Below are 59174 nucleotides of genomic sequence, written 5' to 3'. Positions count from 1 at the left end.
AGCTGATGCCACCAAGCGGCCACAGTAGCATTTGGAGTAGAAGTAGTCAGCAAATGTAATCGTTAAGTTCATGGGGGAGCCCCCATGTGAACAGTTTTGTATCAATGAATACATCAGTTCTGCTTTGTGATAGAATCACTATTCGTTCCTTGTCTTTTATCCTAGCATAGCTTTGTTTTTATCCTTACTTTTTCGCACCTACCCGTTTGTTCCGTAGGCTGCAACTTTAAGAACCTGGGTGTGACCCATGAGGCTCGGCTACTCGTAACCGTAGGTCATAGCGGGGTGCGCTCGGTCGAGAGTAAAAACAAAGTCACGTAGGGTAATCAAAGGAATGGAATGCCCTTTTGTTTGGACAAAAATGTTTTTACCATGTGATAGTAAAAAAGAGAGGTAGTATTTAGTATTGTACCCTCATGGAGCCCCCGAGCGACCCGGGTTGAAAGTGTTCAGGCTGGGGTGCTTTACAGGAGCAAGTGTTGAATAAAAGCGATAAGACTGAATTTAGGGAAAAAACGATGTAGCTGTTCAATGTTCCAAGTGTTGGTGAGAACATTGCCGTTGTCGTCCTTTAGTCGGTAGGTGCCCGATCGGATCACCTCGGTCACCGTATAGGGACCTTCCTATGGTGGAGAGAGTTTGTGTTTCTCCTTCATTGATTGGGTCCTCCGGAGTACGAGATCGCCGACTTCAAGGATCCTTCCCCAATCTTTCTTTCGTGGTACCTGTAGAGAGTTTGCTGGTAGCGAGCGGAGCGGATGACGGTCATCTCGTGGGCCTCCTCGAGCAGATCGACTGCGCCTTGCTGAGCCTCTGTAGCTCGATCGCGGTCGAAAGCCTTCACTCTTGGGGCACCATGGTTGAGGTCAGAGGGCAGCACTGCTTTAGCTCCATAGGCTAGGAAAAAGGGGGTGAACCATGTGGATCGGTTCGGGGTCATTCTTAGGCTCCAGAGGATCACTGGGACCTCTGCAACCCATCGTCTGGCATACTTGTTGAGTCGGTTGAAGATGCATGGCTTAAGTCCTTGGAGGACCATGCCATTAGCGCGCTCGACCTGACCGTTAGTACGTGGATGTCCGACCGATGCCCAGTCGATCCTGATGCCGTATCCATCACTGAAGTCTAGGAACTTCTTCTCGGTGAAGTTAGTCCCATGGTCAGTGATGATACAGTTAGGAACGCTGAACCGGTAGATGATGTCGAGGAAGAATTTGACCGCTTCTTCCGGGCAGATGTTCGTGATGGGCTTGGCCTCTATCCACTTGGTAAACTTGTCGACCACTATGAGCAGGTGAGTGAAGCCGCTCGGGCCCTTTTGAGGGGTCCTACCATGTCGAGGCCCCAGACCGTGAATGGCCAGGTGATGGGGATGGTTTGAAGCTCCTATGTCGGCAAATGAGTTTGTCGAGCATAGAGTTGGCATCCCTCACACCTATGGACGACCTCCTCTGCATCTCGTAGTGCGGTGGGCCAGTAAAAACCTTAGCAAAAGGCTTTTCCGACCAGCAACCTTAGGGCCACGTGATGTCCACAGATCCTGGCATGGACCTCAAGGAGGAGCTACTTCCCCTGGTTGGTAGGGATGCACTTCATGAGCACCCCTGATGGACTCTATTTGTAGAGTTCATCACCGAGCGCGACGAAAGTCTTGGCACATCGAGCGATGCGTCGAGCTTTAGTCCTTTTGGGTGGGAGAACTTCCTTGAGGTGGTAGGCGAGTAGCGGTGCTCGCTAGTCGGTTTGATCGAGTGCCAACATGGCGACGTCGGTGGGTGACATTGTCACGGAGGCACTAGGGTCGGAGCCACCGAGCACCGATTTGGCATCGGGGTTGGAGCCCCCAAGCGCTGGGTTGGCATTGGGGTGTGTCTGGATCAGACCTTCCAAGATGCGGGCGGATGGTTCATGGACGTCATTGATGAAGACCCCGCTTGGAGATGGATCCCGCCTGGTGGCCAATTTTGCAACAAAATCAATGGCATCGTTGTCCTTTCGGGGGACGTGATGCAACTCGATCCCCAGACGGACGGTGGCTAGGTGCCACGTCGCCGATGCTAGAGCCATCGCTCTCAACCTCATCATCGAGGAGTTCGTGGAAAGTGGTGGGAGCATAGCTTGCCATTCCCACAAATTCAGATGTGAGAGGGGGCAGCGCCAGCGCCCTTCGGAGCCCCCGAGCGTACACATCCATGGGGGACGCAAGGCCATAGGGGAACCGGTCGTACGATGGTTGCGGTGCAGACAATGCGGTCCCTCCAGATAATCGGTGGGAGATAGTAAATAGCGAGTAAATAACAGCGTGTACATTACTCATAGCGAGGTTTGAGCAGAGAGTTTGCTCGAATTGAAGCACAGGCGCCTCATCGTTGAAGTCGTTGTGTGTCCTAGAGCTGATGGAGGGTGCCCCTCCGATGGGCACCGGAACAAGTGCCTCCTCACGAAGGTGTAGTACGCCGAGCCGGTCGGCGATGAAGTCCAGGCTTCCGAAGAGGAAGCCTGGGATGGCTCAAAGACGGGTGGAACCCACATCCTAGCAGGTGGGAGTGCGGGAAACTCTAGTGAGCCAAAGTGAGTCATATCGCTTGAGCCTGCCATGGTGAAGGTGGCGGAAAAGTGGGCCATCCGATGACCAAAAGTGTGAACGTACATCGTCTTCCCCATGGATGGCGCCAATTATCGGTGCAGAAAGTGACCAATACATAAATATTTGTAGTTTTGTTGTACATTGTGATCGGAGATGGCCTAGCACTTAATGACACAGGGTTTATACTGGTTTAGGCAACATGCCCTACGTCCAGTTTGAGTCGGTCGGTGACTTTATTCCTGAGCCCAAGTGCTCGAAATTTGCTGTGGGGTTACAAACGGAAGGGAGAAAGATGGGGGTACAAGAGATCCGGTTAGACTCTGGTCTAAAGGGCCGAGAGTGATGGGAGCTCCGCTATGTGCTAAGTGTTCGAGCGTGCGCTTACCGTGTGGCATGTGGGGGGGAGCCTTACCGTGTTTGTCTGGTATGGGAGTTGATGGCGCCCACAACACTGTAGGGCAAATGTCGGCACCCACAACACTGCTTGGGTTCTAACATGCGAGGAAGGTTGCAAGGTACCCTTCTGACATGCCCTGTTGGTACTGCCCCACAGGTGTATACGGTACGGTCCTCGGTATTGTGGTTGACTTGAGTGCCCTGCCTTACTTTCTCCATCTGTTTCCTGGTCCTCACTGAGCGGGCGCCCCTGGTCGGTTGGTCCCAGTCAGCTTCGACTGTGCCAGTTAGAGAACAGCTGTGAGTAGAGGTTTGGTGCATCCCCGATCGGAGATGCAGGTCAGAGTCAGGAGCGGTGTTTGGCTAGGCCTTTCGGTCAGAGAGGCAGGCCAGAGTCAGAGGTGGGCATCATTCCTCCTCGGTCAGAGCTTCTAGTCGGAGATTGGATCACCCTTTTAGCCTATCATTTTAGGTATTTGGGCCAGCCTAGGAGTTGCGCATCGTTCGTAACGTTGTCTGTTGGGCCGAGCCTTTGTTGGGAAGCTGGTCCATGAGGGACCCTAGGTTTATGAACCCGACAGGAGGTCATGTGACCCTCCTCAAGCATTGGAGGTCATCCTCGAGGCATCCTCGATGGGTGTGGCATGGCCGGGCATGGCCATGAGGTCGTCAGTGGAGATGGCGCAACCGGGGCTATTGTCCAAGCAGATGGCGGCACCCATGGTGGGATGGACAGAGGAGGCCATGCCTTGTGCACCTTTGGAAGGTGCGATGGTGGGGTAGGCTTCCTCATCCACGTTGCCCACCCCCTCTACCATTGGGGGCCCACTCCAGAGGAGTTGCGGTTGCGAGAGGGGTCGGCGTAGAGGCATCTTAGCCTTTGGTCTGGGTTGGTGGCTACCCTCACACCTGGGGAGGACCCCATATTAGGTGGGCTGACCGACAGGACCTGGGGGTGATGCTCTTCACCCTTGATGACGCCGCAGAGAAGAGGGAGTGGGGGAGCATCCACGTAGAGGTGGGGACTGTGGTCCGTGCCCTGACCATCGTGCTGAGTTCGCTGCAAGATGTTATCGCTCCAGTTGGCCAGGTATAGTGCATTAACGTTTCCAACCTTCATCTTCTCTTTTCCTGCCTTTTAACTTATACCCTTTTTGCAGGTTCTCATGGACCACAGCTAGGAGAAGTCTATGTTCCTTCACCATGAGAAGTGCATTTGGGATCACCTCGTGGCGGAGGAGCAGCTGCGAGCCATGGGGGACGGCTATGTGAGGAACTAGCCGCCTAGCTCGCTACCGCTCATCAAGAGGTGGCCGAACTTGCCCCCATTCACTAGGAGTTGGCTAACCTCTAGATCAAGTACGCAGAGGCTCATGATGACGCCCGCGAAGCTGGGGAGAAGCTCCTAGACCTGGTCAAGAGTACATGCATGGATGCCGTAGAGATCGAGCGGCTACGGAAGGAGCGTGATGACTTGCTCCAAGCCGTAGAGGGGTTCTGCACGGAGCACGACCTGGCTCGTCAGGAGCATGCCGATGCCCAACAGTGGATCAACCTCCTAGAGGGTGAGCTCCAGGGAGAGAAGGATCTAAAGGCCACGACAGAGGCGGTGACCGCTAGACTTGCCGCGGAGGTCAGCCAGCGCTAGGAGCAGGCCCAGAACTTGGAGGCCGAGGTGGCCCAGCAGCGTGACGAGGCGCACAAGGTCTAGGCGGACATGGACGGTAAGCCCCTGGTCTTCCTTTGCTGCCCTTCTCCCTAGGATCCACGGCAGGCTTTTCAATATGGCTGGTGTGTGGTTTCGGTAGGTCTTGATCATAGGCTCAGGGCGGAGGTGACGAAGAGCCGCAGCCTAGAGAAGGAGCTCGGTGAGGTGAGGGCCACCCTCCTAAAGGAGAGCAATGAGCATGATGCCCTATGCATCACCATCTAGCTGGTCTGCTAAAAGGTCCTAATGGCTAGAAGGGGGGTGAATAGCATATTAAAAAATTCTACAACAACACTTAGTAAACCGGTTAGACAAATATGAGGTAAAGCGAGTGTTGCGCTAGCCTACTAAAAAGCAAGCCACCTACCACAATTCTAGTTTCTATAGTCTCTACCCACACAATGGCTATGTTACTACACTAAGTTAGGGTGCTCTCAAAGGCTAACTAAAGAGCCACACTAACCAAATTAACAAGCTCTCTCGACTAGCTACACTAAAGAGCTTGATGGTTATACCACCGAGTTAAGGAATGAACCAATCAATCATAAGAATGAATACCAATGAAGACCAATCACCTCGGAATCAAATGATGACACAATGATTTTTTTACCGAGGTTCACTTGCTTGCCGATAAGCTAGTCCTCGTTGTAGCAATTCACTCACTTGGAGGTTCACGCGCTAATTGGCATCACACGCCAAACTCTCAATAGGGTGCCGCACAACCAACATAAGATGAGGATCACACAAGCCACGAGCAATTTACTAGAGTACCTTTTGGCTCTCCGTTAGGGAAAAGTCAAGAACCCCTCACAATCACCATGATCAGAGCAGAGATAATCACCAACCTTCGCTCGACGATCCTCGCTGCTCCAAGCCATCTAGGTGGTGGCAACCACTAAGAGTAACAGGCGAATCCCGCAGCGAAACACGAACACCAAGTGCCTCTAGATGCAATTACTCAAGCAATGCACTTGGATTCTTTCACAATCTCTCAAAAATAATGAATCAATGATGGAGATGAGTGGGAGGGCTTTGGCTAAGCTCACAAGATTGCTATGTCAATGTAAATGGTCAAGAGAGTGAGCTAGAGTTGGCCACATGCTTTTAAATAGAGCCCCCAACGAAATAGAGCCGTTGGCTCTTTAGTCCTCTAAAACATGGGCTGACCGGACGCACCGGTCAGGTTGACCGGATGCAGGACCCCAGCGTCCGGTCGCCCAATGCTTACCACGTGTCATCAGCCTCAAATGCTGAGCGCCGATCTTAACGGCTAGTCAGCTTTGCGCCACATGTTAAGTTGTGACTGGACGCACTACAGAGTAGGACCAGATGGACAGTCGCCTAGCGTTCGGTCACTTCCAGTAAGGTTCCAAAGGTGGAAATTCACGACCGAACGCGTCTGGTGGCTCATGACTGGACCTAGGCCTACGTTCGGTCAACTCAGCCTCTCTCTGTTGCTTGCGTCAGCGTACGTCATGTAACACCCAAACTTTTTAACTTTCGCAAGTTTCTAAATTTTGATAGAACTAAGGTAGAGATATGACCAAATTTGTAGTTGGAGGAAAAACTATTTACAATTAAAACTTAATTCAACATAGGCTTTAATTGTTTTGTTGCATTCATCCCATTTGCATCTTGGTTTTATGAAGTGATAACTTTCAAAACACGTTTAGGAGTTGTTTCGAGTCTCCCGGGAGTTTTTCTCGCTTTTTCGGGAATTAAATTCCTTTTTCCCACAGCTTAATCTTTTTATTGAAACCTTCTAATAACCTTTTCATGAGCTCCAAACTCCATATTTTGATCCATCATGTTCATATCTACCTCCGGAAATTTTCTCTAATTTCTGTGATTTTTCGTGGCTTAAACATGATTTCAGGAATTTCCTGGAATTATTTTTCAACAGGAAATAAATCCCGAAATTAAGAAATTCCGAAACTTTTCCAAACCCTAGGACTATATATATGCCGGTGTTCCTCTCGATGCAAGGGTTCCAGAAGTACAATCCGTTTCCGCAGCCGCCACCCGTAGCCTCCTAGATCGGACGTCGAAGTTCGAAATAGGCTGGTTTCCGGTGAACTTCCGGCGAGCTTTTTCGGGCAAACCATCGTGTTCTGGCGATAACCACCACCACCCAGAGGTAGATCTCTTCATTCTCTATGGTGTGGTATATCTTTTTGCACGAATCCATCACCGTTTGACCCGTTCCCCGTCTTATTTACCTTCTCCGGCGAGCAAACTCCATTGCCACGACCCTCGTTTCTTCTCTGCTCCTTGCTGCTGGCCACCGGCGCCGCTCTTTGGCCGGCCACGACCCTTCCTGGTCGGCCCTACCTCCTCCCTAGCCAACCTCCCAGCCCCTCTGCTGGCCTAGTGCCCTGCCCCTGTGCTTTTCCGCTGGCCTCCCAGCCAGACAACACTGTAGCATGCGAACAGCTACAGTACCTGACCCAAGGAAGAAGAAGGATCCGATTGCAAATAAATATTTTTTGGTTTCGTGGATTAGTCCCTGATTTCTCCGTAGATTAGTCCCTGGTCTTTGGGAGGCCATAACTTCTTCGTTTCAACTCTGTTTTTCGCGTTTTTTATCCGCACGATCGTAGCGACGAGTACTACTGTTTAGTATAGGTTTTATAAACTTTTGTACTGTTATTTAATTGTTTTGTGGGCCCATGCTTGTTGTTTGTGTGTAGAAGGTGCCGACACCGTGAACTTCCAGGACCAGGAATTCGACACCTCTGATCCGAACCAGTTCGAAGGTAAGTGTCCTTGACCATACCTGCTCCTACTTTTGTTTTGATTTGAGTTAGTTTAGTTAGACCATTAGCTGCATGCTGAGTCATAATTTGAATCCTATGTTAGGGTTTACAAGAACTTGATGTTATCATCCTTGTAACCTGGGTTGGTTGGGTAGCTGTCTTGGGTTGGAAAGGTTATCATTTAATATTGATTAATGATTTATGCAACTTGGGTTGGTAATGTTTATAGCAACATGGTGAATAGGAATCTGGCAGGATGGTTGGTTTTGGTGGAGGTGTGTGCCAGATTTTGGGTAAATGTTTTCTGGTGGATTGTTAGAATTGGTGGAATGGATTGTGCTCATTCCTGCTTGGATTCTAAGGACCGGTTCATGGACAAGTAACCTGGCTTAATAGCGCAACCTCGAGGGCTATATGGCTTTGGCCCTGGCCAAGTAATTAGTTTCCTCCAAGTTATGCTACATCAGGTCGGTTTGTGTGGCACAAGAGGGGGCTTCTGCAGTGGTGTTGGTACCCACTGTTAGCGGTTAGAAACCTTAGTGAAGGTGTAAAACAGACTTGGAGGGACTTTGTAAAGGCCTTGTAGTGTGACCCCACTGAGCACCTAGGTAGTGTGAAGTGTGATGGGGAAACATGACTCGTGGTGAAAGTGTGTAAACTCTGCAGAGTGTAAAACTAATATATCAGTCGTGCTCACGGTCAAGAGCAGCCTAGACTTCTTCTTGATTAGATGGCTCTGGTTCAGTTGGGAGTCTTGGATGGAATCCAAGTGTTGGTTTGCTTGGATGGGATCCAAGTGTGGTGCTCGGATGGGATTCGAGTGTTGGTTACAGTGGTTCTCCGAGGTGAAGGAAGATCTCACCTAGTTAAATAGGTGCTTAAGGTTTAAGGTAATAGGTGTGTTGCTTAACGGCTTGTGTTAAACCCTGTTAGCCTTTCCTTGTGTTGGCCCGCATGTCATACTTTCCTACACTTGCGGAGTACATTTCGATGTGCTCACCCTCTTTGTCCCCTTTGCTACCCCACCCAGCGGTTCAGACTAGAAGATGGAGTTTCTAGAAGATGGCGTTTCCTAAAGACGGTGTTGATGCTAGGCTGGTGTACCCCCGATCAGCAGCCTGAAGGGATGGAGACCCTGCTCTGCTGGAACTCTGATGTAATTTTGTGTTTAGACCCTCTAGTCATTTTTTATATGTAATCGCTTTTGTAATAAACATTGCAATGTATCATTTTGTCGTCGCATGTATGAACAAACAGATCCTGGCATACATGTGATGTGCATTCGGTTTTGTTTTATGAAACCGGGTGTGACACGTCACTAGGTGACCGGATGCACCCCTAGCATGTCCGGTCCCTCTTTCTCTTTAGCGTCCGGTCAAGGGACCGAGGGCAGCCTTCACTGTGCGCCACTGACCGGACGCAGGGTCAGAGTTCGGTCACTGCCCAAGGCAGAGTCCGATCAATACGAAACTTCTCCTTTATACCCCGAACTTCACCACCCTTGATCAAATGTGCCAACCACCAAGTGTATCACCTTATGCACATGTGTTAGCATATTTTCACAAATGTTTTCAAGGGTGTTAGCACTCCACTAGATCCTAAATGCATATGCAATGAGTTAGAGCATCTAGTGGCACTTTGATAACTGTATTTCGATATGAGTTTCACCCCTCTTAATAGTACGGCTCTCGATCCTAAATGTGATCACACTCGCTAAGTGTCTCGATCACTTAAACCAAAAATCTCCTATCAATTTCACCTTTGCCTTGAACTTTTTGTTTTTCTCTTTCTTCTTTTCCAAGTCCAAGCACTTGATCATCACCATGGCATCACCATCATCATGTCATGATCTTCATTTGCTTCACCACTTGGAGTAGTGCTACCTATCTTTTAATAACTTTGATAAACTAGGTTAGCACTTAGGGTTTCATCAATTCACCAAAACCAAACTAGAGCTTTCAATCTCCTCCTTTTTGGTAATTGATGACAACCCTTACACAAAGATATGAATTGAAATTTAATTGAATCCATGTTGCTTGCCCAAGCATATTTACCATGTATAAAAAGATATGGACAAGTTTCATGAACCCCAAATAGTGGCTATTGCTTCCCCTACATATGTGCTAAGAGTTTGGATTGTAGCTTGTACATATGCTTAGATAGGAAATATAGGAGACAATGTCTACCAAATAATGCTAAGGTATAAGAGATGGACCTTTGAAGCGTGATACCAATCGGAGTGACGTAGCCACCTGCTTTGCAGCTGCTGGCCCCGTGCATGCATGTGGGAGCACGCATGGGGGGGGGTGGCGAGCGGCAGGCGCAGGAAATGGATCGGGCGCAGATCGAGACACGGCCCCCGCGCTGGCGCCCGCATGCACGGAAAGCAGAGCGGCACGGGCCCCACGTGAAGCAGCCATAGACGCGAGCGTCCGAGCTTTAGCACCCGGATCAGACGTCCTGACGCTAGCAGCTCCTTTTGAAGAAACATGTCCAATAGGGAAAAGGGGGTTTGCTCCATAAAAAAAGTTCTGATTGTCACCATGAGATATGCGATCAAGTCACTTCGAATTATTCCAGCATCCTATTGCAATCTATAGCAGCATTCCATTTAAATTTAGGCAATAACCAAACAAAATAAAATCTAAATTTTTAAATTCTACCAGTGATGTTTTTGTTTCTCTTTCAGTCGAGGCCCGCAGGCAACTCCTCTGTAGCCTATTGCGGGCCAACCCAGAAGCCTATACTTGTCACGAGCCCACCAGCATCTCCTCACATGGGGCCATCACCTCACGTGCTCTCCTCCCTATGGCGGTGGCGGTGGCACGGGCACCGGCTCCGGCGAATCAAACCCTCCCACTCCGGCGCACCCCGCCCCTTGGCTGCCCTTCCCCTCTGCCACGATGCGGTTCGACCTGGATGGCCTGCCGGTGCACTTCCCATACGCGGCGATCTACCCGGAGCAGCACGCGTACATGGGGGAGCTGAAGCACGCCCTAGACGTGCGTGGGCATGCGCTGCTCGAGATGCCCATGGGCACGGGCAAGACGGCGGTGCTCATCTCCCTCATCACCTCCTATGCCCTCACCAACCCAGCCCACCTGCTCCACCTCATCTACTGCACCCGCACCGTGCATGAGATGGTGAAGACCCTCGCCGAGCTCTGCCTCCTCTTCGCTCGCCTCCCGTCGCTCGCCTCCCGCTCCCTCCTCGCGCTCGGCCTCTCCTCCTACAAGAACCTCTACATCCACCCGTAGGCGTCCGCCACCACTGCCCGGGACTTTGTCGACACCGCCTGCCGCCGCCTCATGGCCTCCTGGGTCTGCGAGAAGGCTGCCTCCGACCCAGAATCCACCCTCCTCTGCGAGTTCTATGAGACGTTTGATCGGGCCGCTACCGCCGGCGACCTCGCCTCCTTCATGCTGCCCGGGGTATACATGCTAGCCGACCTTCGCACGCTCGGGAGGGAGCGCCGGGTCTGCCCCTACTTCCTCACAAGGCAGATGGTCAAGTACGCTAATGTTGTGGTGTACAGCTACCAGTACCTGCTCGACCCCAAGGTGGCCAACAGACGCCGGAAGGTGCTGAGTGAAATCTATGGCACATCTCCCAAGAGATCGAAAGGTACTATCGGCTTCATAAACCCGGGGTCCCTCGGGGAACGGCTTCCGCTCCAAGGTACGGCCCAAACAAGACAGCACGCAACTCATGGGCCGACCCAAGAGCCTAAAACAACAGGCCAAAAGGGCAGTCCAGGCATCGATCGGAAGGTCTGGCCGAAGAGGAACAGCGCCTGCTCGTCGACTACTTCGGCCCACCTCTCCGACCAGAGTGCTCACTTCGGACTACAGCCACCTCCGGACGACCTCTACAGTATTGTGGGCGCCATTAACTCCCATACGGTAAGGCCCCCACATGCCTCTAGGCATCGATAGTGTTGTGGGCGCCGGGATTTACCGTACCAGGTGAACATGGTGAAACTCCTCACATGCCTCTAGGCATCAACAGTATTCGTAGGTACCGACATCTGCCATTCCTGAAGAAGGCAATGCAACCTCCCACATGCATCTGACATTCTACAACGACATCAACAGTGTTGTGGGTGCCTACCATTATCTTGTACCCACCGACATGGGCAACAAAGCTCAGTAGCATACGTTCCCTCACCTCCTCACTTGTAAAATCATCCCCTTTATCTATAAAAGGGGATGCGCTCCCTCCAACGAAAAAGGAGAGAGAGCTCTTAGTTAATCAACACCGATCAAGTTCACTAGCTCACAACCACAGAACCACCGGGTTCGGACCTCAAGCATGCGCTTGAACACTTAGCTCATAGTGTAGCTCCTGTCGCTCTCGGCCCTTCCGACTGGAGCCGACCGGACCTCTTGTACACCCCATTTTCTCCTTCCTGTTTGTAACCCCACTGCAGACTTCGAGCACCTGGGCTCAGGAATAAAGTTACCGACCAACTCAAACTGGAAGTAGGGCATGTTGCCTGAACTAGTATAAACCCTGTGTCATTGAGTGTTAGGACACCTCCGATCACAATGTATGGCAAAACTATAAATATTCACTAGTTGGTCACTTTCTGTACCGACAGTTGGCACCGTCCATGGGGAAGACGCTGTACGTTCAACACTTTTTGGTCATTGGATGACCCACTTTTCGGCCACCCTCGCCGTGGCAGGCTCGGGAGATACGATTCACTTCAGCTCACTAGAGTTTCCTGCACTCTCACCTGTTGGGATGTGGGTTCCACCTGTCTTCGAGCCATCCCAGGCCTTCCTCTTTGGAAGCCTAGACTACATCGCCAACCAGCTTGGCGTACTACACCTCCGCGAGGAGGCTCACATCCCGGCATCCATCGGAGGGGCGCCCTCCATCAACTCTGGGATGCACGACTTTGACGATGCGGCATCTGCGCTTCTTTCTGAGCAAACTCTCTGCTCAAACCCCACTGTAAGTAATATGCGTATTGTTATTTACTCTTTATTTACTATCTCCCACTGATCATCCGGAGGGACTGCATCGCCCACACCACAAACACCGTACGATCGATTCCCCTACGGCCTTGCGTCCTCTGTGGATGCGTACGCTCGGGGTCTCCGAAGGATGCCAACGCCATCCCCCCTCACATCCGAATTCGTGGGAATGGCAGGCTACGCTCCTACCACTTTCCACGAACTCTCAGACGACGAGGGCGAGAGCGACGGTTCTAGCATCGGCGATGTGGCACCCCGCCACAGTCCGTCTAGGGAGTGCGCTATGGCAGACACTCTAGGACAGCCACCGGTGGTTATGGAGTCTGCGCAGACTCACACCCCTCTGGACCCACGTGCGGGGGCCCTCGCGTCTGCGCAAGCGCACACCGAGGAATTGCAACAATGGCGGCAGAACCAGTCGCCACCTACGCTGGCACAGTTGGTACAGCACGTTGTGCCCCATGCGCATGACCTAGCGAGTGGCGCCCGAGGTCGCGCCCGTCAGGTCCAACATGACATCACGAACGAGGGGAACGATCTCCCACAATTCGATCGAGCTGGCCAGAACATCGCTGCTGCGGCAATGCTTCTGCACGGCATTCCCAAGCCTATCAACTCCCAGGAGCGCGCAGTCTACCAGAACCTCTAGGTTCTAGTAGAAGCCGCCACCATTCAACAGGCGGAAAGCTCCGTGTCACGACTCCGACTCGCGCCCTCTCTCCCCACTGGGGGAATGGGGACATGCCAGACGGATCGCTCCATTCGCTCGCCGCTACAGCTGCTAGATGCAGCTCGGGGGGCGGCAGCCGCACCACGGTCCGACCTGGCGCCTGCTCCACACCGACCGCCGATACATGAGCGGCCCGATCCACACCAGGACACTCGTAGCATCGTCAGCAACCAGCATCGGGCCCTACACGTTAATGATATCCACTATACGGCGGCAGGCGACATGGATACTGGCTGAACCATCGAGGGGAGTGGTGAAACACGCCCTAGGTGCGGTCGCCGGCCATACGACCAGAGTCCCAGCCCCGAGGGCCCAGGACCATGGGCCTTCAGTCGGCGTATCCGGAGAGCACCGTTCCCATAGCGTTTCCGACCACCCGCCAACATCACCAAATACACCGGGGAGACAAACCCAGGCATTTGGCTCGAAGACTTCTGGCTCGCCTATCGGGCTGGAGGAGTGGACGATGACTATTTCATCATTCAGTATCTTCCCATTTGCGTGGGGGAACATGTTTCGGCATGGCTTGAATTCCTCCCGCACGACAGCATCCGCGACTGGGTGGACCTCAAGAGGGTCTTCATTGGAAATTTCTAGGGGACGTATGTCCATCTTGGAAACTCCTAGGACCTCAAGAGCTACCAGCAGGAGCCCAGTGAGTCCCTATAGGATTACATCCATAGGTTCTCCCAACGATGTAACTCCCTCCCTGATGTCGTCGATGCAGACGTCATCAGCGCATTCCTCTCCAAGACGAACTATGAGTCCCTTATCCACAAGCTTGGCTGCCTGAAACCTCGTACCACCCGCGACCTGCTCAACGTCGCCACTAACCATGCCTCTGGCAAGGAGGCGGTCAGAGCGGTCTTTAGCAGAGGCCAAGACAAAGGCAAGGCCAAGCGCGCGGACCAAGACGAGGGCCCCTCCACACAGAAGGGCAAGAAGAACAAAAAGGATCGGCACCGATCGGACAACACCACGATGGTCGCCGTGGCTGATCGCACGAGCAAGCAGCCCCAACAGGGGCTGCTTGACCACTTCAACAAACTCATGGACAGTCCATTTACCAACCACGCCTACCCCGTCAAACACCTCTACAAGGATTGCGAGCTTCTCAAACATTTCCTCCGATAGGCCGGTGGGCCAAAGGAGGGAGACGACAAAGAGGCGGCAGTCAAGAAAGGAGGCACGATAGGCAAGGACGGAGATGGTTTCCCCGACGCTGACGAATGCATCATGATCTTCGATGGATCCGATGCCATCTGGTCCAAGCGACAGCACAAGGTTCGCTATAGAGAAGCATGCGCCGCCGAGACGGCCATCCCCTCCTTCCTCAGATGGTCAGAATCTCCGATCACCTTCGATCAGAGGGACCATCCCTCCCACATCGCAAGACCAGGACGCTACCCGCTTGTCGTTGACCAAATCATCCACAAGAAGCGCCTTACCAAGTTGCTGATGGATGGAGGCAGCGGCCTCAACATCCTATACATCGACACCCTCGATGCCATGCGCATCCCTCGATCGGAGCTCCGCCTGGCGGGCTCCCCCTTCCACAAGGTAATCCTAGGAGCACAAGCATACCCACTCGGACAGATCGATCTGCCTGTCACGTTCGGTAGCCAGGCCAACTTTCGCTCGGAGGTCCTCACCTTCGAGGTGGTGGACTTTCTAGGGTCCTACCATGCCATCTTAGGATGGCCGTGTTATGCAAGATTCATAGCAATCCCCAACTATACCTACCTCAAGCTGAAGATGCTGGGACCAAACGACATCATCACCGTGAGTAGCGCCTTTTCGCACGCCTTCGTGTGCGACCGCGAGCACTATGAGCTTGCCACTACATTCATCAACTCATTCGAGCTCCCACGGCTCGGGGAATCATCGACCCTGATAGTCCCAGACTGCAACAAACCAACCTCCTCGGTGGCCTTCCGTCTGCTCGAGGAAACCAAGGCGGTGGAAATTGACCCCACCAACCCAACCAAGATGGTTCGAATCAGGACCTAGCTCTTGACCAAATAGGAATACGAGCTCGTCGACTTCCTCCGTGACAATCGTGATGTCTTCGCATGGCAGCCTTCTGACATGCCAGGCATACCGCGGGAGGTTGCCGAGCACGCACTGTGCCTTATCCCGGGCTCGAAGCCCGCCAAGCAGCGCCTGCATTGCTTTGACGATGAGAGGCACAGGGCCATAGGCGAAGAGATCGCCAAACTCCTGGCAGCCAGATTCATCAGAGAGGTATTCCACTCTGGCTAGCTTGCCAATCCTGTTCTTGTCAAAAAGAAGACCGAGAAGTGGAGAATGTGCATTGATTATACTGGACTCAACAAGGCATGTCCAAAGGATCACTTTCCTTTGCCGCACATAGACCAGATAGTCGACTCCACCTCGGGTTGCGAGATCCTCTCCTTTCTGGATGCCTACTCAAGCTATCACCAGATCACGATGAAAGAGTCCGATCAACTCGCAACCTCATTCATTATCCCGTATGGTTCGTACTGCTATGTGACCATGCCTTTCGGCCTGAAGAACGCTGGCGCCACCTACCAAAGGTGCATGCAGCAATGCTTCACTGACCAAATCTACCCGCTCGATCAGCTTGATCAAGCCGAGCAGCCAAAACCAACAATCACCGTCTATGTCGATGACATAGTGGTCAAAACAGCTCAAACTTGTGACCTGATCACAAACTTGGCCACGACATTCGCGAACCTCCAAAGGTTCAACATCAAGCTGAACCCCGAAAAATGTGTTTTCGGGGTTTCGAAGGGGAAGCTACTTGGATACATCGTGTCCGAGCGCGACATCAAGGCCAACCCCAAAAAGATCATGGCCATCTCCAACATGGGCCCCATACACAACGTTAAGGACGTACAAAGGCTCACCGGCTGTCTAGCTGCCCTAAGTTGCTTTATCTCCCGGCTCGGTGAACGGGGGATGCCACTCTACAAGCTCCTCAAAAAGACGGACTCCTTCGTCTAGACTGAGGGAGCCCAGTAGGCTCTCGAAAGCCTCAAAATGTCCCTGACGTCAGCCCCAATCCTCATCGCTCCTGAACAGGGAGAACCCCTCCTCCTTTACATCGCGGAAAGCAACCATGTGGTAAGTGCCGCCCTGGTCATCGAAAGGGAAGAGCTAGGACACCAGCTCAAGGTACAGCAACCATATACTTTGTCGGAGAGGTACTTACCGACCCCAAGGTCCGGTACCCCTAGGTGCAGAAACTCCTGTACGCCATGCTAATGTTGACCAGGAAGCTCCTACACTACTTCACCGACCATGAAGTTGCGGTCATCACTTCATACCCACTTAGAGACATCATCTGCAACCGTGACACCGCAGGGCGAATCTCCAAGTGGGCACTCGAACTCATGGGCCATGACATCAGGTATACCCCTCACACCGCTATTAAGTCTCAGGCTCTTGTAGATTTTGTCACCGAGTGGATGGAGGTCTAGCTACCGACCCCGGACGTCACCCACGAGTACTGGACAATGTACTTCGACGGGTCCATAATGGCACCCAGCTCAGGGGCTAGAGTAGTTCTGATCTCCCTGGACAGAAGTAGGCTACGCTACGCCATCCACCTCCACTTCTTAGCTTCAACAACGCCGCGGAATACGAGGCCCTTATCAACGGACTACGCATCGCCATTGACCTCGGTGCTATGCGACTCTACGTTCACAGTGACTCGGAACTAGTCGTTGATCAGGTCATAAAGGAGTCCTCCTACAAAAGCCCCCTCATGACAGCATACTGCCAAGAGGTGCGCAAGCTCGAGGACAAATTCCAGGAGATCGAGCTACATCACGTCCCTCGAAGGGACAATGCCGCCGCCGATTTCCTTGCAAAATTGGCCGCTAGGCGGGATCCATCCCCGAGCGGGGTCTTCATCAACGACGTCCATGAGCCGTTCGCCCACATACTAGAAAGTCTGATCTAGACACACCCCGATGCCCAGCTGGCTCTCGAGGGCTCCGGCCCCAACGCCAAGCTAGCGCTCAGGGGCTCTGATCCAAGTACCTCTATGACAACGTCACCCGCGAACATCGCCATATTGGCCCTCGATCAAACCGACTGGCGAGTACCGCTACTCGCCTACCTCCTCGAGGAGTCTCCCGCTTGAAAGGACTGAAGCTCGATGGATCACTTGACATGCCAAGACTTTCGTCGTGCTCGGTGATGAGCTCTACAAACGGAGTCCGTCAGGGGTACTCATGAAGTGTATCCCCACCAACCAGGGGAGGCAGCTCCTCCTCGAGGTCCACGCTGGGATTTCTAGGCATCACGCGGCCCCAATGTCGCTGGTCAGAAAAGCCTTTTGCCAAGGTTTTTACTAGCCCACCATGCTACGAGATGCAAAGGAGGTCATCCACAGGTGTGAAAGATGCCAGTTCTATGCTTGGCAAACCCATTTGCCGGCACAAGAGCTCCAAACCATCCCCATCACCTGGCCATTCATGGTCTGGGGCCTCGACATGGTGGGACCCCTCAAAAAGGGCCTAGGCAGTTTCACTCACCTACTCGTAGCAGTCGACAAATTCACCAAGTGGATAGAAGCCAAGCCCATCACCAACATCTGCTCGAAGGAGGCAGTCAAATTCTTCCTCGACATCATCTACCGGTTCGGCGTTCCTAACTGTATCATCACTGACCACGGGACTAACTTCACCGGAAAGAAATTCCTAGACTTCAGCGATGGATACGGTATCAGGATTGACTAGGCTTCGGTAGGACATCCACGAACTAACGGTTAGGTCAAACATGCCAATGGCATGGTCCTCCAAGGACTTAAGTCACGCATCTTCGACCGACTCAACAAGTACGCCGGACGATGGGTTGCAGAGGTCCCAGCGATCCTCTAGAGCCTAAGAATGACCCCAAATCGATCCACAGGGTTCACACCCTTCTTCTTGGCCTACGGAGCTGAGGTAGTATTGCCCTCCGACCTCGACCACGATGCCCCAAGAGTGAAGGCTTTCGACCATGACCAAGCCACAGAAGCTCAACAAGACGCAGTTGACCTGCTCGAAGAGGCCCACGAGACGACCGTCATCCACTCCGCTCGCTACCAACAAACCCTCCATAGGTACCACGAAAGGAAGATCAGAGGGAGGATACTCGAAGTCGGCGATCTCGTACTCCGGAGGACCCAATCGACGAAGGAAAAACACAAACTCTCTCCACCATGGGAAGGGCCCTATACGGTGACTGAAGTAATCCAACTGGGCGCCTACTGACTGGAGGACAACAACGGCAATGTTCTCACCAACACTTGGAACATTGAACAGCTACGTCGTTTTCCCCCTAAATTTTAGTCTAACCGTTGTTTACTTAGCGTATGCTCCTATAAAAGCACCCCAACCCAAACACTTTTTTGGCCTAGGGCGCTCGGGGCTCCACTAGGGTACACTACTACCTCTCTATTTTGTTTACTATCATATGGTGAAATTCCTTCCTACCCAACCAAAAGGATAGTTTGTTCCTTTAATTTGCCTTACGTAGCTTTGCTTTAAAAACATTCTGACCGATCGCACCCACCTCTCCCTATGGATATGAGCAGCCGAGCCTTACGGGCCACGCCCCGGGCTCCCAAGGTCATAGCCTATGGGACAAACGGGTAGGTATGAGAAAGAAAGAATAAAAAACAAAATTATGCTAAGAAAAAACTAAGGAACAAAAGGGGAACAAGCTTCCCCAAACGGAGTGACTCCATTATAGAAAATGAAACAGATCGTAGTCATTAAAAACATAGGAACATTTACACGGGGACTCACCCATAAACTAAAACTATTACATTTTCTACTACCACAAATACTACTGCGGCCGCTCGATGACATTGCCTGAATGCCAAAAGAGAAACCATGGCACACGACACCAGACATAACCACAACCGCTGGTGCCCCACCCAGTTCCGCTCCCTCAACTCCGGCTAGCACAACGGGTACCTCAAGGGACTTGCTCGGTTCCGCTCCCTCGACTTTGGCAAGCGCAACGGGCACCTCAAGGGCATCACACCCTTAGATGCTCAGCAGAAGAGCATGGAGCTCCTGACCTTCTCATGCAGTCAAGGCATCTCCTAGGTTGGGGCTCTGCTACCAAGGTATGGCTGCCATGGCTGGAAGAGATCTCATCAAACTTTATGAACTGGCCAACCTGAGCAGCTGCTGGCATGGAACCCTCCATTGGCACGATCCTAAGCAACTTCCCCTCCGACAAAGCTTGCCCGGTGAAGATCCACAGGAGAAAATCCACACACGGCTCCATCCTGAAGAAGGCCTCGTAGATTAATCCAGCACCGCCCACAGCAATTTTTAGTTCGACATCGCGCTCCGGATCCACGAAAGGATCTGTAAGTCCTCCCCCTCACTCACCCCCTCTCTCACTTAGGAACCACCACGGCATACATGCACTCTCGGTAAGAAAGGAGGAGAGACAATAGTTGGAGAACAGGCAAAGGACTACGACGGAGAACTCTCTCCCTCCCCCCTATTTAAGGAAGAAAATGCGACAGCCAAAGAAGGGGAAAAGATTAGAGCGCAAAAACTCTCCCCCTTCCCCCATTCAATGCGGATGGGAAACGATGGGACACGCCCTGACCGAAGGGACACGCATTGACCGACGGAACGACGCCAGGTCAGACGAAACATCGCCTAGCGAGACGAAACGTGGCCTGGGTATGCCCCACCACTATCGCACGACCAGGCGCAAAAACCGAAGCGTCACCACACATAGGCAGCTCTCCGCATCCCCAGCCAGGACTTGGAAAAAACCCCAAAATGGGATCTCCCCCGGGAGAGACCATCGGGCTTCCTAAAAGTCGATCAAACGGCTCAGAAAGACATGCTGAGACACAGGTAGGAAGCAAAGGGACGCCCCATGTAGGCCATACCGACTCCGTCACGAACGACGAGCACGGGTCCTGGTTGGACGTTCCCGTCTGAAGCTCTCCAAACCCCATCACTCAAGACATCAAGGTGAACACTACCAACCCCCTCTATTTCTTTATAATCATTTCATACATCCATATGCGCATTCATTCCATACGCCCGAGCCTCTCGGACGATTCGGGCCCTGAACCGCCCGGGGGCTCGGGAACTAAGCATCGCATGTGCAGCGAAATGCACCACAACACTCCGTGTTGCGTCACGGAACGGTAGTTGCCTCATTCGACATGAGCAACAATAGAGCCAGGGGAGAAAAACACAGATGAGACCCATGCGGCCCTCGCCTAGTTTGGCAGACCGGGTCATCTCAACCTTCTCGTTCGATCCTAAACCTCTCGCCAAGCCCACAGAATCTCCATCAAGGGGAAGCCATTAGGCCACCTAGGTCGGTCTCCAGAACGACCCAGGCATCTACTGGGTTGTAGGTAAAGGAGCAGTGGAATGTCACAGGAGGGCTATGCCGACCCCGTCACGAACGACGGACCCGGATTCCGCTCGATCATACCCGTTAGCGAACTCACCGAGCGCGTTACTTGAGCCCGAGCGATCGGGACAAGCGACGAAACTCAGCCCCTTCGGTTGTGAGGAACCGAGGATGGGGTAACGCACACAACTCACACTGACCCCTACTAAGGCCCAGCGAGGCTCGGGGGCTCAAGACACAAAAAGCCTGGGTCTGCGACCCCAAACTCGCCCCTACCGACTGCGCTCCAAACACCCGGGTCTGTGACCCTGATCTCGCCCCATCCGGCTATGCTTCGACTGTGCTCCAAACACCCGGGTCTATGACCCCGATCTCGCCCCATCCGGCTACGCTCCAACTGTGCTCCAAACACCCAGGTCTACGACCCCGATCTCGCCCCATCCGGCTACGCTCCGACTGCGCTCCAAACTACCTAGGTCTACGACCCCAATCTCGCCCCATCAGGATCCACAAGCACCGCCCTATCGCCTCGCTTGATCCCAACACTAACAAACTAACTACCTCGGCTACGCGGGCTGCACCAAGGCTAGGGTCCACGAGCACCGCCTTGTCGCCTCTCCTAAAAACTAATGACCTAACTGCATCGCCCGATCCCACGGCGCGCACTGACGCTGGGATCCGCGAGCTCCGTCTCATCCGATCCCCAACCAACTAAACACCTCGGCTGTGCAACGACGCCTTGGTTAAACAAACTCCGTCCCAACTAAAAACGCGCACACGCCTGCTACCGAACACCCCCCAGACGGTTCTGCCCGAACCGCCCGGGGGCTCGGGGGCTACACCCGCGGGTGCGCTCGCGTGCACCCGCTGACAAAACAGAAACCTCCCCCACTGACGACACAGAAAAACCCCCCAGACGGTTCTGCCCGAACTGCCCGGGGGCTCGAGGGCTACACCCGTGAGTGCGCTCGCGTGCACCCGCCGTCAAGATAAAAATCCCTCGAACGATTCTGCCCAAATCACCCAGAGGCTCGGGGGCTCCTATCGGGTTCATAAACCCGGGGTCCCTCGGGGACCGGCTTCCGCGCCAAGGCACGGCCCAAACAAGACAGCACACAACTCATGGGCCGGCCCAAGAGCCTAAAACAATAGGCCGAAAGGGCGGTCCAGTCACTGACCGGAAGGTCTGGCCGAAGAGGAACAACGCCCGCTCGTCGACTACTTCGGCCCACCTGTCCGACCGGAGTGCTCACTTCGGACTACAGCCGCCTCCGGACGACCTCACCGATCGGAAGGCCTGGCCCAAGCACTGCTTCCGACTCCGACCCCGCATCTCTGATCGGGGTTCGCAGAAACCCTGCTCACCGCTCTTCTCCGACTAGCGCAACCAGTGCCGACTTGGGCCATCCGACCGGGGACGCCCGCTCGGAAAGGACCAGGGGGCAAACGGAGAAAGCAAGCCAGGGCGCACAAGTCAAACCACCATACCGGGGACCATACCCTGTACGCCTGTAGGAACAGTGCTCCTCAACCACCCTGACACAAACAGTATTGTAGGTGCCGACATTTCCCTCTACAGTATTGTGGGCGCCATTAACTCCCATACGGTAAGGCCCCCCACATGCCTCTGGGCATCAATAGTGTTGTGGGCGCCGGATTTACCGTACCAGGTGAACGTGGTGAAACTCCTCACATGCCTCTAGGCATCAACAGTATTCGCAGGTACCGACATCTGCCATTCCCGAAGAAGGCAACGCAACCTCCCACATGCATCTGACATTCTACAGCGACATCAACAGTGTTGTGGGCGCCTACCATTATCTTGTACCCGCCGACATGGGCAACAAAGCTCAGTAGCATACGTTCCCTCACCCCCTCACTTGTAAAACCATCCCCTTTATCTATAAAAGGGGATGCGCACCCTCCAACGAAAAAGGAGAGAGACCTCTTAGTTAATCAACACCGATCAAGTTCACTAGCTCACAACCACAGAACCGCCGGGTTCGGACCTCAAGCACGCGCTTGAACACTTAGCTCATAGCGTAGCTCCTATCACTCTCGGCCCTTCCGACAGGAGCCGACCGGACCTCTTGTACACCCCATTTTTCTCCTTCCCGTTTGTAACCCCACTGCAGACTTCGAGCACCTGGGCTCAGGAATAAAGTTACCGACCGACTCAAACTGGACATAGGACACGTTGCCTGAACCAGTATAAACCCTGTGTCATTGAGTGCTAGGCCACCTCCGATCACAACGTACGGCAAAACTACAAATATTCACTAGTTGGTCACTTTCTGTACCGACCGGTACTATTCTCAATTGTTGGACATAGTTAAGTTCAGCCACTAATAGTCACTGAACGATAGGTTCTGTTTTCTTTAAAACTACTGTCCAACTTTGTGATGGGTAATTAAGCTTGCTTGCTTGCTTGCTAACTGCTTTATCTGGTAGGAAGGTTCAAGGCCACCGATGCTAATAGGCTTCGTGCTGAATACAACAGACTGGTGGATGGACTGGCACAGAGAGGAAATCTATCAAGTAAGCACTGCGTTTTGTCACTATTACTGCATTTCCTGCTGTCAACTATGGCCTTCTACAGATACCTAACAGTATTGTGCTTCTTGTGATGAAGTATCGGATGCCTGGCTCGCGAATCCGGCTTTGCCTGATGATATTCTGAAGGAAGCTGTTCCTGGAAACATAAGGAGGGCTGAACACTTTCTTGCTGTCTTGCAGAGGCTTGTGAGATTCCTTGATGGCCGGCTTGATACAGAAAACGTTGAGAATGAAATGCCTGTTTCCTTTGTTGCTTCAATCCATTCCCAGGCTGGAATCGACCAAAAAATGCTAAGGTTTTGTTATGACCGGCTACACTCCCTAATGATGACATTAGAGATAACTGATACAGATGAGTTCATGCACATACAGACTATATGTGACTTTGCCACACTGATTGGAACTTATACACGTGGCTTTTCTATTATAATAGAGCCATATGATGAGAGAATGCCTGATATTCGTGATCCTGTTATTCAGGTACCCAGATTACTCTTGATGATCTTACTGCTTCTTTAATGTGCTACTAATGAACTCATCTGTTTTGCAGCTGAGTTGCCATGATGCTTCACTCGCAATAAGACCTGTTTTTGATCGTTTCGAAACGGTTGTGATCACTTCTGGAACTCTCAGCCCAATAGATCTTTATCCTTGTCTCTTGAATTTTAATCCTGTCATAAGCAGAAGCTTCACAATGTCCTTAACAAGAGATTGTATTTGTCCCATGGTCTTGACTCGAGGAAGGTATGAATGGTTCTGGTCCCACATGAACTTCATATTTCAAAATTTAATAATGTAGTATGCCCAAGTCTTTAAGTGTTAGCATTGCCAATATACTCTTAGATTTGGAAATGCTAACACTGTATTGCATATACAGGCTACCTTTTTATTCCTAAGGACTAAGGATCATATGACACTTATGTTAAGCTTTTATGACATCTTTAGTTGGTTCCAAAATTTCATATTACTGGTAATATTGTACACTTTTGTGTAAACATCAATCATTCCATCATTTTCAGTGACCAGCTACCTGTGAGTACAAAGTTTGATATGCGTAGTGATCCTGGTGTTGTGAGGAATTATGGCCGCCTCTTGCTAGAAATGGCTTCTGCTGTTCCAGATGGCATGGTTTGCTTTTTTCTCAGTTATTCCTATATGGATGGCATTGTCAACAGCTGGCACGAAATGGGAATTCTGCATGTTATTTCTTTCACTTGTATATTTTTCTCTCATATAAACCCTACAGTTCAGATAAAATATAGATATGGCAACGAGGAATGGGTCCAATCGTGTAACACCTATGCAACTCAGCCAAGTTCATAAATCGTCCATAACTGTTAGATAGCGGGGCAGGTCCTCTGGAACACCATCAGTTTATAGTAAGTATATGAAATGGTGTCTAAGCATCTAATGCCATATTTTCATGGATTAAGTCCACTTTTGGCCCCTCAACTATAGGGTTCATCTAATTTTAACCCTCAACTACAAAACCGTCTAGCGGTGATACCCCAACTGTCAAAACCGTTCACTTTTAGCACCTGGGCGCGGGCAGGGCTGTTTTGTCCTACGTGGAGCGGTTTTGACCACGCCACACTGGCATTGACCGCCATGTAGGATGACAACCTCCATCTCAGTGACATATGGGGCCCACTCATCACCTCCCTCCCCTCTCTCGTGTTGCCGCCGCGGACGCTTGCGTCGCGGGTGGGGCAGCTTCGACCACGGAGCTCCTAGTGCGACCGCCATCCATGGATGACGACGAGGAAGAGGAAGACGACGTGCCGCCGCCGCCAGTCCGCATCCGCTTGGGCTCCTGTGTCGAGTCCGTGGATGACGGGTCCGCCGACGGCACCACCGGTGAGGGGATCGGCTTCAGGGCGTAGGTGCTGCTGGACGAGTCGACGGCGGGCGGGAGATCAAAGTAGCCAGCACCGGCGGCGGCGCCACTTGTGACGGTGGACGAGGTGGACGCGCGCTGCCGCCGTGACTTGCCCCAGCCACTTGCGCCGCCCGCCAGCCTGGGAGAAGTGGATGCGCACGGAGCGCGCGAGGTCGGAGAGGCGGACCCCGACGTCGCGGAGGTCGTCGCGGCCGGGCGGGGAGGGTGGAGGCAGCGACCTTGCCCTCCATCCACCCGAGCACCAGAGCAAGGGAAGGGAGAGGGCGAGCAATAGAGGGAAAGAAGAGAGAGAGAGAGAGAGAGAGAGGGAGTCGGAGGGAAGGAGGGCGCAGGGCGACACGCGGTGCAGGGCGAGCGAGATGGAGCAGGGCAGCGGCGTTCATGGAGCAGAGGGATTACAGAGAGAAGAGGGAGCAGAGGAGATGGGAAGGCAGGTGTGGGCGAGCAGAGCAGGGTGGCGGCGTGACGACGGCTCGTGGCCATGGCTCCGGTGCAGTGGAGGGCGCTGGGCGACTCTGTGGCGGTCTTGGGCTGCGTCGGCGTGGGCAGGGAGAGTGGAGGAGGAGGAGGAAAGGGAGAGAAGGAGAAGGAGGGTAGAGGAGAGCACGGCGCAGAGCAGAGGAAGATGGAGCTCGGTGAGGCGCTCCTGGATGGTGGTCATGGCTGGCTTTATAGCAGCAGAAGGTCGGTTCATCGGAGATTTTTACCGACCTGCCATGGTAGGTCCTCTTCCACGAACTTCGGCGGCGGGCGGAGGCGAAGGCGTGGGAGGAGGGAACAGCCGGCGGGACAGCGCGGCGGTGAAGTGGACGTCGTCGAGCCCAGCATCCGCCGTGGGCGCGGGCCCCACATGTCGCTGAGATGCAGACCAACGTCCTACGTGGCGGTCAACGCCAGCGTGGCGTGGTCAAAACCGCTCAACGTCGGTCAAAACAGCTTTGCCCCCGCCCAGGTGCTAAAAGTGAACGGGTTTGACACTTGGGGTACCGGTACTAGACGGTTTTGTAGTTGAGGGTTAAAATTAGACCAACCCAAGAGTTGAGGGGCCAAAAGTGGACTTAATCCGCATGTTCTGGATTTTCCATCCACATATCTATATTGATAATAAGAGTCTCAAGTTGCATTAAGACTTAAAAGTATCTACCAGTACTATCGCACTCGTATAGACACTGCCGAATTATTTATTACATCAGCAACATGCATAGCATAGGTTGGTTTAAGTCTTACCTTTGGCACTAAATAGATACTATCTAGTCTTTGGACAAAGAATTACATCTATCATATCTGCAGTTTTGCTATCTAAACAGATATCCCAGGTATTGGTGGTAAATTTTTGTTATCCACAAAGATATGCTAGTCATTTGTGTTATGAAAATGAAATACCTGTAAATTTTCTATAGCCCAGATAAGATACATATACATTAGTTCCAATAACGAAAACCTGGTCTTACTGTTTTGCAGGACATCATGCAACATAAATTAGTGTTAATCGAAACACCAGATGTCATTGAGACAACATTGGCTCTCGATAACTACAGAAAGGCATGTGATTGTGGAAGAGGTGCCATTTTCTTCTCTGTTGCCAGGTTGGTCCACCTTATTATTTGCGATCTGAAAGCAACCTTCCAAATTTTATTCTTGGTTATGTTAAATATTCATTGATGTGACTGACTATGTAACATAGATAAAAAAATGTTGTCACCATTGGAAGCTATAGTTTCACTCTTGCTAACACTTAATGCAGGGGCAAAGTTGCTGAAGGTATTGATTTTGATTGGCACTATGGCAGATTAGTTATCATGTTTGGTGTTCCTTTCCAGTACACACTGAGGTGGTGAGTTCTGTTCACATTTAGCTTCAATCCTCTCTACACTGAGCCGGTGAGTTCTGTTCACATTTAGCTTCAATCCTCTCTACCCCTTGATTTTGGTGCTAAGTTATAGTTACTTCGTATGTATAAGTAGTTTGATGCATGCACACAGTTGCAATTTGTGGTGGCTTAATGATTTCATAATAGTTGCCTTTGTTTGTCCCTATACGATTTGCAGGATATTGCTTGCTAGGTTGGAGTACCTCCGGGAAACTTTCCAGATAAAGGAGGGTGACTTCCTAACATTTGATGCTTTGGTAATAACATTATTACTTTCAGGAAAAACAACTCCTTTTCATTGTCACCTCTTATGTTGTCAAGATATTTCTAACAAAATTTCTTGAAATAAATTTGAAATCTCCTCGCATTGCACAGGCGAGGGTGTTAGACTGCTATATTATGGGCTGTAGCTTAGGCTATTAGCATGGCTGTATGGGCTGTTACGCCCTAGGCTTGGGCTGAGTGCGCCTGTAGGCGCCCCTTGGGGTTTTATGGTAGATGATCTTAGTTTAGGCAAGGATCACCGTTGATTGGGTGTTTCTATAAACCCTTGACAATCCTTGCCTATATATTGTACTCATTTGGTACCTCCATAATCAATCTAGTAAGTTTTATTGAGCCATCTCTTCTTTCATGGTATCACGAGTCTGGGTATTCCCCCCCATTCTACCTCCGCTGCCCTAGCGCGCCTTTTCCCCTCGGCTGCGCTCCCTCGGCTGCGCTCCTCCCCTGCGCGCCCTCCCCTCGGCTTCCCTGTGCTACGATGCCTGGGACTCCTCCCCCCTCTCCCAAATCGGCAGCCGCCGCCGCCTCCAAGGCTGTCGTCCCCACGGTATCCAGCCTGGACTCCGATGCCCAGGCCAAGGCTGCTGCCGTCGCCAAAGCTGCTGCCGATGCGGATGCCGCTGCGTGCCTACGCGCAGCCAATCGGAAGGCTGAGCACGATGCCGCCCTCGCGCGCGCCGCCGCAGCTGAGAAGGAAGCCCAGGCCGCTGCTTTGGAGCGCGCCGTCGCCGCCGCACGCGCTCGCGACGCCCTGGCACACGCCGATGCTGGTGCTCCTGCGGACGGGGACGATGAGGATGACCTCTCCGATCACGCCTCCAACCACAATGACAACACCGATCTGCATCAAGCCCTCCTTCTGCAAGAGGCTGCTGCAATCACCAACCTCCACTCCCAGGCTGTTGCGGTCCAGAACATCCGTAATCTTGTCACGGTTGTTCTCGACCTCAATGCCGGCAATTTCAATCGGTGGCGCGATCAGTTCCTCCTCATCGTTGGGAAGTATTCCCTTCAACACCATGTCCTGCAGGATTTACCGGCGCCTGGTTTCCCTAACTGGCAGTGCATGGATTGCGTTGTCAAGTCATGGATCCTCTGCACCATCTCCGATGACCTCGCCGCGACGATCTCAGCGCACAACTCCACTGCCCGCGACACTTGGCGCGTCGTGGAGTCCCAGTTCTTCAATAACCGTGAGACACGCGCCCTCCTCCTCCTCGACGCCAAGCTCCGCAACTTCGTTCAAGGTGATCTGTCCATCACCGATTACTGCAAGGAGCTCAAGCGCATGGCGGACACGCTTGGTGACTTAGGTGAAGTCGTCACCGACCACACCCTCGTCCTCAACCTCATTCGCGGTCTGAATGAGCACTTCAAGACCGTCGGCATGCATCTCCGGCGAGGGCGCCCCTTCCCCATGTTCCTAGACATGAAGGCTGACCTCCTCCTGGTGGAGCTGATGATAGAGAACACGTCGTCGTCTCAATTGACAACGCTCACCGCTTCCACCACTACGTTAGCCCCGTCGCGTCCTCCTACTGTTAAGCAGCCTGCAGCCTCCAGCGCTGGCTCCGGGGGTGGCTCTGCTCCCTCCAATAACCGCCGTGGAAAATGCGATGGCTGGCGTGACGGCGCTGGGGGCAACCCAGCGCCCACTAGTACGCAGCCAGGTGCCCAGTCTAGCGCGCCCTTTGGTGGACAGCTTAAGCCTAGCAGCTCTGGCTCTGGGGGCACGCCATGGCCCTCCTTCTACCGCCCATGGGCCGGGGCCATCCAAATGTGGCCTGGACCATAGCCTGGGCAGTGGCCTCCACTTGCGCCACTGCCTGGCACCCCTCAGCACGCTCTGCTAGCCCAGCAGACTCTTCAACAGCATGTTGTGCCTGCCCCGATCATGGAGAACGCCAGGTCTTGGACTGCACCACCCCCCGGCTACTACCAACCGCATGCCGGACTTCCCACATGGGATAAGCCATCTCTGGCCTCGACATTCAGCACTATGACGCTGCAGCAGCCACAAAACAACAATGACTGGTACTTCGATTCAGGTGCAACCTCTCACATGTCCTCACATTCTGATTCGCTTTCACATACTACTTCTTCGCGGTATCCTACTCCATCGTCCATTGTTGTCGGTAACGGATCCTTACTCCCCGTTACATCCACTGGCTCTACAGTTATTTCACCGTCTTTACGTCTTAATAATGTGCTGGTTTCCCCACAACTTATTAAGAACCTAATTTATGTTCGCCAGTTCACTATCGATAACAATTATTCTGTTGAGTTTGACCCGACTAGGTGTTCTGTGAAGGATCTTCTGTCTCGGAACGTGATCGTCAGGTGCAATAGCTCCGGACCATTGTACCCTCTCCGGTTGCCAGCTGCTCAATCCTTGGTTGCCGCCACCGAGTCTTCACTTTGGCATCGCCGCCTCGGTCATCCTGGACACGAGGCCCTCTCCAAGCTTGCGTCAAGTCTTCCTACTTGTCGTCATGATACTACTACTGTTTGTCATGCATGTCAATTAGGTCATCATGTGCGTCTTCCATTTCATTTGTCAACTTCTCGAGCGTCCAATAAATTTGATCTGATACATTGTGATCTGTGGACATCACCTGTTCTTAGTGTCTCGGGCTATAAATATTACTTGGCTATTCTTGATGATTGTTCACATTATTTATGGATGTTTCCTCTGAAGTTGAAATCTGACGCTTTTTCGACAATCGCTCACTTTTTTGCCCTTGTGTCCACTCAGTTCGGCACCACCATCAAGGCAGTTCAGTGCGACAACAGTCGTGAGTTTGACAACTCCAGCTCCCGCACGTTCTTCCTTACCCATGGTGTTCGCCTCCACATGTCGTGCCCATACACTTCCGCCCAGAACGGTAAGGCCGAGCGTATCATTCGTTCCATTAACAATGTGATTCGCTCCCTACTGTTCTAGGCTTCCCTACCACCCTCATTCTGGGTCGAAGCTATGCAGACAACCACATATCTCATTAACATCTTGCCCACCAAAACGCTGAGCTTATCCACCCCGCACTTCGCCCTCTTCGGCACAACACCCTCCTATGATCACCTACACGTTTTTGGCTGCACTTGTTATCCCAATTTGTCCGCCATAGCTCCCCACAAACTTTCCCTCGATCCACCTTGTGTGTCTTCCTAGGATATTCAGCTCATCATAAAGGATACTGCTGCCTTGATCTCTCTTCCAATAGAGTTATCATCTCTCGTCATGTCGTCTTTAACGAGTCAGCATTCCCCTATGCTGAGCGTGCCTCCACTCCATCCCTAGCAGACTTTGATTTTTTGGACATTACTGACTATGTGCCGGCTCCCATCGGACCAGCACATAAGTTTATATCTATAGGCACTGGTCCTTCGACACTCGCACAACCACGTGGGGCTGCGGCTGACACAGATGATGACCTGGCTGGTTCAGCAGCGCTTGATGCGCTCCTAGCCAGTCCACCAGTTGCGCCAGCCCCCTCGCCCGCACAGCCACGTGCGGCCCCTGCCTCGCCTTCACCCGCACATCCACGTGTGGCTAATATGTCACCATCGCCTGCACGGCCACGTGCGGCAACGGCTTCTTCGACCTCACCATCACCAGCAGCTTTGGCCAGGCCACGTGGACCTCCGCCCGGTTTCCCGCCGCTGCCCATCTTCCTGGTGCCCGTAGTCCGTCACGTCTACATGCGTCGGGAGTGCCCAGTTGCTGTCCAACCAGCTGCTGAGCGCCTAGCTACTGTTCAGCCAGCTACTGCCCCTACACCGCTTCGGGAGAGCCCAGCTGCTGTCTGGCCAGCTGCTGAGCGCTCAGCTGCTGTTCAGTCAACTGCTGCACCTGCGCCACTGCCTAAGGGTGTTGTTGTTGTCCCCCCAGTGATCAACCTGCACCCCATGGCGACACGCACGAAGACTGGCTTTCGGATTCCTGCTCTCTATCATGCTACGCCACTGTCTCCAGTGCCCAAGACCTTTCGCAGCGCACTCGCCAATCCGAATTGGCGTGCTGCTATGGATGAAGAACATGCTGCTCTTCTCCAAAACCACACATGGGATCTTGTTCCCCGCCCCCCTCGGGCTAATGTGGTCACCGGGAAGTGGATTTTCAAGCACAAGTTCAACGTCGATGGGTCACTTGAGCGGTACAAGGCATGCTGGGTCCTTCATGGCTTCACTCAATGGCCTAGCGTGGATTTTTCAGAGACTTTCAGTCTAGTTGTGAAGCCTGCCATAGTTCGCACCGTGCTTTCTCTGGCCCTGTCTCACCAGTGGCCCGTGCACCAGCTCGATGTGAAGAATGCCTTCCTACATGGCATCTTGTCAGAGATAGTGTATTGTGTACAGCCGTCTAGTTTTGAGGATCCCACCCACCCAGACTTTGTGTGTCAGCTCAGCAAGTCCTTGTATGGGTTGAAGCAGGCTCCTCGCGCTTGGTACAGTCGGTTCGCCACTTTTCTGTTGTCTCTCGGGTTTGTCGAAGCCAAGTCAGACACCTCGCTCTTCATCTACAGGCGCGGCTCAGATATTGCCTATCTCCTCCTGTATGTGGATGACATCATCCTCACAGCCTCCTCCCCGGGTCTCCTTTGGCGGATCATTCTGGCCCTCCAACAGGAGTTCTCAATGAAGGATCTTGGCAAACTACATCACTTTCTCGGTATGCATGTTCAGCAGTGTGGTGACGGTCTCTTCCTTTCGCAGCGGCAATATATGCAGGATATCTTGGACCGTGCTGGGATGGCTGAGTGTAAGCCGTGTTCTACTCCAGTCAACACAAACCCCAAGGTTGCAGCTGCTGATGGTGCTCCTGTGGCTGATGCAACAGATTATCAAAGTCTTGCTGGCGCATTACAGTATCTGACCTTCACACGGCCTGACATTGCCTATGTTGTCCAGCAAGTATGTCTTCACATGCATGACCCATGGGAACCACACTTGGCAGCACTCAAGCGCATCCTTCGCTATGTTCGAGGCACTCTCCACTTGGGTCTACTATTGTGGCCATCTCCTGCCACTGATCTTGTGGTCTACACTAACGCTGATTGGGCTGGTTGCCCTGACACGCGCAAGTCCACCTCGGGCTACGCTGTGTTCCTCAGTGATAATCTCATCTCCTGGTCCTCCAAGCGTCAGAATACAGTCTCCAGATCCAGTGCTAAAGCTGAGTACCGTGCGGTGGCCAACGGTGTTGTTGAGGCCTCTTGGCTGTGTCAGCTCTTGCTCGAGCTCCATGTCCCCCTTCAGCGTGCTACTTTGGTCTATTGTGACAACATTAGCGCCATCTACATGTCTTCCAACCTGGTTCAGCATCAGTGCACCAAGCACATCGACATTGACCTCCATTTCATTCAGGAGAAGGTTGTTGCTAGTAATGTTCATGTCCTGCATGTGCCAACCTCATCCCAATATATGGACATCTTCACCAAAGGTCTTCCATCTTTGGTCTTCACAGAGTTCAGGTCCAGCCTGAACGTGCGTGGTGGCGACGATCAGACTACGGGGGCGTGTTAGACTGCTATATTATGGGCTGTAGCTTGGGCTATTAGCATGGCTATATGGGCTGTTATGCCCTAGGCTTGGGCTGAGTGCGCCTGTAGGCGCCCCTTGGAGTTTTATAGTAGATGATCTTGGTTTAGGCAAGGATCACCGTTGATTGGTGTTTCTATAAACCCTTGACAATCCTTGCCTATATATTGTACTCATTTGGTACCTCCATAATCAATCTACTAAGTTTTCTCGAGCCATCTCTTCTTTCAGAGGGTAAGACTTGCCACTGACACCCTTCCCCAGACCCCGCATAGAGCGGGAGCTCTCTGCACTAGGCAGCTTTTTTTTAAATTTTAACACTTTTTGGAAACTAATTTTAAATCTAACACGGTCGGGTTTTTTTAAACTAACACTTTTGGCCGCGCCTATTGCCCTGGCACGGCCAAATGCCTGTGCCGCGCCATGCATGGTGGCGCAGCAGAGGTCTAACGTGGCGACTACCAGAAACGCGTTCGCTGATGTGGCAGGGCTCTGCCGCGCTACCGATCTTGGCGTGGCAGTGCCGCGCCATGGCGTATGGCGCGGCTGGGCCAAATAAATATCGCGAGCGAGCCCCCCGCCCGCACGCACCCCTGCCCGCCCGCCCGCCACCGCGCATCGCCCGCCGCCAGCCGCACGCGCCCCGCCGCTATGCAGCGCCCGCCCGCCCCCGCGCCGACCGCGTCCGGCCACTCCCGCCGCGCAGCGCCCGCGCCGGCCGCGCCACGAATGCCGGCGCGTCACGAACGCCGCCCGCTCCTAAGGTACCTCCCTCTCGATTTCATATTATTTTGATTATTATTGTTTTAGGATAATTAGTAATATAGGATAGTTAGGGTTTTATGATTGTTATTGATTTATGATAGTTAGTGATTTAGGATAGTTAGTGATTTAGGATAGTTAGGTTAGTGAATTTGTTTGTGATTTATGTAGGTAGTTTTTAGGTTTGAGGTTAGGATTTTGGGTTTAGGGATTGATTAGGTATTTATTATTTAGTTTATAGTTAGTTATTTAGTTAGGGATTTTGGGTATAGATACTAGTTTACAAATGTCGGTACTTACTAGTGCGTGATACGTCGATTTTGATGACTTCATGAAGTTTCGTCAAATGCTTATATTCCTAGTGAAGTTGTTTATGTTACTAGTGCGTGATATGTCTGTTAATTTTACTTTGAATATATACATGTGCTTTCATATTGCATAATAAGTAGTTCAAATTTTGCAATGCTACATAATGTTAATTTGAATTTTGTTAATTTGAATACTCTAACGCTTTGTTTATCAATTTATAACAGGATGGCCCCTCCCACGCAGCACCCGTTGTACCCCATTCTTGAGGTGGAGTACGACGACCAGCACCGAGCACACATCTTGAGTGACAACGACGCAGAGGTGGCCTTGCCTCCTTTGAGGCCCCGCACGCATACCAGGGCGCACCAGTGGGACGAGCGTTATGCGCCGTACATACGGCGTGCCGGCTTCTTCGAGCTTGTCCGTGTTGTCAACCACGGTCTTCCGCCCCTTGACCCAGCACTACTTACTGCAGTTATAGACAGGTGCGAGTGCATTATTTGTACACAAACTTTCTTGTAACAAATTTGAGGCAACTAACAGTCGTTCTATTCTTATAACAGGTGGAGGCCTGAGACCCACACGCTCCACCTACCTTGTGGCGAGATGACCTTTAGCATGCAGGACGTGAAGGCTATTTTAGGGTTTCGGTTGGGGGGACTTCTAGTGACAGGGATAGTTGACAACGATCACAGGAGGGAGCTGGTGGCTCAGTTTACTGGCTTTCTTCCACCGAACGACGAGGCTTTCAAGAAAAATAAGTGAGTAATTCAAGCCTATTTAATACTTGCATTGCTTTCCTGCAGCCATCGGGTTTCATTTTCTTTGGTCAATTTCAAGAAAAGTTCTGGTGTTTTGTCGTCCTGGATCACAGAGCGCTTTGATTACTTGGACCCACAGGCTGAGGAGGCTCTGATCGACAGGTTCGCTCAAGTGTGGCTCTGGCACTTTCTTGGTGCTTTTCTCTTCCCAGACACCTCGGGCAACACCATTAGCTGGATCTTCCTTGACATACTACGCCAGCCATGGGAGAACATAGCGGCGTACAGCTGGGGCAGCGCAGTCCTGGCATGGACGTATCGATAGCTATACGTTGCCTGCCGTCGCACCTCAGGATATGCGAACCTTGGGGGTTGCTCCTACCTACTCTAGATTTGGTGTTGGGAACGATGGCCTGTTGGGAGGCCCCTTAATAATGGTTTACCGATAAGTACTTCGGTTCACTATAATCTTCGAGGCAGTTACATATGATGAGATTATTAATGGCTAATTCATTATCGTGTTCAATGCAGCGATGGAACGGGCAGGATACACTCCCTATAGCTCTGTATATCTGGACGGAAGCAGAGTTAGTTAGAGGGAATGCGAGGCGCAAGTACAGGGAGTACACGGACGGTCTCGACGTCCTGACACAGCACCAGGTTACGTTCTCTTTACTATCATACCTGTGTCTTGTTCGATGTACACTATATCACAACCTAACTCAATTATGAAATTTCAGGTGCATTGGTGTCCTTGGGATGCTCCGGAGCTCCAGTACTATCTCAGTCCTATCACTAGAGACGAGTCAGACAAGTATCGCTGCGACGTCCCTCTTATTTTCTTCCATGTGGTCGAGATTCACTTGCCCATCAGGGTCTGCAGATAGTTTGGAAGAATGACAGGCTGCCCACCACCGCTTTACTCCACCAACCAAGAATTGCATGGGTGTGTTATCGATTAATAATAAAGCTACAATTCAGAGGCATGTGTGGTACAACTAACATCGTTTTATTGCAGGTATGACCGCAGGAAGAGGTACAAGACCAAGGATTGGCGCGTGACACACAGCGCGCACATCCATTTGTGGCAGAATAGGGTATGACATCCGGTCCATGCGGGTCCTCCACAAGACCAGCACACCTTCGATGAGTACCTGCGGTGGCTTCACAGGTCTACGAGGACACATATCAAGCCCCCATACACTAAGGAGGCGATTGACGAGGACTCGAAGGAAGATATCATTGAAGATGTGTACGACGTTACCACTAGGGAGGACACACAGCTACAGAGAGCCCCGCTTCAAAGATACGTGGTAAGATACTTGAATGGTACAATTTGTTATCCTTTTGGTATTAAGTATGTGTACTAAAATTGTCCAACCGCGTTTCTATACCCAGGCAACACAATTGTCAAGACTGTCCAACGAAGCAGTGTTTCGACTTCATGAGTCTAGAGGGCAGGGGCCAGGCATTCTCGTGGCTTTTGTGGAGGTAAACATAAACTTGTTCGTTCCGAAAATGTTTCTTTAGTGTATATGCGTTTGGGAAATGCACTAACTTTAACGTCTATTTATGCAGAAGATGAAGAAGAGCTGCAGGAAGCTAGCTCAGAAGCTGAGCTGCATGGACACTCCTTATGAGGAACCACCACTCCCGGCGCGGTCGGGTGGCACGTCTTCAATCACTTTGAGGAGACCAGCCGGCTCTTCTCAGCCGATGACAGGTGCCACTTCCGCGGTGCGTACACCACCACATCATAGCGCTGGGAAGGACCCTGCAACCGAGGACGACGACGACGACGACCCCCCGGGCTTCCGCAGACAACACGACCAGTGGGACGATTGGCCGCAGGACAAGATCAGCATGTCTCAGCTAGGTGGTGCCCCGCTTGGTACCCAAGGAGCCTCACATGTACTAACAAAGGTAGTTTCTTTAAATACTTATGCTCCATGAACTAACGATCATAAAGAATTATAAGTAATCGTGCATATCATATAATTGCAGGGTACGAGCCGTACGCACCGTCGACGCGACCATACCGACGTTGGCTACACTCCCAATGTGTTGCCAACAAATCCGAAGAGACAGAGGCGTCCGAGGGATCCTTACACTCCTGGGTCTTAGTTTGTTAGGTCGAACTATTATTGGCGTCCGAAACTTATAGGCTAAGTTGGTTATGCTATGTCGAACTTATGTCAAACCAATGAAAATGTTATGTGGCAGCTTGTGACCTTGCGCACTGACTTCATTTATTTGCTTCATATTCGTTTCTATGCGTCGCGGCAGCACTGCCGTCATGATTAGCTTTCCTGGCGTCCCAAGATACTAAATAACAGATGAGCACCGGATAACAATTGAGGAACATATTATATATCCCCACAACCTGAAGATCATCCACTAGGAATCCAGGATCGCAGCTTTATAGTTGCATTTCTATCTATTCTATGGAGCTGAAAAGATAGATAGGGAGGAGGAGGCCAGAAGTCGAAAGCATCTGATGAACTTCCACGATGAGTGCGTACGTATATATCCTATGAGTTGTTAAGGAGCAACACCACGAGTCCACGAGTGCTTGTGATCGATTGATTCACCTATAATTAATGTGAGAGGCGTGTAAGGGGGAACTGAAGACCAGTCATTACGGTGGTTAATATGGGCGGCCGTTGAAAGGGAAAACACATGAAACAAACATCTGAAACGCGTCAAACATCCGGTTGCAAAAGGCTCGTCAACACGGAGCTCGACGCCGGCGCAGAGTTCGATGCCATGGAGTGACGGGGTGGTCGCCGGTGCGAAGTTCATTGGCGGCATAGTCCTCGGTAGTGGCCGCAATAGGTGGATGGGCGCGTGGCCGCGGCGAGTGGCACAGTTCTAAGCACGAGGCACGGTGGAGGTGGTAAACCGTCTAGGAACCGTCGCGCCATGCGCCGTGGCACGGCACTGCCGCGCCAAGATAGGTGGCGCGGCAGGCCCTGCCACGTCAACGGTCGCGATTCCAGTCGTCGCCACGTCAGCCAGCTGCCGCGCCACCATGCATGGCACAGCACAGGCATTTGGCCGTGCCAGGACAATAGGCGCGGCCAAAAGTATTAGTTTAAAAAAAATCCGACCGTGTTAGATTTAAAATTAGTTTCAAAAAAGTGTTAAAATTAAAAAAAAAGTACGCCCTTTAAATTTGAAATCTCATTAATGTCACAGGCAAGCAGCCCAATGCGTTGGCCGTGTGATTCGCTCCAAAGCTGATTATGGGATGATGATATTTGCTGACAAGAGGTACTTGATTACTGCCTTGACGCACTGAGTTCTAGCATAGCTGAGCATCAAGAACCCCGCATGTATAGTTGTATGCTAACGAACCAGCTCCAATCTTGTGCCGTCTTATTACTCCAATATACGTATCTGGAAACAAGCTGCTTTAGTTTAAACCTCTATTACAATATCAGCAAAGGTGACATGCTTATGAAGTATTAAAATTATGCATGAACGTTGCATGATGCGCACCTAAATCTGAGCACTGATATGGCTCTCCATATAGCTCGTGAGGTATGATTTACAAATTTGTTTCCTTGACTGGTTCCTTGAAGCTTTTGTTGCTTTCGGCTATTGTGATTTGCAAAGCAATTTGCTGCCAATTTTATTATCATCCAGAAGCTATATATAGTACCAGGTTCGGTGTTCACAGCTTACAAGGTTCCTTCCCCCCTACGTATAAGAATACTAAAACAGCTTGAATAGCACTGTATATTTAACTTTGTATCATAGTGTTAGCATTTTCGTCTCTCTTTATCACTAGCATCGACCAAACCTGCTCTGTTGCTTGTCATAGTGATGCCCTAACATTTGCTCTGCAACAGTTTCTCCGGAGGATGGCACAGCCATATGACAAGACGGGAAGCGGTGGCAAGAAGACGCTGTTGACTGAGGAGGATCTGCAGAATATGGCGCAGGACGGCATGGAGATGTAAAATCAGGGATGAGATGAGAGTCTTTAAGAGGATTTTGTTGGGTACTGTTGTACAAAAAATTTTGTAATCATGTTATGGTGGTAGATAAACTTGTTTGAAGCATCGGTTCAAACCACATGACGCATGCCAATTAATGTTACTCGTGTTTACACTTATTTGATCATCCAAACATAACCGGGAGAAATCATAGATCATGTTTCCAAACAAAGAAAAATTCAACACTTAGTCCACTGCATCAATGGGCAGGTGCTGCCTCATTACATGGCTGGGATTCATCTCTTGGTTTTTTTTTTTTGTTGGGTTTTAGCCTACCCTAACTTGCTTGGGACTGAAAGGCTATATTGTTATTGTTGTTGTGTCGGTTAACTTTGTTGTACAAGAACCCTTTGCGACTCATTTATCTGGTAGTGCATGAATATCATGACCGAAGTTTCCATGTGCTTCACTCCTGTTAGTAAAAGTCTGGAGACTGAGACGTAGGTGAATTCATATGAATATAAACTACTCCAGACTTTTTTTATGAACAGGTAGTTTTTTTATTATCAAAATGTGACCAATCGTAGGAGAAACTAAGCAGTTTTTCATTGTCTTTCACCCAAACAGTTGAAGTAGACTCACCTCCTGGATCCATAGAAGCAACTAGGGACGGCTCCGGCTCTGGGTACTAGGGAGGAGCCACCGGAGTCCCAAATCCGTGGCTTCTTCGGCTCCTTCCCTGTGCGTATTGATTTCTGTGGGAGACGGAGCCATCCAGCTCCTTGCTACAGGGCTGCACAGTGCAGCAATGCAGGAAGCCGGAGCCGCCGGAGTCGGTGCCAAACACTGCCTAAAATATCATTGAGAAACTCAGAAACGCAGCTGGAAGCGTCTTTGATAGTTCCTGTTCTGATCGCCGCATTCTACCACGAATGCTATCCATCTCCGTTCGTATTCTGGCGGCACCGGACATGACATCATGTCAGCACGTTGTTCTGATGTGTAATCAACACATGATAGATAAGTACAAAGTCAATATATATATCAAAAGCTGGAATAGCTCAGTTGGTTAGAGCGTGTGGCTGTTAACCACAAGGTCGGAGGTTCAAGCCCTCCTTCTAGCGATTTTTTTTACTTTTCTCTATTTTATTTTTTTAAAAAAATGTCTCTTGTACCTGTTTTGTTCTGCATTATCTACCATCATTTTTTATAATATTTTTAATTTAAATGTCTTGTTCAGATATTTTTTTTGGATTTTAAATGTTTCATGCACAAGTTTGGACTTATCTTATTTTTTGGCTTTATTTATTTTTAAAAAAATTAAATGCCACCTCTACGTTTTGCATTCTCTACCATCACTTTTTGGGTGTGATTCTTAGCAATGTTTTGGATTTAATTGTCTCGCACACATGTTTTGGAACTTTTTTGTGTCATCTCTTTTGTCTCATCCACGTGCTATTTTTGGATTTTAAATGTCTCGTGCACATATTTGGACTCTCCTCATTTTTGCTCCTTTTTTACTTTTTATTTTAAATGTCTCATGTATATGTTTTGTTTTGTATTTTCTAAATCATTTTTTGTGATTTTTTAGCAATATTTTAGATTTAAATGTCTCTTGTACATGTTTTTGTTTTGTATTTTGTACATTTTTTGTGATTTCTTGCCAATATTTTGGATTTTAAATGTCTCGTGCACATGTTTTGGACTCTTTCCCCTCTTTTATGTGTCATCTCTTTTTGGATACTAAATGTTTGGTGCACATGTTTGGACTCTTTGCCCTCTTTTCATATTTTAAAGTAGTCCCAATATTTTTGGATTTTTTTTGCTCCTGTCTTCATATTTTAAATGTCTTGTGTACATGTTTTGTTTTGGATCCTTTGCCCTCATTTTTTGTGTGATTTCTTAGTACAGTTTTGGATTTTAAATGTCTCGTCTACATGTATTAGACTCTTTTCCCTTTTTGTGTCATCTCTCAGCGGTACACCTGATAAGTATAATATGGCAATATAGTTTTTCCCCCAAATAAACTTGTGTTTAACCGCATTTCCATTTACACATAAATAAGTGACACATTTGTATATTGGCATAGTCTTCAAAATACGACTTTGACAATAATATATAAATAGCGTATTTTTATAAAAAAACATAACACATATTATCATTATATTAAAAGCGAGAAAACCTCCACAAGCCACACTTCAACACACATTGAACACAGGACACACACACCCATACGCATAGGCACACAGAAAAAACAAGATTGCAATTGCAACAAGAAACACGAGGCCCAAGACCAGCGAGACCTAAATCGTTTTAGGCGTCATGGCCAATAGGAATGAAATACCTCACCCCCCCTTCCAGGCTTCATGACTTCAACTCGTCCCTAGTAGAGACTAATAACATGGCCAAATTTGATGAAGCGCTATTAAAACACCCAACACCAATTTTGATGTTACAAGAGTCCAAGTACACGCCAAGTTAATCCACCTAAACCGAGTGACATCCTCTTGAACAACTCAACTTGAGCACTCTGTCTTCCTCAAGTATTTGAGATTTGTATCCCTTTTATAGTATGGCGTATTCTATACTCAATATCAAAATATAAAACTAATAAAGCCTCTATTGAGCTCAGCGCCACTTCTTCATTAAAATTGAGGGGTCACAAGCTTAATTCAATCCCCAAAGGGATAATAGCTACTGAAAGGATCAAGATGCCCAAGAGGGGGGTGAATTGGGCTAATTCTAAATTTCTTGCAATAATTAAACCCTACACTTAGCCCATTTCACCCACTTGTGCCTAAAAGTGCTCGCTATGATCTGCCGTACAAAAGTTTTGCACCCTAGGTTCCAATCCTACTCTTGCATGGCAATTCTAAGAATGTAAAGACATGAATTGAATTGCTCAAATGTAAATGCTCAAAGTAAAGAGAGGGAGAGGAAAGCGGCGAGGTTTTTCTGAGGTATCGGAGAGTCGCCACTCCCCACTAGTCCTCGTTGGACCAACCGCGCAAGGGTGTAGCTCCCCCTTGATCCGCGCAAGGATCAAGTGCTCTTTATGGGCTGATTCTTCGATGCTCCATCACGGTGAATCACCCACAACCGCTCACACCATGACTTGGGACATCCACAAGCTCCATTGGATAATCACCAAGTTTCCAATCACCACCGAGCCGTCTAGGTGATGGCGACACCGAGAGTAACAAGCACAAACTCTCACTTGACCAAGACAAGTCTATTGAGAAGGGTGAATGCACACTTGCTACTCCCTATGCACTAATGAGGCCCTTAATCTTAGATTCTCAAATTTCAATCACCCCGCTAGGCTCTTGCTCTCCCTTGCACTCCACAGGTGTTTCTCACCTGAACAAATAGACAAGAGTGCTAAGTTGGATGAGTAGGAGAAGTATTTATACTCCCCACTTCAAAACATACCCGTTGGGGTCCAACTCAGCACATTTCAGGGTGACCGGACACACCAATCAATGTGATCGGACGCGTTCGGTCAGTACACTGTGGCTGCAACTCTGCCAGCTAAAATAGTGGACCGTTAGAGTGACCAGACTCACTATAGGGTCAGGTCCACCCTGACCTAATGTGTTAGGTCTCCGAAAACCTTCTCTAGATGCATTATGTTGTTGACTGGACTCCAGGTACAAGTGCGTCCGGTCTAGTTCCTACGCCGCGTCTGGTCAAGCCAAAAAAGAAGCCCCGCTGCTACAGATCTCGACACCTGCGCGTCCAGTCACTGCCTTGCACCAGCGTCCGGTCTAGTGAAAGCCTTGGCTGCGCGCCCTGTGACCTGACCGAACTCGGCATCCAGAGTCTGGTCCCTGTACTTCCATCATTCGGTCAGTGAATTTACCCTCCATTCACTTCCAAGTCGAAAATCTTTGTGAACAAAGTTTGCTCCAATGGATCTTTGGGCTGTCCCTGAGCTATCTAGTGCTAAGTTTGACAAGTGTGCACCACACCTAACGTATTACACTCACCTAGGTCAAGCTACTAGTTCATACCCCCCTTAATAGTACGGCCAAAGGAAAAACAAAGTCCTAAACTACTCTAAGTGTCTCTCCAACGCCTATCGATATTTAGAACTAGTCCATCCTTAACCTTATCGTCCATCCTTTGAAAACCAAAATGATTTCCATATAGGGGCATGAAAACCATAATTGTCCAAACAATCACCATTACCATGACCTAACTTAGATCCTCTGCAAAACACATGTTAGTCACAGTAATTTTATGTCGTCATTAATCACCGAAACCCAACTAGGGGCCTAGATGCTTTCAATCTCCCCCTTTTTAGTGATTGATGACAACACAACCTCGAGTATGTGTATAAGAGATGGGTGAGGTTTTCAACATGCTTAGTTCATATAAGCAATTGACAGTAAGAACAAAAGGGTTAGGCATGTTTATATGACCCAAGCCAACACAATGTACTCACAAGATATGAAATAAGCACGAGTACACAAACTAAAGCTCATTTGTATCAGAGTAAAACACGGAAGCAAAGCAAATGAGCATAACCAAGTGACATGACATATATATATCAAAGTAGAGAGCACACATGTCACATAAGTCTCACAATCACACATATATCACAATGCATGAAAGTAAACATGAGTGCATGAAGTATCACACACAAAAAGAACGAGTCCATCTTACATGCTCCCCCTAAATATAACATACTCGCTCTCTCTCCCCCTTTGGCATCAAGCACCAAAACCTAAGGGTTAGATGGCAAGGTAGGAGCAGACGAGTCAGGTACTGAGGTATGGTGAGAGATCTAAAACTGAGTAGCATCATCATTTGACTCTAGACTCAGAACTATCGGATCGGCTGGAGCAATCGGTGGCTGACCCTCTGACTCCAAAGCAGGAAGTGAAGCGGTCTGAGTTTGCTCTGCGGTCTCAGTAACTGGGTCAGCTAGCTGAGAAGTAGAAGATGAAGCTATAGCCTGACCCTGTGGCTCTAAAGCTATCTTTGTAGGAAGTGGAGCCACAACTGTCTTTGTCTCTGTCGCTGAAGCCTCAAGTGTAGGAGTGACTATTTGAGGCGACTCTGATGAAGCAACAGAAGATGAGAGAGTCTCGGTAGTCCCTATGACCAGAGCTGCTGCTGTAGTAATAGGCACCTAAAGCTCTAGAGGTGTGGGGAGACCTGTGATCTCGCTAAAAGTGGCAGCCAAGCTCCTAGAGACCAGTGTATCTGTCACCAACAATGACTTGGACTGAGTAAGGGTGAATCTGGTGACAATTGGAGTGAAACCCTGAGTCTGTGTCCCTGGTGTAGCAAACCACTACGAAACCTGCTCGGTAGGTGAGGCAAATGTGTAGCTGTGTGTCCCTAACTCTGAAGCCCACTAGGTTGTATAGCTGGAGTCACTAGGGTACTAGTAACAGTCGAACCAAGCTACAATGTGGGCCAATAAGGAGCAATCCCTGTAGCTATAGGGACATGCTGCATGAAACCAAGAAGCTGCTGCTTAGTCTCTAGCTATTGCTGCTGAATGGCATGCTACTGCTGCTGGAACTGGTCCTGTCAGGTCTGCATTTGAGCGAGAGCTACAATTGTGGCCTATGCCTAACGTGTCTGCTCCTGCTACATCCTGTCAAGTATCGCTATCAGAGCAGGGTCTATCTACGGTGGTTGAGGTGGAGCTGAGCTAGAACCACTAGCCTCTCTGTCGTGAGCCCATGGGGGCATCCATGGAATAGGCCGGTAGTCCTCGTCGGAGCTGTCAGATAGGTCGTCCTCATCCTCATCGTCCTGCTGTGCCTCCAAGTCTACAAGCTTTGACTCTACAAGGGCCCTAATGGCCTCGTCCTGCTCATCCTCTGTCTCTGGCACCTCTGGCCTCTAGAGATGTCTCTGCCTTGGTGTCCTACTCCTAGGACTAGAACCCACCAGCTGGCGCATGTCATACTAGGGGAACTCAATAGTAGTACCAGTTAACTCAACCACTACCTCAGGAGGTATATGTGAACATGCCTGTAGTATGAGAAAGTAGATTCAATGGGCATACGACAGCTGACGGTGGCCCTTGAAGCCCTCTACAATAGTGTCCTCCATCTCTGAAAGTATCATGTCCCAAATATCAAATGGTGTCTGAGAGATCAAGTGGTGGACTAACCAAAGCTAAATATGAGTCAAACCCTCACGCTAGCCACCCCTCAAGAGCAAGGTCCTCCTCATAACTGAGTCTAGGAGGCGAGCTGTAGGTGTAAGGGCACCTGGAGTGCGCCTCGAACCCTCTCCGAATGGCTCACAAAAGCAGGCTCTGACTAAGTCTGTGGGTGGCACTTCTCCGCCATGAGGACGTCTTGGTGGCTGAGTCTGTCCATAACAGATCTGGTGAATCCTAGTGGCTAACTCTAGAATCCTCAGTATCTCTCTGATCCTATTGCTGTACAACCTGCAGTCACATCCTCTAAAAGCAAAGTGAATGTACCTATAACCGAGGTCGATCCATAAGGAGGCATAGAACTCTCTGACCCAACTAGCAACATACCTGTCGGTCTACCCCAAGAGGTCTGCCAAGCTAGGCAGGAAAGTGAGGTGGGGATGAACCTGCTCTCCTCCAGCTACCACTATAGCCTCCAAAGGGCACACTCTCTAAGATTTGAAAGCTACACCATTGTTCAGATATTCATTATAGAAATCCTCCTACAGCACTGTATAGAAACCCTCTGAAGCCCTCTCATCCCACTGAGGTGGGAACCACTGCTCAACCTCCACAAAGTGAAGCTGCTGCACCTACCGAGCTATGGCTACCCTCAAGTCCAAGTGCTCTACTGGTGGCGAGCCTCGTGGTCTAGGAGGTGGCCGAGAACCATGCCTCTGCCTCTCTGACCTAGGTGTCACCTGAGCACGAGCACGACCTGAGCGTCATAGTGGCTACTCCTGCTGCTGCGCTGCCTCCTCCTACTCTGTCTATGGCTGCTTGGTCTCTCCCTGGGTGGTATCCTCAATAGGATCAGTATGAGAGACATGTGAACCACCAAGCATGATAGTCCCACGTGGACTACCACTCGCTGTCTAATACCTATCCACTGCACTCCTCTAAGCTACTGTCAGGTGATCTCTAATACGAATACCACTACCTCTATCACCTCTCTTAGCATGCTCAGCAGCTGCTACTGCCGCTGCTCTCTTTGCCTCTATGTCACCACGCTTGCGCTTCTTCTTTGTCATCACCTTCTTGGGCCCCTTATCCTTTTCCTTTGCTGTCAGATGAGGTGGACGCCTCTCATCATCGTCGGGACCACCCCTAATGTTCTTGCACTGAGCCAAACTGCCATAGAGAGATAAACTGCCATAGAGAGAAAAGACTGACAAAACACCGCTCCCCTGTAACTGACAATCACTGACAAGATCAACTATAAGAACCACTACCACTGACTATGCCATCGCTACCCACTGACACTTGTGAGGCTTGGCCTCAATCCATACTCGTGGGCTTGGCCCTGAGTTTATCTTCCACTGACAACTGACAAGCACTGACTTGCTGCCCCAAACTCACTGCACAAGTTAGAATAGGAAGTATACATAAGTAACATTATATTCTAGAGGAGCAATGGTCCTTAGAACAAGCAAGCAATTAGTTAAGAAAAGAGGAGATGGCTTGCTACCTTAAATCATAGCCGGTACCTATGAAAAGGTGAGAACCGAGCATGTTGGGGCACCACACAATCACGGCAAGGGATCTGCAAGCGAAAGTAGCAGAGGAAAGAATCAAGAACATGTGCTAGACTGGTAGAAGCATTCTATAGACCACTTAGGGGCAGGCAGAGTGCTCACCCTAGAGGAATCGGCAGCGGACCAAGGAAACACCGAACACGGAGCTCTGGATGCCGAGAACATGAGCACTGAGTTACCGTGGTCAAGTAAGGAGATGGTGTGACCAGCGGTGGTAGTGGATCCCGATGGCGGTGGTGACTGCCCTCGTCGCGGTGAGCAAGGACGTGGCAGAACGCGGGCATGAGGGTGGCGCGAGCGCAGGGTGAATAGGCGGCCATGGTGGCGGTGCTACGCGTGGGCGCACGAATGAGGCAGCCAGAGCCAGTGATGATGCGCGGTGGCCGGAGTGGCAAGAGCGGTGGCTAGGGTTGCGCGAGCAGTATGGGCGGCGGCGTGTGCGTGAGAGAGAGTGTGGTGGTTCTGATTTTGGGAAGGGAGATAGAGCGGCCCCACTTGATAGTAAGAGAGTGAGCCAGGAGGTTGCCGAAAAGGGAAGTGCTGGCCCCATGTGTCAGCCAGATTTTGAAAACAAACGTGCTTCCACTGTTGTGACCGGACGCACACGTGGAGACGACCTGACGCTGCATTCTCAGAGTCAGGTCACATATAGAGAGCACCAGAAAGGCTCTCGACACAACCTGACGCATCCGTTTTATGATGATCGGACGCGGCCTGGAGTCCGGTCTTCTTCTCTGAAACACCACGTAATGATCGGACACCGCGTAGACTTAACACTAGACGCGGCGTGGTCACTGTTCATGCATCATGTCCATAGAGCACTGATCGGACACTGCAGATGGAGAGTCTGGTCCTGAGTCCGGTGTTGCGTCTGGTCCTCTCCTAGCTACAGATCCTCCTTCCTTCATGACACTTTCTCCCAATCAAGTTCCAATTCATATACAAATAACCACCAATTGGAACTGATATGAGAGACCTCTCTCAAACCCTCAAAATTTTCAAAATATTTTGCCTTAGGCTATGTATATTTTTATGAAAATAAGCGATAAAAGGGGTGAGGAGCACCATGTGGCCACACAATAGGGATTTCAACCATTAGGAGTTTCAAATGCTCTTTCTATTTGTGGACGAACACAGCGGGTGCTCAAAACTTAACCGAAAAGAAATGACAAAGCAACACACATGCATATGCAATGCAATACAAGAAAGGTAAATCTAGTTGCTTGTCAAGTTTGATCCAAGGTTAACCTTTTTCACACGCTTTTTAGCGGTTATCTTAACCATGTTAGACAAGCCCTAAGTGTATTACTGAAAATTAAACATGTTTTATATTACAATGCAATACAAGGGACAACATAAGCTTATTGAAAGGATCAAGATGCCCAAGAGGGGGGTGAATTGGGCTATTTCTAAATTTCTTGCAATAATTAAACCCTACACTTAGCCCATTTCACTCCCTTATGCCTAAAAGTGTTCGCTATGATTTACCGCACAAAAGTTTTGCACCCTAGGTTCCAATCCTACTCTAGCATGGCAATTCTAAGAATGTAAAGACATAAATTGAATTGCTCAAATGTAAATACTCAAAGTAAAGAGAGGGAGAGGAACATGGTGATGTTTTTTCAAGATATCAGGGAGTCGCCACACTCCACTAGTCCTCGTTGGAGCACCCGCGCAAGGGTGTAGCTCCCCCTTGATCCACGCAAGGATCAAGTGCTCTCTATGGGCTAATTCTTCGACACTCCATTATGGTAAATCACCCACAACCGCTCACACCATGACTTGGGTCATCCACAAGTTCCGCCGGATGATCACCAAGCGTCCAATCACCACCAAGCCATCTAGGTGATGGCGATCACCAAGAGTAACAAGCACAAACTCTCACTTGACCAAGACAAGTCTAATGAAAAAGGTGGATGCACACTTGCTACTCCCTAAGCACTAATGAGGTCCTTAATCTTGGATTCTCATATCTTAATCACTCCACTAGGCCCTTGCTCTCCCTTGCACTCCAAAGGTGTTTCTCAACTGAACAAATAGGCAAGAGTGCTAAGTTGGACGAGTAGGAGAAGTATTTATACTCCCCACTTCAAAACATACCCGTTGGGGTCCAACTCAGCACATTTCAAGGTGACCGGACACGTTCGGTCAGTACACTATGGCTGCAACTCTGCCAACTCAAATAGTCGACCGTTAGAGTGACCGGACTCACTGCGGAGTCTAGTCCACCCTGACCTGACGAGTTAGATCCCCAAAAACCTTCTCTGGATTCATTCTGTTATTGATCGGACTCTAGGTACGCGAGCGTTCGGTCAAGTTCCTACGCTGCGTCCGGTCAAGACAAGACCGAAGCCCCGCTGCTACAAATCTCGGCACCTGCGTGTCCGGTCTCTGCCTTGCCCCAGCGTCCGGTCTGGTGAAAGCCTTGCCTGCGCATCCTGTGAACTGACTGGACTCAGCATCCAGAGTCCAGTCCCTGCACTTCTAGCGTTCGGTAAGTGAATTTACCCTCCATTCACTTCAAGCCGAAAAGCTTTGTGAATAAAGTTTGCTCCAATCGATCTTTGAGTTGTCCCTGAGCTACCTAGTGCTAAGTTTGACAAGTGTGCACCACACCTAACGCATTACACTCACCTAGGTCAAGCTACTAGTTCATACCCCCTTAATAGTACGGCCAAAGGAAAAATAAAGTTCTAAACTACTCTAAGTGCCTCTCCAACGCCTATCGACACTTAGAACTAGTCCGTCCTTAACCTTATCGTCAATCCTTTGAAAACCAAAACGATTTCCATCGATAGGGGCATGAAAACCATAATTACCCAAACAATCGTCATTACCATGACCTAACTTAGATGTCTCAGCAAAACACACGTTAGTCACGGTAATCTTGTGTCGCCATTAATCACCGAAACCTAACTAGGGGCCTAGATGCTTTCAGCTACATTTGAATCTCATCAAATTGATTAGTTCATAAATTGCTTTGTCATTAATACACTAAAACCGGCATAGGTGGGCCAAATGCACTTACAATCTCTCTTATTTTTGTGATTGATGACAACTCAATTTAAAATTACATAAGATAAATATAATTAAAGCTTTTGAACCCCAACATATAGAGGAATCTCCCCTTTAATATATGCATTTGAATTGAATTAAAAAAAACTTGACCAAGTCATTATATTTCCATACATTAAGGTGAAAAACTTTCCTATATTTTGAAATTTGTGGGGTGTCTAAACAGGCGTCTGACAACAAGTATATAAGAGTGATGCATATGACATTGCTTGCACAACAAATAAAAGAATGTGGCTTCCTTTGCACCGATTTATACGATTATACAGACGTCCACGAGTTCATGCTCTTAACGGTATGCGATTGGGCATTGTTGGATAGGCAGGAGCGTTTGTGGCTTCTTCGTGGCTTAGTGGCTGTCAATCACATTTAGAGCTAGGTGGTGTTGGTCTTCTTTGTGAGTTGTTGCGGCACGAGGTTCGTTGTTGTTTTTCTATAGTTTATTTTCAGTTGTCTGGCTATGGTCTATATCGATATAAACACACATCAGGCATTGTTCGTTCAAAAAAATGTTTTGGACCCTTTCTTCCTATGCTTTATTTTTTGTTTCTCAATTTAAGAACACCTGCATATTTTTTCTGTCTTCTTTTCATGATTTTCTTCCTCTCTTTCTTTGTATCTTAAGTCCCTTTCTCACCCTCATCTTCACCTTCACCTTCACCTCCTCCCTCTTTTACCGTTTTTGTAATTTGTATACCTGTACTCTTTCTATTTTAATTTAATCTCAGTAGGAGCTTCTTGCTCCTCCTGTTTTCTCAAAAAAAAAAAAAAAGATATGGCTAATGTTTTTTTTTTCTACATATAAACACCATGTTTCTTTTGCTTCTTCCTTATAAGTACCTAAAAGGTAGGTATAATATAAGTGACAGATTATAGTTTTAATTTCTATATAAAGTTGTGTTTAGCCGGACTTTCATTTATAGACACTGATGTTCTGCAATCAAATCTCCAAAATGACTTCGACTAGTATTCTTAATTATGTAAAGCAATATTTCTGAAACATAACTAGGTATACTTTTACTAAACCCCATTTGGAGACAAAATCTACTTGTATCACTTTGAAATTTCTAAACTAATAAACATACAAAAGGTAATTTTTAACCAAAGTTTCAAATGGTTTACTATGATAACCCAAAACAAAAACTTATTTGCAACTAGGAGTAGCTTTTGCTCTTTTAGACAATTTATCTCCCAAAATATATTCATTTGTAACTCGGGTCACTAAAAATCAAAGCATTCACTGAATTAAGCAAAACTTAATTTATTGCACAAACACCTATAACAAATTCAATATTTCACAACACAACCCATTACATTCATGCTCCGCAAAGAGCAAATGAAATGGCTCAGATCTCTCTGCCCAATCTAACTCAGATCTGGTAACTTGTATGGCTGTCCTGTTTAAACAGCGTCCCACGCTGCAACACGGTATGCAAACATTTGCAAACCTTCTTACTCTGAAGAAAGAACAATCTATCCATGTACACTAAAATTACAGATTAGCTATTACAACTACATCAGACTTGATTATTGTCCACCGGTATCGCAACTTTCCCAACAAACAATGGAGTAGAGCGCCAAATCAGGCTGGGAAGCATATAATGTTGCTTGAGATCTGAAATGCTGTTATGCAGCTTCCCAGTGAGGAGCTGAAGTCACGGTAGCGCACAACTACACTTAAAACCGATGCATCACAATGGATTACCAGGGAACTGATCACAAGTGTATCCATGATATCCTGTTGGTTGTTCTTCTTGGCTATACCATATGTACCTTGAAACTGGTAAAGAAATTTCTGATTACAAACAAACATATCCAGAAATCTGAGGTGGCTCTGTCAAGTCAAGTATCATATGTAAGCAAGAGAATTCCTATCACCGGCAGCCTGTGGCCGCCCTCTGGTTGGAGTAGGTGGCCGCTGAATATTAAGCTCCTACAGATAATTAGAATTCCAAGACCATTGTAAGTTAGCCTATTTTTAATCCCACAATAGAAGACAGAAGAATAACTCATGGCAAGGCATTCAGTGATCAAATAGGCACAGAAATATATATTTTTAACTAATATGCATTCAGTAGTTTCCAACAACTTACAATTCTTGATCGATCCTCATTTTTCCCTCAGCCCCCCACGAAGAAATAAGTAAAAGGAGAAAAAGATTAATTCTGACCTGCATCCATGTGGCATCCCCACGTTCAGGGGAGGACTCAGGTGAATTAACAGGTGGTGGAAGTGGATGAATTAACTTTGGCACGATAACTAAGCCCCTGCCAACAACAAGTATGGCCCCTGCGTTGTTCGCAGTACCTGGTGCAGGAAAGGTATAAGAGAAAACAACAAAAAGGAAACATAGTTTAAAAATGAGCTAGAAGGTGCAAGATACATACCACAGTAATTTGTTGCCGAAAATAAAGTGATCAATTGTCCATGAGCGAAACGCTCAAACCCATCCATAACACACTCATGGGCTCTTATGATCAATTGCAATTTGTTTCGTTTACAGAATTCTGATACTCGATCAGGCTGAAAATTTAATAAGAAACAAGTTTAATCAGCAGGATCAACAACAAGATAGACAAGACTGATTCTCTAAAAAAGAACACAATATTCAATCTGAAGTGACTAACTCATGATAAAATAAAAGAAAACACAACTATCAAGAAGTCTATAGCAACAGAACCATCATACGGTCATACGTACCCCAAATGTCACTAAGCCGGGCCCTCGTGCATTAGGTCTCAAACCCTCCACACTATCATTTTCTGTAGGATCAGACCTGTATTTATGTAAGAAAAAAGTATTTACAATCATGCTATAGATGAATGTGAAGATGATGAAATGGCAACCAAGTACCATAGGAGATCCATGAGGATAATGGAACCAACATCCATTGTGATAGGCCTTTCAAGTTTCTCAATTTGCTCCACGGTGTTTATTGACCTTCCTATGCCACCATGCATGCAGATTATTTTCTTTTCTATCATGGCAGCAAGTGGGAGATAATTGAACAGTTGATTGAATCTTGTCCAAGCCCATATCCCATCACTTTCACCCTACATTGAAGGGTTCATTCAACTAATGCATGCAATATTTCAATTCAAATAAATATATGCAGAACTGCATGCCTACCATTCTCTCAATGCATTCAAGACGGAAGCCAAAAAGAGCATTGATGTCAGCAGCTTCATGATTTCCTCTGATCAAGTGTACATTTTCAGGGTACTCAATCTGTAATGTTTCTCAAAGATCAGAAGTAAATTTTATACAAATGGTTGCAGCGACAAAGGCATTTTAGGTATTGGTACTCACTTTAAGAGCAAGAAGCAAAGTTATTGTCTCCAAGCTGTGCTGACCTCGGTCAACATAGTCTCCCAAGAAGAGATAATCAATATACCTAAAAAAGCAAGTGTGTTAAATTAACAGAAAGGGTAAGTTTAGAGTGCATGGCAGAACATGACCACAAAACAATACAAAAACAAAGATAGTGTACAGAAAAAACACACATTCCAAAACTTTCGGTTCAGTAGTTTCAAATGTACATTCAAAAGAGGTATGAAGTTCACGGGCTACTTACGTTATGTCACCTGCTGTTGACGGAAAACCATACTCATCAAAAAGGCGCATTAAGTCCCCAAACTGCCCATGAAGATCACCAAATACTTTAATTGGTGCTTTTAATTGTAAAACAGTTGGTTCTTGCATAAAAATCTGCTCGGCAGCATAGCATAGCTCGCCAACTTCGTAAGAATCCAGAAAAAAGGTTCTATCAGCAGGAGCTCTCCAATTCCTTGGCTTAAGTAAGAACGAAATAACCTGCAAGAAAAGAGTAAGAACAGAGAATTCCTGCCACAAAATCAAGAGAAAGTAAATTTTGGACATACCTTCTTATGCAAACCTTGTGGTGATCGTTGTCTATTTAATGTTCTCCTGCCTGGATAAGATTGGTCATTGTTTGAAGGATGCATCCGTCTGCTTTCATTCTCAAATTGATCCAGTGAGAGTTGTCTGACCAAGCATCCTAAATCTCCTACTGCTTCTTTAGCAACCACAACCTTCAAAATCAAAGATCAGGAGTTCAGGATCAATAATTTGCATTGACCAAAAATTGAGAAAGCATAGAGCTTGGATGAAGAAAACAGCTTCATTTGCAAGAAAATCATACCAGAAACCTTTGGATAACACAATCAGCCATGAAATCTCATTCAGGATATTGCTAAAGCCTAGTTAATTGCAGAGGCCACATTATTATATTAGATTGAATAGGTTTCTACTTAGGTAATTGGTTATTCTAATTGAAGAAAATTTGTACTAAAACAGTTAGCCAACCAGTCCCAGCTCTATGCTTCACAACCATTGGATAGTTGCCTTCAAATGCTAAGGAAAGGACTCTTCTTGATTCCAATTATTTTGTAATGATGATTTTGTCAGTATCCAATTTTAAAAAGGAAATCGAATGAATTTGCATGAGAATACATACTGCTCTAGAATGTAGTTTCACATCTGGTTCTAGGGATCCCCCATCATCGAAATCTTCAGGCATTGGTGAAGTTTCACTCAGTGGGGACTCAGATCCTATTCCCTCCGAAAGACTGTCTTCCGAAGATGCTGCAGATGCTTCCTTAGCAGCTCGCCATACAGCGCTGACAGCTTCAGCTTCCGCAGTTGAGGCCTCTATCAACATGTCAATTGACTTCTTGTCCGCACTGGAAACGATGTGAACTCATTTAGCTTTCATGAAGTCAAAAGCATAAAAACTCTATTAGCACCAAAGATGACAAGTTAGGAACCTGAAACCAGAAGCTGTCTCTTGCCTGTTTGTAGATTGATGGACAGGTGAATCTGAATGAAAACTATTGTTTTTATTTTGAGATTCCCCCCTAGGGACTCTATCAACATTGTACATAGATGAAGTGATTTCTGATTGGAAAGGTGCATTCTCAGCAACCAGGAAATCATCGAGGAGGATATCTGTTGGAAAAGAATGTCAGATTTCTGTGGCACAAATTGATGGCAACTTAATCATCACACCGAAAATTGCACTAGGGGTGGCCTAGATTTCAGTAATGAATAAAAAAACATAAACTAACTGAAATAATGAGCAGGTCAGTTGCCCATCTGTTCAAACATTTACTGAAAAATATAAGTGTTAAGTGGCTTGCTAAACATTGGTGGTCCTACCATTACCTAACATCAGAAACTCAGTAATTTGCTACAATAATGCTGCATGCTGTGAGAATCTACCACGTTATGAGTCTAGTTATCCAAATATGTATGGGCTGCCTACACTAAACACATTGAAGTGACAAGCCACTACATCAGAATAAGTGAATAACAAACCATTGGTATTGTAGTGCTATCTATTAATAACAAAAGGAAACTACAAGTCTACAACCTCAAAAACTGCCATAATGCCAATTAGAAGGGTTTTGGTTTTCAGATGAACCAAAACAAAACAGGGCAGAGAAGCACCAAAAATGATATCCATCATCATTTACCTCCCCTGAGTCCGCCATAAATGTAAATCTGAGAACCAACTGAGGCAGCAGCATGACGACAGCGCCGAAGTAGATCCGAAGCAGCATCATGCTCATTGGATGACTTCAAAGTACGAGAGGTCACAATGCCATTTCTATCCAACCAAACTCCAGCAGCAGTGTCCAGGACTTCACAATGTGTGGTTTTGTCAGGCTTAAGAGACAAATAGATGTTTCTGAAGGTAGGAGGAGCAAAAGGATAAGCTTACCTGCTATTGCGCCCTCTCCTTCAATAGCTCTACCTCCTCTAAGGACACCTCCAGTAACATGCAACCGAGCACCAACAAAAACCTAGAGTTCAAGACCATCAGGAGAGGGCAAAGCAAATTAACATTAACACTTAAGTGAACAAACTAGAGCAATAAGGAAGGAATCACTTTCAAAACTAAATAAATACACTGTTAAGGTCAAAAGGTTCAATTTGGAGCAGTTATGCAAATCAGCTGGTTGTGATTGCACCATATTAAGTAATTCAGCTTACATATGGTATAGGTGACTTACGGCTGCATGCTGATATCTTGGAGATGGAGATACCCCTGGGGCTAGAGTCCATTCCCACTGGCCATTTGTATGCATTAATAGTCCATAGGCGTCAGAAAGTGGCTGCAAATGCATTGCAATTATCGTCAAATAAATTTCAACACATAGAATGGGAAATATGAAAAACTGAACAGAATTTTGAAGGAAGTAGCTAAATTGATTAACAAGATAAATCCCTCCAGATCCTAGTATGGAATCCACTGCAGGTATCCCACATGATAAACGCATGCTACACTACCATGTACTATGAAACTCATTGCAGGTCCAATTCCACGAGAAGGGTAAAAACATGGCTTTAACCACATGTTATTTTTCATAAAAAGACAGGAACTGCAAAGTCAATTAGCAATATAACTGCCTTGCAATGGTATTTCTCTAATTTCAATTCTTTGCAATGTCAATGCGAAGATACATCATTACAACAGAAGATTTGGCATATAAGGTAAGCTGAAAATATGCAGCGAAACTAATGAAGGGGTGACTCTTTGGATTATAAGAAAGTATTACATAGGCCTTGATTGGTGATCTTCATTATTACCATATATAACATGTAAGATTCTAGGTTAGCAGAGCAGAGCTAAATATTGACAGCCAACACGATAACAAACAAAATAGGCAGTCTTTTAAATCTATCAAGCAGTGACAAAAGCAGAGGAGTCTACCGTGCCCGAAGCATCCCTTCCACCACATAGTAAAAGCATGCCATCAGAGCGTGCACTGGCAGTAGCATACCTGTAGTGATTTAAATTAAAAACAGCTAAAAGAAACATTGCATACTTATACAGACATTTGAAATTCAATGCAGACACAATGCCTAATAGACCTTAATCGCCAGCTTTATGTTGCATTTACAGCATATAGCAATAATATTGCATTGAGCAAATGTTCCCCAGCATGCATTCAGAGCATATGTGACTTTCCTTACAATTCTTTTAGAGCGAATAAAGTATATTAAACTAATCCACCTATTAAATTGATGGTCCTCCCCTATTTCTTGGAGATGGTTCATCTATACAGCTAGAAGTCCAACAAAGATTCAACAAAATCCAAACAAAGTAGTAGGACGTGAAGGTAGAGAAGTTTGCAGAAACTAAAGCCAAAAATCTGAAATAACTACCCTCTAGTAGGAACTCAATTTTGTTGATCAACTAATAGTGTTGTAGGATACACTAGAAAGAAGGGAGAAAAGGAGGACAATTATTGTATGATAAGAATATAAAATAAGTCAGTATACTGAACAAAGAATATAGAGGTCATGAAGGTCATTGGACAACTTACATTCTTGCTGAAGGTTTATCACCTTCAGGGTTAAGTTTCTGCCACCTATATGGTTTCTGAGCTGTGTCCAAAGCCCAAGCATCTGACAATACCCGCTTTCCTGTAACAAAAGATGGGGGATAAGCCCAGGAACTTAAGTAAAGAACTACTGACCACAAGCCCTTAAAAGAAACAAAATAGATCACACCACTTGGCTGAATTGTAATCATGAGTTACGAGTAACAAACTAACAAGTACACCGTAGTTTACTACTGAGAACCAGAATACTGAAACAGGACATATCTATTTTTGAAGAAACTGTCTTATCTTCTAAATAAACATTACTTGATTTTTTTTTTTTGTAGAACCTCTTCAAGTACTTGTGAAATTTATAATGCCAACTGTATCTTCTTTAAAGCTATTCTGTTCAAACTTCAAAACTGCTGTTACATTGGAAAAATTATTTGTGTACTCACATACTGCACAGAAATGTTGTAAAAGAGCATTCCTTGGTGCAGATTAGATGACTCAGTTTAAAACACTGGGAGGCTGTTTGCTTAGAGGACTCAAAAGTTGCCTGACCCAGGCAAGAGATCCCAGGCGTTGGATTTCATTGGCCTGGGGTCTAGATCTTTGCCTGGCTTCCCAACTGCCTGGCAGGCACCAAGCAAACAAGCCCTGGATTTATTAAAGTATTTTTGATGAAAAAACAGACAATGTTGCAGTTCCGTTATCTACTTATCTTGTTAGTGGAATCCAAGGACACACGTTATGAAAAAAAAGAAGTTAAAAGAGTGTTACTGGTCAAATAAAATGGCCTTCTAAAAATAAGTGTGACGTCATAGTAATTATTGCAGAAATACATTTAGGAGGAGCTGTGCATGTAGGAGCTAACCGTCATTTCCTGAAACAGTGACAAGATACCGCTGGAATACCAGATCCATGCAGTGACCATAGCGAGGACCAGGCCCTGCCCCTTGAACAACGACCCTGCATCAAGTGCCAGGGAGAGGACACGTCAGATCACAATATGACAAACAAGATAAAAAGGAAAGCACATAGGAAAAAGAAACGGTGCATCTTGAGTCAATCTAACCTGTGCCATTTAAACTTGTCGTTTGTGAGGTCAAGGACATATAGATCGTCTGTGGAGTGGCCTGCTGGTCCAATCCCACCCTACATCGACATTGTGTAAATTGCAACTGAACAAGTTGGCGCGAAAATGGAATTTGAAGATCCCAGGGCCCTAGTACCTGGAAAACAACCATGGTGCCCACTGCAGCTGCAGTGTGCGCGGCCCTCGGAGATGGAGGCTCTCCAGCAGGATGTAACCTGCAGAAACGTAGAATTTAACCCCGAGCATTTAATGAATCCATTTCACAAAGAACAATGTTATGCAAAGTTGGCAGTCACCGGCTCACCCGCACTACCACGGAGACACATTCCAAATACGCAAGCGCGATAGCTAGCACTGAATTATGGATGGAAAGCATACAATTCTATGCAATTTTGATCAGGATTAAAAGTTACATACAGAGTTCACCACACTAAACAAAGTATTATCGCACAGAGAGAGAACCTACAGAATTGACCTCCAATGAGCTCCGAAGCAACAGCAGAACTCGAAATTGAGCTAAATGCCCGCATTCCAGGAAGCAAGAAGAACAAAATCTAAAAGACAGCAGCGACGCGTACCTAGTCCACCTGCGCTTCTCCACATCGTATGAGTGCACCGAGTTCGTCACCCCCGCGAGCCCTTCAGTTACAGCCAAAGGACGCCGCCATTAGATCACGCAAGGAGCAAAACCCCGGAAGGGCGAGACTCTTAAAGCTTAGCTGACGCGAGCGAGGAACGGGAGGACCGAACTAATGCCGGGAAGGCCCGAGGACGCGCCGGCCTCGATGGCGGTGGCGCCGCCGAAGAGGATGAGCCGTGGGCCGTGGCCCTTGGTGGGCGCGACGGCGGTGAGGGAGTGGCCGCACCTGAAGCCCGGCGCGTCCTCCCCCGCGCCTTCCCACCCGTCCACCTCCCTGTACGCCGGCGCCGGCACCACCCACGCGCCCTTCCCCGCCGTCCCCATCCGCTCCTCCTCCTCCTCCTCTTCCCAAAACCCTAAGATCCTTCCTCCCCCGCGCTAAACCCTAAGCCTCGGACGCCGCAGCCGCGTGGGATCCGAGGGAGCGAGCAAGGAGAGAGAAAAGGGGGGAGCAGAAGCGCAGCGCAGTGGAATTCGGAATTCGAGAATAGGACGGGGGAGACGACGGCCGCGGGGACAGGCGGGTAAGGTGGGGAAGCGCGGCGGGGCCCGGGTGGCGGTGGGAGAGGGTTAATATGGTGGGGCCGGAGTGTCGGGGGCACGCGGGTAAGTGCGGCTGTGGGTGTCGGGAGTCAATGGGAGTTGCTGTCAGCGACAGCTCAGGAGTGGGGGGAGGAGTACGTCGGAGCGGAGCAAATGGCGGGCGCGGCCGCCGCCGTGTGGGAACAGGAGTGTGGGCCCGCTCCCACTGCCAAGGCTGCGCGAGCTGCCCGGCTTTGATAGGTGCAGTGCAGGTCAGCAGGTCCCAATTTCCAGACCAGAAGAGCTCTCTGCCTTGCTGTCCAGATCCGGTGG

The 59174-nt window shown here is 48.8% G+C and overlaps 4 protein-coding genes and 1 non-coding gene across 6 annotated transcripts; 4 read left to right on the top strand and 1 right to left on the bottom strand.

Moving 5' to 3' along the window:
* The first annotated feature begins 10350 nt into the window (after nt 1-10350).
* Nucleotides 10351-10704, top strand: LOC136515355 (general transcription and DNA repair factor IIH helicase subunit XPD-like). Its single transcript, XM_066508972.1, has one exon. The coding sequence runs from the start codon at nt 10351-10353 to the stop codon at nt 10702-10704; it is 354 nt and encodes a 117-aa protein (XP_066365069.1).
* A 51-nt stretch (nt 10705-10755) lies between these two features.
* LOC136515354 (general transcription and DNA repair factor IIH helicase subunit XPD-like) lies at nt 10756-23622 on the top strand. The gene is made up of 5 exons (XM_066508971.1): nt 10756-11125; nt 22988-23074; nt 23169-23278; nt 23363-23471; nt 23573-23622. The coding sequence occupies exons 1-5, from the start codon at nt 10756-10758 to the stop codon at nt 23620-23622; spliced, it is 726 nt and encodes a 241-aa protein (XP_066365068.1).
* Nucleotides 23623-27625: 4003 nt separating this feature from the next.
* On the top strand, nt 27626-28942 carry LOC136515353 (uncharacterized). Its single transcript, XM_066508970.1, has one exon. The coding sequence runs from the start codon at nt 27626-27628 to the stop codon at nt 28940-28942; it is 1317 nt and encodes a 438-aa protein (XP_066365067.1).
* A 10566-nt stretch (nt 28943-39508) lies between these two features.
* On the top strand, nt 39509-39582 carry TRNAN-GUU (transfer RNA asparagine (anticodon GUU)). Its single transcript has one exon. It is a non-coding gene; the product is annotated as a tRNA-Asn (tRNA).
* Nucleotides 39583-50459: 10877 nt separating this feature from the next.
* Nucleotides 50460-58991, bottom strand: LOC136516827 (serine/threonine-protein phosphatase BSL1 homolog). Of its 2 annotated transcripts, none has more exons than XM_066510317.1 (21): nt 58430-58991; nt 58258-58318; nt 57816-57894; nt 57659-57738; nt 57458-57552; nt 56584-56683; nt 55968-56037; nt 55267-55368; nt 54975-55056; nt 54727-54894; nt 54043-54199; nt 53709-53934; nt 53113-53283; nt 52806-53044; nt 52541-52625; nt 52361-52459; nt 52085-52284; nt 51932-52007; nt 51619-51754; nt 51402-51538; nt 50460-51164 (listed from the first exon to the last, which is right to left on the bottom strand). In XM_066510317.1, the coding sequence occupies exons 1-21, from the start codon at nt 58641-58643 to the stop codon at nt 51081-51083; spliced, it is 2661 nt and encodes an 886-aa protein (XP_066366414.1). In that variant the 5' UTR covers nt 58644-58991; the 3' UTR covers nt 50460-51080. The 2 variants fall into 2 exon arrangements, with proteins under 2 accessions (XP_066366414.1, XP_066366412.1); XM_066510315.1 differs by having other exon boundaries at nt 54019-54199; nt 58430-58989.
* Between the last annotated feature and the right edge of the window lie 183 nt (nt 58992-59174).

Source organism: Miscanthus floridulus, chromosome 17 (genome assembly GCF_019320115.1).
Source record: "Miscanthus floridulus cultivar M001 chromosome 17, ASM1932011v1, whole genome shotgun sequence".
Classification (NCBI taxonomy): Eukaryota; Viridiplantae; Streptophyta; class Magnoliopsida; order Poales; family Poaceae; genus Miscanthus; species Miscanthus floridulus.
This window is presented reverse-complemented; position numbering and strand designations above follow the sequence as displayed.

Bases quoted from the DNA above. Each gene is read 5' to 3' on its own strand.
- LOC136515354 (XM_066508971.1), top strand. From the start codon at position 10,756: ATGGCCTCCTGGGTCTGCGAGAAGGCTGCCTCCGACCCAGAATCCACC. The intron at 11,126-22,987 runs GTACGGCCCAAA...TTTATCTGGTAG, and splicing joins GGAACGGCTTCCGCTCCAAG to GAAGGTTCAAGGCCACCGAT. The intron at 23,472-23,572 runs GTGACTTTGCCA...CCTGTTATTCAG, and splicing joins CATGCACATACAGACTATAT to GTACCCAGATTACTCTTGAT.
- LOC136515353 (XM_066508970.1), top strand. From the start codon at position 27,626: ATGCCTGGGACTCCTCCCCCCTCTCCCAAATCGGCAGCCGCCGCCGCC.
- LOC136515355 (XM_066508972.1), top strand. From the start codon at position 10,351: ATGCGGTTCGACCTGGATGGCCTGCCGGTGCACTTCCCATACGCGGCG.
- LOC136516827 (XM_066510315.1), bottom strand. From the start codon at position 58,643: ATGGGGACGGCGGGGAAGGGCGCGTGGGTGGTGCCGGCGCCGGCGTAC. The intron at 52,460-52,540 runs GTGAGTACCAAT...GAAACATTACAG, and splicing joins CTTTGCTTCTTGCTCTTAAA to ATTGAGTACCCTGAAAATGT. The intron at 51,165-51,401 runs GTCAGAATTAAT...AATTATCTGTAG, and splicing joins GGGATGCCACATGGATGCAG to GAGCTTAATATTCAGCGGCC.